The sequence below is a fragment of the Anoplophora glabripennis genome, unplaced genomic scaffold (assembly GCF_000390285.2).
Source record: "Anoplophora glabripennis isolate ALB-LARVAE unplaced genomic scaffold, Agla_2.0 scaffold36, whole genome shotgun sequence".
NCBI lineage: Eukaryota > Metazoa > Arthropoda > Insecta > Coleoptera > Cerambycidae > Anoplophora > Anoplophora glabripennis.
In genome coordinates this window covers 703,423-775,511 of record NW_019416310.1, presented here as the reverse complement: position 1 = coordinate 775,511, position 72,089 = coordinate 703,423, and the positions used below count along the sequence as shown (strand labels likewise).

Here is a 72,089-nt window from a genome sequence, read left to right as displayed (position 1 = left end):
TTTTAATTCCTGATATAACCATTTTTTACCTAAATACAGTTTGTCAAAAATCACAGAATTATTTTAGAAATTCTTTTGATTTTTTGCATTAGTTTAGTATGTACAGTATAACCTCAGTCATCCGAACATGTCTTTATCAAAATATTGAATAAATTCACCAACAAGAAATTGTAGTTATTACCCAAATGAATTTTGATTATTCAAACGGCGCACAGTGGGAAATATTGGGAAATATTAGAATTTTTTCAAAATGGCCGAGTAATTTCTAGCCTCAAACTCGATCCTACGAAGTTTGACATATTCGGTATCTAAAAATGAAAAAAAAAGGAAAATTATGTACTAAAGGCTGCCAAACAAAAAAAATCATAAACATTAAACATATTCCTAAATCATGAATTTAAACCCAAAATATACCCTCAAATTTATAAATCTTAACCTAAAATGAACATAGGTACTCAATTTTTTCTAGACATGTTAGTATAAATCCATAAAAATGGTACTTTTGAGTGTGCAACCAATATTTGAGGTTATGTTTTGGGTCTAGATTCATGATTTAGGAATATGTTTAATGTTTATGATTTTTTTTTGTTTGGCAGCCTTTAGTACATTATTTTCATTTTTAGATACCAAATATGTCAAACTTCGTAGGATCGAGTTTGAGGCTAGAAATTACTCGGCCATTTTGAAACAATTCTAGGCATATATTCCAATTATCTCACTGGAACTTTATAGTACAGGTAATTTCGGAAAGAATTAGTTTCGATGCATGGCTCGAATTTTTTCCAATATTTCCCACTGTGCGGCGGTCCACACTATGGCACATTTCAAAGTATAATTTTAAATATTTATTTATTAAAGAACAATAAAAGAAACAAACTTCTTTAATTCCATGTACATTTTGAGGTAATGTCCACATGGAATTATTTAAGTACGCTCCACTTGCCACATGCATTTATGATGCCAAGTCATGTGTCAAGAAAATGATTTAAAATAAAACATTTTAATTCCATGCTACAAGTTAAATGTAAGTCTACTTTGCTATGAAGAATTCTAATTTAAAAAATAGTGCATAACTACTTTTAAAAGCTAAATAAAAATAAATTTTGTAGCAATCTTAACGCAACTTTTAACTTCATTTTAAAAAAACCCTAAACAATTGAAAAATTAGTTTCAACAAGTTAAATAGAGGCATTAAGTTTAAATTTGCATGACTTATTCAAAAGAAATTATTTTTGAAAAATAAGACTACAAAATACGTTCAAACAACAGTCTGTCAGATGGGGTTGTCGTAACCTTCCCATCCACATGTACGAGAGTGGTCCCAGAAGTACCCGACCCAACAAAGAAAACACAAAAATTTTCGAAAAAATATATTTATTTTTCAACATAATCTTTCAGCTCTATACACTTTTCCCGGGGATGTTCAATAAGTTCGATACCCTTTTTATAATAAGAACTGTCTTGCTCCTCAAAATAGCCATTAACTGCCGACATCACTTCTTTATCGTTGGAAAATCTTTGACCACTGAGCCATTTTTTCAAGTTTGGGAACAGAAATTAATCCGAGGGGGCTAAATCTGGCGAATAGGGTGCATGATGTAGCAATGCAAACTTTAATTCATTAATTTTGGTCATTGCAATAACGGATGTGTGAGCTGGTGCATTGTTCTCCGTTTTCACAAATTCACTGAAAACGTTCACTATTGATGGCTGTCAAACAAATACTAAACAACATGGCATCTTCAAACTTGAAACATATGCTTTATAGATTGTGTACTTTCTAATACAGTGATATTTTTCAAACAATTACTGCCATCTCAACGGTCAGGCCGGGTACTTCTGGGACCACCCTCGTATACAACTCAAATTCAAAAGTATATTACAAGTAATTAATTTAGTACAGGTTACATAATAAAAAATATCTCTATCTACAACACATTAAAATGAATTTAAAAAATAGATTGCAATACCGATTGACTGAGCCATTGTTTGAAATCAATCGATTTCTTGCAATAATTAATTCAAATAACTGATGTTACACTGTATTTATAGTAAGTCCTCAAAAGACTTTTTTGATTATTTTCATTCAGTTTTTAGATTCATTTAACAAATTTATTGTCATAGTTATTTGAAAGAAATATGTTCACATTAATTTCCACTTTTTTATTTTGAAATACAGCACTACTAAAGCATTAATTATTTTAACCTTAATATATCGTGAAAACCCCCTTGCTTTCGTCTTGTATGAAATTTATTATTTTGGATTTGCCATTTTCGTTCATATTGCGACTCTTTAATTTTTGTTTTTTTTTGTGTGTGAAATTATTTTAAAACCCCTCTCAAAGACTAATAATTATATAATAAGAAATTATGTGTAGTTCGTCCTGCATTGTATGATCGTATTTCCATTTATTCTCCGTTTTATTTTTTTTAATTAATTTTTTCAGTTAATGTAACAGATGGACCTAAATCCGATATAAATAAGGCCATACCGGAAGCTATAAAATTACTGCAATCCAAATTGAACATTTTAGAGTATAACGTGGCAGCTCTATCATCGCAGCTAAGTGAGGAGAAAGAAGCCCGTTCTGCCCTACAGACAATCGTTAAAAATTACCTAACAACGAACTGCAAAGACTTTGACAATATTGAATGGCCTACTATGGAAAGCAATATTTAACGTGAATTTGTACATATTTTTCTAGAAATCGTATCGATCCTTGTGTTCATTATTTATATTTATTGTGTAAGCTTCTACTTTAATAAAAATTGTTAAGAGAAATAAAGTTTTGTTTATATTACAGATCTCGCTGTATATTGAGTTTTCAGAAAATCATCTACAATCTTCCAGAAATAAAATTGTTCATCCAGTTATTTAATCGAATGAGAAAAGTTTACAAATAGAGAACAAGGAAAGTAATTTGAACAAGTAAGTTTTAACTTAGTTTTGTTATATCGTTACTTTTAATTGCTCCCATATGGTTAAACGATAAATTTTTATTATTAGAAAAATATTCAAAAGCGAATTATATGGGTACGTTTTTTTTAAATATTCCATTTCTATATATTTAATTAGTTTATTAATTTTTTAACACGAAATTCCATTTTTAAACATGGAAATCTGACTTAAATCAAAATTCTGAATTTGAAATTGGAATTAAACTCGCAATCAGATTTATAATTTCAAAATCAGAATTTTAAAATTAAAGTTGGTAATATACCCACAATGTTCTGCCCAATTTTGGTTATTTAATATTCTGTATCTCTAAAAATAAAAAAGTTTACCATGAGTGAGGTGATGTATTGGGAAATGCATTTTTCTTAAAAATTGTTGAAGATAATTAAATTCCAAAAACAGGGTTATATTTTCAGTGACTGTCGCTCAAATGTAGGATAGAAACATCGTACAATCGTCCCATGCAAGTTTTTGAGACACTGCAAAAATGTTTATAAATTACCACGTAAATTTGATTCATTAGGTATAACTTTAAATATGTTTGTCTTGAAAAAAAAAAGTTTGATAAACACTTCTCTTATCTCCATAACTTTTCATATATGAATACCAAAAATTTCAGATTTTTGAATATACAAAAAACGATAAATAAAAATAATCTCAAGAGCTGAAAGTTTTTTTTCGGCGACATCATATTGGGTGTTTCGGAATATACAGGATGTAACTTTAAGTATAGACCAATTTTTTAGGAGTAGTAGTATTGTTCCTTAGAATACTATAACCTGAAATAAATTATTTTAAAATCAAATACGTAATCGAGTTATAATTCATTTTTTAAATTGCACTTAACTCTTGCCTGTGCTACTACTGGGTAACTCCCAAAGTCAGTTGTATGAGAGCGCTTATCATTATTGTTATTTTTTTTTAAACCAACTGTATGAAACTAACGGAGAGGCAGAAAGCAAGATTACTTTCCTTGCATATTATAAATTTGAAATATTTTTTGAAAGCACTGTGTTTACTTTGCAAATCTCAGTGTCAATGACCTCGGACATAGACTTAGTTTAGGTAAATTACATAAAATCGATCCACCTGATGTGATATGACAACAGAGCGTAATGCAGGCAAATAATAAACAGCCAAATTTAATAGGGAAAAATTAATATGACTGCCCTGTTCGTGGTTAACTTTTTTAATTTTAGAGATACAGAATCAATTAAACAAAGATGGCCGGAATTTTGTGGGCAAAATAAAATTTAACTTAGAAACTATTAACTGTATCGTTAATACTAGTACTAGTATTTTTCTTGTACATAGTGGTCCCTGCCAACAACAAATAAATCAAAGTGGTCCCTGATCAAAAAAAGGTTGGGCTGTACTAGAGAAAGAGTGAAAAATTACGAGTATTTGTTATTAAAATGAAAGTCATGAAAGTAAATCGTCGCTGTCGCCTTAAAAAAGCGTATTTCAAAATTATTCAGTGGAGTTAAAAACTGTTTCTTGGCCTTTTTTATTTAAGAATTGTGACAATTATTTTTAATTTTACCGCAGACTGTCAATTCTGTAGAAATTAAGATGGCTGTTTTTAACCAGTTTATGCGGTTTGTCGTCGTTTATCGAATTCTGCACTATTACGTGTTTTACTGAATATACAAATTTAAAATAGGTTTAAAAAAATTATTTAATCGTGAATTGGACGATTATTCATTCATGAACTGGGTGATTCATTTGAAATTCAGTGCTGCACGTATTTTTAAAGATCTTCTGTATACAGGGTGTTTCCTAAGTACGGTCCGTAACTTCAGGACACAAAAGCTTAGATTCCGATATACAGGGTGTTGAAAATTTTTAAGAATATAGTAATATTTGATTTGATTTTAAACAGTCAATGTTAGGTTCTTAAAATTTGGCAGTTATTGTACATTGATAAAGAGCTGCATTTTTAATATAAATCAAATTTTTATTTGCCGCCAGTAGCATAGTCAGGCTTGAGTCAGTCGACGTTTTCGTCTTAAAATTTAGAACACCTATGGATTTTTAAAATTTTTATAATTTTCGGACTCGCCTAATGAATCATGTGTTTTGTAATAAGGTGGCCATTTTCAACATCTGTTTTGATTTTGTGTCGAAACTGATTATTTCTATGATTATTGTTTGTATTTGCCGGCCATTTTTCCAAGAACGGGTTATATTAGGCAAAAATTTGACACCTTGTTTGTGTGTTTAAGTGTTAGGTGAGTCCAAAAATGATAAAAATTTAAAAAATCCATTGGCGTTCTACATTTTATAATGAGACCATCGACTGACTCACAGGTAACTACGCCACTAGCGGCAGATAAAAATTGACTATACTAAAAATGCAGCTCTTTACCAACATACAATAACGTCAAATTTTAAGGAGCTAACATTGACTGTCCCAAATTTATTTTAATTTTTAACATCTAAGCGTTTCCAGCCACATTTTTATAGGAACTTTTTCTCTTTAAATGCCATAAAAAATTGTGTCCTGAAATTACAGACCGTACTTAAGAAACACTCTGTATATCAATCGTTTTATATTTTTCCAAAGCGCCATACCTAAACTATCACATAGAAATCACAATGTAAAAAATCATAACTTGGAGTTCAAACCAAAAATAGGATTTTCCTCTGGCTTGGTAAATAAGCAACTAAACTTAATACTTCTAATATTTCGTTGCAAGGAAAATTTAATATTTGAAAGGTTAGGGGGACATGTACAAATTACGTAAAAGTATTTGTTTCAATATTTGACCCCCCACACCCCCACGTAAGAGACCATAAGTTTTACAAAAACCCCTCCCCCTTTCTTACGTAAGATTTTTCTAATCGAACTTTATGTAACAGCATGTTACATAAAAGAACTATTCTTCTGTTTTTCTCATATAGTTATTTGCATTTGTTTATTAATTATAATTATTTATTTATCTAAATGGCAGTTTTTTTATAATAATATGTAATAATTTAACTTTATTGAGCCAAGCGCGTGAACTTTTTAAAATGTGCAACTATTTTCTTTAATATCGTCTTATGTAATTATTGTTTTCTTCGTCAGGTTCTCGTACATCCCCTTCCCCCTTCTGCTCTTACGTAATTTGTACACAGCCCCTTAGATCAGAACAAAACTAAATATTTTTTTTAAATAATGTATTTTATAACTAAAAATTGAGTAACAAATACTGACAAAAAAGTTATACTAACTTCCCTAAATTAATACAATTCAAATAAGATACACTGATCAACAAATTAATAAGGTAACGTTGAAAGAAAATATTTTCACAACTGGTCCATTTTTCGATTGTATTTCACTAACCATAAGATTAATTATTGGATTATCCATTTTAAGCTATATATATTTTTTTACTAAGAAGCCCTTATGAGTTGTAGAGCAGTGTATTTATAAAAATCAAGTTATGAACATATTGCTAAAAAAAAATAATAGCAAGATACTATTTGTGCACTCTTACAGGATATATGAATGGTGCAATAGTTTATAAAATTTCAGAACTTACTACATTATGATCACACGTTTCAGTGAACCTGTATAAAAATAAATTGTAGGAGCATTCTCAAAACGTTTTGCAATATTTTTTATTCAAATTCTCTCTTTGGTGGAACAAAGATACAATAAAAAGTGATTTATTGTAATTTTGCGATAGTTATTGGCAAATAATTCCTGGTTTTCCTGAAATTTACCCAGTAGGAAGCCCCAAAGCAAGTTAAGGGTCGTTGTGAGAATGCCTCATTAAGTAAATCAAAATTTGGTATAGCCATAATAATTTTTATTACTTATTTCAGTTGAGGTTGTGACAGTTACCCTACATAATAATAAGGGAGAATTACAAAATAGCTATCAGAGGAAAATTATTTTGACTTCTTCCGAGTTGCAAAACTAATTTGTTCAATAAATATAAAACTACAGGGTGTTTATGAACTTTTAACGATTGTTTAACTAGAAAAATTTTAGTAATACCACACTATTGTTTGACTACCATAGANCCATAGACTTATTTCAAGTCCAGTACTGTCTAGCTAAGATGAATTTAGTGGTGGTTCATAAAAATATAAAAATTAAAGTGGTCACAATTTGATAATGAAGCTGGGACCCATACTATTTTTAGCAGATGATTTCTTTCCCAATGAAAAAATTTCAAGCGGAATTTGTAAAAGAATTTTAAAATAACCAACCTTGAGATCTTAAACATCTCATATGACATCTCTAGCTAAGGAAACAGAAAAAAGCAAATTTAAACTGTCAAAAGAAGCTAAAACGAAGTCAGAATAAGTTAAAAGACAAAAACAGAGATTTTCGAAATGTAAACTGTTTTTTCCAGTGTAAGATTTTTGGTTAAGCAAAACTATTTTCATAAAAATAACCCTTGACTGATCCTTTACTCGCAACGATTTATTTGACTAATTTTTGAAATTTATTCAGGTGACAAATACCCAAAATATAAAGAAATAAATAAAAACTATCCCACAAATAAATACCTTCAGAAATATGCAAACAATAATCAATAGGTACCTACCTAGAACAGTCAGGTTCAATTACATTTTTAATTATGATTTAAATTTAATATTCACTTTTTAAGTTCATAATTACTACCATTCTTTTATTACTTAATACCAGCAAATATCAATAGTCAGAATATTGGCTGTTTCTTGTTTCAACATTTACTACTCGCATTAAAATTAATTATTCCTTCGTGTTTCCTTGTATTGATATTAGTTTGGGTAAAATTTTTGTAATTAAGTGTTATTGTTATTAGTGGTCAGTTTTTCATTACGAGTGGCGATAATTCAGTAATCACTAATTGGTTGATATACTCTTGATATACAATAAATGTAGACAAAATTCTGCAGCTGCACAAAGAAGTTACAACCCAAAGATAATTCTTACGTTGAGGCAGATGGTGCCAAAATATAGCGACAGTAATATGACAGTTGATGACATCGCAAAAACGTTCTGGATGTGGGTTTTTTGAGTATGGTAAACATCACTGTTATGTAAAAATATGGCAAGGTTAGGATTTTGACAGTAAACTATTCATTATTTGTTGAAAACAGTTGAGTTGGAATATCAACGATCGTGAGACAAAATTCTTGATTAAATTTGTATAGTATAAAATGTTATCAATATTTAGCGAAAAAAAAATTCTCACAATACAAACTAGAGTCAATAATAAAGCATGTTTTAACTTGTGTGAAACAACTACTCTATGGGCTAGATGATCATCCTTCGGTAGTTTTGTTTGTAGGCTTCCGTGGCTGTCGTTTGCTTATTGATCTACCAACATTTTTCAATGTGTGTGTAAGATATAACCTACAAAGCATACACATATCATTTCTAAAATATATTTGCTACCTGACATTAGTACCTACAGATAAGTAGGCCACTCTCTTATCAGCAGATACAAAGTAATGCTTTATGCTAGTAGGCATCGAGTAGCAATCATATATACGACATATTTTATGGGTTATATCTCACCCACAATAAATCACCTAAATACACATGACACACTTCTACCTAGCTATACATCCGTGTTCAAGTTCCTTTCGAAAGTTGTGCAGCCGTTTTTGTATTCTGCGCACAATGGGCTTCTTTCAAAATTTAATTTTAAAGAAAAATTGCATCTAAAAATGGCAAAAATCCAAATTTCACTAAAAAAAATAAAATTTAGAGGGCCAAAAAATTTTTTGAAAAATGGCAAAAATCCAAATTTCACTAAAAAAAATTAAATTTAGAGGGCCAAAAAAATTTTTTTACATTTTTGCCCGCACATATTTTTGTATCACGCAATCAGCAGAAAAATTAGAGGGACGACAGTCTTCTGTAATACTACAAGACATCACATTACTGCCGTTATGTTACAACATTGCTATCGTAAGAAACCAAAGTTTGAGTCTTAAGTTTTTATGTTATATAACTTTCATACTTTCATAGGAATTTGTCCTGTCAATTCAAGAACTAGGCCTCACATCGAACACTTGCTATGACGTACAATGTGTCATTCCCTCTCGCCTTCAGCGGTTCTCAATATGTTCACATTTTTTGTTTAGTAATATAGCAATAATTACTCTTAAAAAATAATTTCAGAGTTTATAAACACCCTTTTATGCAATCAAAGTTTTTTTAGGGGAAAACAGAAAATCAAGTGAACATGGATGTAAATTTGAAAGTCTCAAGTTTAATGGAATACTGTAGCTCAGATTACATAAAACTGGAAAACACGACACAAATTCGATTTCTAGATTTAAGACCACATTGATTACATTGAAGTCGGAATTTTTCAATCTTGCTTTTTTTGGGGCGTTTTCTTGTGGATGCCATATTGATTTTCCCTATGGTTAAATTAAGAAAAAAATTACAGATCCAGCCACACATACACGAAATTTCATATTCAACGACATGAATAAATTGAAAAAAAAAACAAATACGACTAGATCTTAAAAAACCAATGCCATATAGAGAAATTTGACTTCACCATTGTAATCTGTAAGATTTCTTATGTCTAAAAGTCAAAGGAGGAGGGGCCCCTAAGGCTGGTTTTATTTTTGACTGAAAAAATGTGAAAAATTTTTTTTAGTACCTACTACCAATACTAAATCGTTTCCACCCTAAACAGACCAACCCCCTCACCCTCCTTTCCCCCTGCACCCCCCACCTCGCTTAAATGCAGGGGAAACCATCGCTTATTAGAGGAATCTTTAAAGAGCTTGGAGGATGCGAAAGACATTCAGTTTCTATGAATCTTACATATGAAGAGTTTTTTGGGTCGCTGATCACGAATCTGGTCTCAGTCACGAAATTCAAAATGGCGGACAAGAAAATTGAAATGTCTTCTACAAAATGCATGAATTTTTTTGTAATGGGGTTTTTTGGATCCCTGATTACGAATATGGACTCTAAATCATGAAATTCAAAATGGCGGATTCAATATGGCGGACAAAAAATTTGAAACGTCTTCAAAATACATGAATTTTTTTGTAATTGGTTTTTTGGATCTATGATTACGAATCCGAAGGCAGAATTACGAAATTCAAAATGACGTATTCCATATGGCGGACAAACAAATTAAAAAGATCGTAATCCTCAAACATTTGTTTATAGAAACTTTCTTGGATCACTGATTACAATTATGAATTCAGGATCACAAAATTCAAAGTGGCTAATCAAATATGCACAAACGTGTATGTATAATTATAGATTTTTTCTTTTTCGTTTTATTCAATGTAAATGTGTGTTATCTCATTTAAGGGGAAAATGAGGGTGAGGGGATTGGTCCGTTTAGGGTGGTATTGCTAGTAGGTACTAAAAAAATTTTTTTTCAAATTTTTTCAGCCAAAAATAAATTAGGCCAAAACCCTACCTTAGGGGCCCTCCACCTTTCATTAAATTATAGTAAAGAAATCAGTTGTGCCATAAATAAAAAAAATGCATTTCCTAGTTATTTCTTCATATTGCTGGAATTTGTTGAAAAACCTCAGTTCTAATTTGGGGAAGTTTTTTAGCAAAATAGTAAACTTTTTTGTTTTTTGTAATTTGAGCCACCGTGTGTCTGGAACAGTTTCTGGTTTCCCTGTAGCCTGTACTCAATATCTGAATTAACATTAAATAGAAGAAGCCAAAATTTGACAATATAGTAAAAATCGGATCTTTTAACTGCAAGATTAATTCCTTTCACATTAGCGACTAAACCATAAACCGAAAAAAAGTAGGCACGTTTCATTTTATCACGGAAACTAAAAGAATAAAGAAAAATATCACAGAATAATCATGAAAAGAATAAATTAATTCCTATTAACAGTCCTCGTTTCTCGAATCGATTTTTTGCTGAGCTATACTGTGCTGTTTTATGTATCTCGCGTACATCTGTCTGGCCTGGTTCAAGACCCTGATGACGTTATGCTTCCTCACCATCTTGTCGAAATGCATCGCCATCTCGTTATAGTCCATCGCCTTGCCTATGATATGGTCTCTGTGCTGCATAAGTAAGGTTATGCACAAGAACATCAGGAAGGGGTTACCACCGCCGAATTCATTGGGAGCTGGCAACAGAGAAGAGGTTTTTATGGATTCAGTCACTTCCTCGCATGAATTTGTCATTCCTGGCGCTGTTCCGTTTACTGTAATGCTGTTAAATTTAGGGAAAGTGGGAACCGGTTCGGGGGGTACATTTTGTTCCAAATCTTCATTTTCTATTTTTTCCAAGGATTTAATGTCCTCTTTACTGGTATGGTTGATGATCGTGATGGGAGTAACGGTTTTTCTCGCTGAGGTCTCGTTAACTATTGTAGGTGTATCGTATTCAATGTCGGCTTGCTCGTCGGGTGTTTCGGTGTAACAAGAAATTTTATTGGCAGTATTTGGGCTCGTCTGGTGTAACGGATTCTCCCACACAAAAATATCATCACTTTTTCTCTTGTCGAAAATTTCTTTTGCGTCGTTTATTTCTATGTCCACCTTCTGGACAATACTCTCTTTTTCCGTCTTAGTATCGCTATTTCCCTCACTAGATGGCGACTCTGAAAGCCTGTCTATATACTTATCGCCAAACACTTTGCGGTCTAAATTTTCAAGCTCAAGTCGCAGTTCTCGAGTTACCGACGTAGTCATGGGGAAATATTCTTGCGAATCATCTGGACTAGTTTCATCGAACGTGTCCTCGCAGCTGTTAGAAGTGGATGAGTAATGCCTTGTCTTTTCTGTGCTATTGGAATTGTGTTCATAACTGGAACTCTCAGAATCGTCGAAACTGGATTTCGTGAGCATTATCTTCGGTTTCTCGCTACCCGTGTCGAAATTCATATCGGAAATTTTATTTTTGTTAACGGTACCGAAGTTGAGGAATTCGTTCAAGTTTTTCACCATCTTCCCCCTCGGTTTTCTCTCTTCCTCTTCTTTTATCGAGTGCGTGGTGTCCAGTCGATCTAAGGAAGAGAATAATTTAGCGGCTGCGATTTTTTCCTTCAGTTCTTTAAAGTGACCCGTCTTTTTGGAGTTTCTAATGAGGTTTGACATGCTGGAAGACAAACTACCGCTTCTATCTTTAAATATTCGATGAGTATTAATTCTATTGTTCAAGACTACGGAATCGGACTTTTGTTCTAGCGGGGAGACAGATCTAGGCCTGAGTTCCATCTTGGGGGATCTAGGGGATTTCGGTGAATTAGGCGTGATGGGCAACAGATCGGAACTTTTTGACGAGGAGTCATCCTTGTTTGAGCTACAGTTATTCGGGGACTTGGGGCTAGCGTCGTTGCTTTTATTTCTACTGCGGGTCAGAGCGGTATCGTCTAGGCTTTGGTGTTTGAATTTAATGTCTACTATATTATTTCTACACTTACTTATCGAATCGTCTAGACTATGGTTCTGTCGCTTAACCTGAATCATCTTCTTACAATTATAATTACTTAGTGATATCGATGAACTCTGTCTTCTTAAGGCGCATACTTTGGTGTAGGGATTTTCTCTTGGTGTTTTGACTAAAGGGCTGATGGGAGGCGTCGAAATAGTGGGTAGTTGGAAGAGTGTATCGTATAACTTTAGTTCCTTCTCGGGTGGATCCGCCGGCAGTGAGCTCCACAGAACCTCTAACATTCGCAGAGAGTCTTCAAACGCAAACTCTCGCTTCATTTCCAAAAGTAACCAGCGGTAACAGAATAGCAAATCGTCAGCCTGAAACATCAATAAAAAAATAAGTAATGTGCTAATTTAATTTTCACAAATGTTATAACCAAAATAAGTATGTCTTTACATTATTTATGAATCACCTCGTATATACAAAAATTTTGGGACATAATTTTTTGAGGTACTAATGTGTAAAAAAATATTCTCAAATTTTGGCACATTGTAGCCTGTATCGGATGGATCAATGAAATCCTGTAAGATTTTTTTTTTGCTTACCTGGTGAAGTTTCAAGTAATTATAAAATTCAGGATCGTAATACATCAGGCCTTCGGCTAGGTGGGTGAATTTCTGTGTCATCGCTATGCCGTCTATCATAAAATTTGTACACAGCCTTTGCATAAGTGCGCAAAAGCAAATATAGGCGTGAGCTTCGTCATTCATTGTAACGAGAAGGGGGGATGCGAGATCGCTCATTCCTTGGCAGTAACTTACTTTCGGGTGATTCAGCGCATATCTAAAATTGACGGAATGTTAAATATAATAATATATTTCGAAATAGAAATGTGCAGATTTAAAAAAATAATTAACAATGGGCTCATGCAGTAATACTTAATTTATAACTTGTTTTTACATTTTCCATAAGTACGTGTAACTCCACAAATATGTAATGAAAAAATCAGGTTGATAGCGTTAATATTAACTGATAAAGAATTTGTAATTCGTAAAATATTTGAAACAGTTCAAGCTGTTCACAAAGCATCTGTGATCACATCACTTTACCTAATTAATGTCTAAAGTTATATATTCGTGATATAGTCGTATATTTTTTCTCTGTTTACTGATATTTTTCCACCTGTGACAAAAATTCAAAAAATTACTGATGAAGACTCTCAGTCAATGCTTATTTTTATTAAACTATTTGTGCTTAACCAAAAATCAGCCATTGAAACTAGTGTTGGCAACTGAAATCGGTTTCTTGGATAGTCAGTTAACTGGTTTTGGATAATTTGGATTTTTACGAAACCCGAAATCTGTTAATTTAAACATCCGAATAAACGGATTCTTTCTTTATAGCCAATAACTACATGGCACTATAATGTAGTCTTAGTGTTATTTAGTTATTGATATTGGCTACATAGTACATACATAGTAGATACCTACTACAAATATTAGGTTGAACTATTAAGGGAAATACAATTTATTTTTATATTTTATCCTGGGATACAGGCATAGACTGATAAAAAAAAACAAACACCCATGCCCACATACACCAAACAACCAAACCCATTTATATAAATAATAAATTGAAGAACCACAGTTTATTAAGTGCTAACTGTTTTAACATTTTAACTTTTAATATTAGATTTAACTTTAAAATTTAAAATATGTGAAAACAACGATATCCCATCAGTTTTTCAAAACACTAATTTTCAGATATCCGGTTTTGGCCATTATTGTAGTGACCGGTTATTCGGTTTTTGAATATCTGGTTTTAACTACTATTCGGCTAACCGGTTTTATCTGAAATCGGTTTTTAGGGAAACCGGTTAGCCGGTTTCACTTTTTTTGTTTTTTTCCAGCACTAATTGAAACTACCAAACAAGTAAAAAAATATTCATCACTATATCACACACTTCAAATTGAAGACCTTGGGATAAGTCCATGTTTTCAAAAAATCACAATTCTGCAAATATATGTTATTATTTTTTCATCTGGTATAAATATGGAATCAGGGGGCTTAATAGAAATTTAACCCGAAGACAAGAGTACATATATCACAGACTATACACTAATGCAGAAATGGGACAAGTTACATTATGCTTATCGCCTCCTTGCACCACCTATGTGTTGGTTTTTTTGCACTATTTGTTCTGGCCATCTGTTTATCTTAAATATTATTTATTTTAGTAATCATTTTGTATATGGGAAAACCTTTTGAATGTTACTTATTCTGGTCTTCTCCTCTACTTTCGTAAATTATTCTTTTTTTCCTGAACAATTTAAATATTGGTACTTATTCCCTTCTTACACCAGTGTCTACAATTATAGCTAATGTTTCAAAGATCAATCTTTCGTCATTATCAAAATTTGTATTGACATTTCTTTTTTAATTAACCAAGTTTATGGGCTAGCCGCTAATGAGTAGTATGACATCTCAATATGGCTTCCACTTGTTTTCCCTTGATCCGTTTTTTTTTTTAATTATTTTGAACGAGAAATTTTTAAACAAAAATTCTAATTTTTTACTAGTGATGTGAGTGAAAATATATAACAAATTGATATATATCAATTTTTGATACATATCAGCTATTATATTTATGTTAATAGCTGATATATATCAATTTTCCCGCCATTTCATGAATAAAGCCAAATTTCAAACATAACCTTACATTTTAAAACTAAAAACTTGTGGTGTGGTAGGCTTGAGTTGGACTGTAGTAGCTCTTGGGTACCTGGAATATCTCCGTCAAAAATGAATATAAAAATCTGAAATTTTAGGGGTGTACTATAGATGGGAAGAACTAAGAGCGCACGTAATTTCAAGTCACCCCTTCCACCCTAGGGGGTGACGGGTGGTTTTTTTAGATGTACCCTACTCATTTTGCGAGTTTCGGATTCTATGCGTAAAACTACCCCCGAAAGCGCGTTCTTGCCGAATTCGCACAAAAACCAAACCACCACCCTCGTATGGATTTTGTCGTTTTTTCGATGAGCATTTTTCTCCTTCAAAAATAAATATAGAAATCTGAAATTTTAGGGGTGTACTATAAGTGGGGAGACCTAAGAGCGAACCTGATTTCAACTGGCCCTTTCCACCTTAGTAGGTGCAGAGGGGGTGAGGGGTGGTCTTTTAGACGTACCCCCAAGAACGCGTTTCTGGGGGTAGTTTTACGCGTACAATCCGAAAATCGCAAAATAAATAGGGTACGTCTAAAAAAAACCTTCACCCCACCCCCTAGGGTGGAAGGGGTGAGTTGAAATTACGTGCGCTCTTAGGTCTCCCCATTTATAGTACACCCCTAAATTTTCAGATTTTTAAGTACTACTTTAAAGCAGTTTCTTTATTATCATAAGTTTTTGATAATTTTTATTTCAATTTTTATCTTTAATTTTTTTTAAGTACGTATTGTGATATACAAAGACTAAATTTTCTTGTTCTAGAAATTTCCCATTTTTTATTTCTGGGTTGATAAAACTAAATTGCTAATAAACAGCGTACTTGCTTATAAACAGTCAGTAGCACGCAACAAAAATTAGAAGTCAGTATGATAAAAAAAATATAAAATTCCAATCTAAATATGAAAAAAAATAAAGATCACTTGATAACTTTTCTTAAAGTTCATATATATGACATGTATTTGGTGTCAAATTAATCAGCAAGGCATTAGCAATATAAAAAAACTAATTTGAATATAGTTTTTTTTTAACAAAATTCATCTGATATATATAATGATATATATTTTGATATATATCACCCAAAACTAAATAGCATGCTATTTTACATCACTATTTTTTACGTATTAACTATGAGATGTACTCTCTGAATATGAAATAAAAAAAAAAATATGCCAAATGAGCCCATTGAGACATTTTTTTTATTAAAAAAAAATCCCTAGAACTCGAGTAAAAATTCACAAATTGGCAGCTTGCGATCGTGTTCTGACATACTTGTGTAGGCAATAGATTTCCAGATTTGCGTAAATTCTATGACGATCTAAATTTGAACGTCATTGAAAACCTCATTATAATATTTTGAATAATGTACATATTCATTATTCTATTATGAATTATAAGAAACTATCGAGTTGTTTTTTTATTATAGATACATGGGAAGCAAGTAATAATAAAAATGTAAATTGTAATACTCCAATAAAAAATCAAACACTTACGTTGTTAGAATATTAAAAAGTGAGGCTATGTTTTGATTATCGTCACTTCCAGCATAAAACGGATGGTGCCTGTCGGTTCTCAGTACATCTTTCCTTACCATTCCAGTGGTGTAGGCCAATTCGCCGACAACTGGACCTTGAGCAATTGCCGTCTTCCATGTCTCCCTTAATCCTACATATTCCGTCGCTTTCTTCTTTATGTAGTCCATTCGCTCTCTCCCAGTCATTCCTTCCGGATACACATTTAATAAATGCTTCCAAACGACTTTCCTTAAAATTTACATGATATTCATTCTTCCACTCTCACAAATTTCAAATTTACACTATACATTTAAGGAATATTATTTTACCTTAAGCTAGGATCTATTCCTCCAAAGTAAATAACGGACCTAAGTTCTTTTGTGTAAATTATCTGACCAACAGGATCTAGAAATCTTCTAAACTCAGAGTCTGATAGTGGTGGTCTAGGAGGTTGCAAGGAAGTGTTGCCGTCTTCGCCAAAATTAAATGCTCTTTGCACCATGTTAAATGTCCTACCCATCTAAAAAATATGTATCTACCTCGGTATCTACATATAAGTTTCTAAATCTTAATGGTATAAAAAAATACTGAACACTGTTATACACACCTATATTAAAATTTAATCAAATAATTTTTTTAATTAACCAATAACAGATAAAATTGATTTAATTATAAGAGCATTAACCACAAAAACTGAAGATAAAGGCATTTATTTTTATTAACCAATAAATTTATTAAGATTGTTGTAAGTAATATTACTGTCATAATAAATGTGGGCGAAGACAGATTTACTTATAGCAAATTGGATAAACATTTCAACTAGGTAAAAAAATATATCTCACCATTACTTAAGACAAACAAAATAGTATAAAAATTTTTAATACAGACGTCATAAATTGCTTTGATTGATTTAATACCTATACTACATTTTAAAATGGATGACAAAATTAATGAAACAGAACGGTCGACTGCTTTGCAGAAAAGTTGTCACCACGGTTCATTCATTTTTACCTTGTATATCGTGATAAAATTCAAAGGGTATTACAGACTATCAAATTTTAATTATGTAAATACCAAGTTAAATACATTTAAAATATGAGAAATTCTTTGCAGCTGTAGTGATTTAAACAAAAATTGTAGTTGTGAAGTAGTATAAACATTACAAAATATTATAAATGCTCAAGGATACTTTTCCTTCTACATACCTGATTAAAAATGCCGTGCAATCTAGGAGATGGTTTTGCTTCTTGACTAGTAGCTGTTCGAATTTGCGTAATAATAGGAACGTTTTGTTTTATTTCCCAATCATCTGAGCATTCCTCGAATGGCTTCAAATCCACCCGTAGACATAAACACGGTTCAGAGTTAGTGGCTAGAGATGTATTATGTGCCCTGAAATGAATAAATAATACAGATTTATTATTTACATTGTATACAAATTTTTTATGTTACTTTAAAAATGCTGCGTCCAAGTCCCAGTCCGATAAAAGCGGCATGTAAGTCTCATGGCCATTAACGTCATACACTCGATAACAAATTGTAAAATCCCCCTTTAAGTCAAAAGCCTTTCCGAGGATACTCTGTAAGACTTCGAAAGATGTTATTTGTGGGTCAACGCTAAACTTTCTCATCTCCGGAGGTTGGCTGCCTTCACACTTCTAAAAATATCACTTGGTGAATGAAAAAATGTTTTCTAATTACTTTTAAGTACTTACCCTAACTTTAACCCTCACAGCTTCGCGGCTATATCCAAAGACACCAGACATGGTGTTAATAAATATTTCACTAATCAAGAAACTAAGAGAAATCGATTTCTAAACGCGGCACAGTCTACATAATTAATAAGTACTCTATCAGGAACGTTTTTTAATTCTTACTTAAAGTAAATCCTACACTTAAAACATTTTATAAAATAAATTCCTGGCGTTTACATTTAACGCCAGTGACAGTTTCTCTTAACATTTATCAAGAAAAATGTCAAATGTCATGAAATTAGGGTGCAGGGTGACAACCTCGGGTAAGTTCAGAAAAACCCTACCGCACTTTAAAAAAATTTGGTTCAAATAAAATTATCATCAACCAACACACATTGATAATTTGATAACAACAAAACTGCACGCTGATAACGAAATATTTACATGTTGGCATATCCTTGAATAATTACCGGTTCTATAATTAGAAATAATTAATGGAAGTAGGTGAACTATGTAAGTAATTCATACTGAGGCTACAAACTTAATTTGGTGGTAGATGGGTATAAAAAGTTTCACAGTTTCACATTTATTCTAGCATGATGTGGGTATTCAATATTTAATTTTTATATTTTATCTTGCTGTTGCGGTTTAGGTGAGTTATTTATAGGCAGCCGAGGTGTTTTATTGTAGCTAGAGTAAAGCTTTTAAGATATAAAATATTTTCATAAAACTACCACTGGCTGGTAGAAATTAAGATAAGGAACTAGGATGTTGTGGTTAGACCTTCATAAAATTTACATTTAATTATACGTCTTACCTTTCTAACAAAATAATAAAGGTATTTACTTAGCCTCGTGTTTAATAAATATATTGTTATTGATATAATAGATAAACTAGAGATAAATATTGATTGTTTTTATAAATAATAAGTTGTAAAGGTAATTTAAATTAATACCTATTATTATTTTGTGAATTATGATTGCTGGATAATAGGCAGGTAACCAGCTTTACACCGTGTGTGTAATGATAATAGTAATAATACTTATCTAAAAAAAATTATTAAAGCTATTTTTTTATATAGAGGTCGATCTCAGGTCAAATTCGAAATTCTGACATCTGTTAGTTTGATGTCTTCAAAAAGTCAAAAAGTATTCATTTGTATTGATATTTTCATATCAAAGCAACGCAATTCTACTTAAAAAAATATTGTTTTAGTATATACTTATACATATTATAGTATATTTAAAAAGAGGTAGAGAAGACATATACATATGTACACTGCGCATCCTGTGAATTACCCACTCCTTTCACCCATCAAAATGATGCTATTTTGTTGATGGGCTCAGTTGTGCAGTCAAATTTTAAAATAAATCTGTTTTAAAATAATAGCTCTCCACTTATGAATAATTGATATAATTTGTTTGATGTACATCTCGTAAGTTCATTTGACTGACTGAAAATTTAAGTGTATCAGCTATTGTAATTGACTAGGAAATTTCAAAATTTCACTCAACTTTTGAATTTGATCTACAAAGTCGTTTGTAGAGCTTCTATGCGTAGAAAACTGTCCGAAAACCGCTCCGAAAACCTCAAATCGCAGCAGAAGATATCAGGGGAGCCTGATGCTGTTGACACGGAACTTAAAATTTCACTCTAGTTTCGAATTTTACCGCGGAAACGTCAGGATTACTTTTCTTACATAAATCTAGAATAACAGATTCCATGACCGGGTGGTCAAAAGTCATACCTGAATTCGGAGAGGCCAGATGTCAGAACCTAAACAGAACAATAGTGTTCAAGAATTGGTGGAACGAGATTGAACGTTAACTCTCGGATTTTACAGTTCTATAACCAAAATAGAAGTCTTTGACCAGAGGTGAATACCTGGACCGAAATTAAGTGTATTAGTTGCCTGTCGAGAAGAGGACGACTCCAACAGCCACACTGGAGGTCCTCCCAGGGCTGTCAACCCTTCCTATGTGGATTGTGAGGGAGATGATGGCAATATACCTAAGGATACACAGGTGGAAGGCAGAAGGATGAGTAGAAACTCACACTGCCATAGCCCATAGTGGAGAGGGATATTCTAATATCTGCCATGAGAGTCATTGAAGCAGAGGACCGGCTTAGGTTAGAATGTCACCACCTTCCTCTCGAGAGAGCAGTAGCGGTAGGAAGATGATATGTTCTCCAGTATACTATACTTATGGATCTCGGGTGGGAGTTGAGTATTCAGTAGCAGGAATATACGTGGAACATAGGAAAATTTTTCAATAGGTAGATAAACCACAGTCTTTTCACTATTTTGATGGTGGAAGTAAAGAGGAGGTAAGGAACTGTGTAGAGATGATTTTTATCTGCAAATCTAGGATGCTGAGCCTTGATCTAAAAGCGCTAAACCAAATAGTGGGGGTCATTGTAAACTTAGTAGGCATTTAAGCTTAATTGAAGAGGTTCCTTTTTGCCTGAAATATGGGGATTTGAGGCACTGCACAGTTTTTGGGAGGTTGAGGTGTAAAGGTTTTGGTACCGAAGAGTTGCAAGGGGATGAGGTGAGGAACCTGCTATGGATCAAAATCTGGGGCGTTCAGAAGGACGTGAGGTAGGTTTGAGGAGAGTTAAAGGCAGCCGGAGGATAGGTGATGTGACGGCGGGGCAAGCAAATTGCCAAGCTAAGGCCACCCCAATCTTCTATTACTGCCGCAGGTATTTCAGCTCAGTGGAAATGGTATGATAACAATTATTTTTTGTCCGTGTTTTCGTTGAAAAAAAAATTATAGATTTCAAAAATGATGAAAGCTAGAAATTAACTAAAATTTTAGACATGAAAATTCATAAAAAAAATTTTTTTTGCATTAATCGAGTCACTAATGCACATGGTTGCGAATATATACGGTTTGAGCAGCCTGATCCAATTTAACTATTCAAGCGAATTAATCCGTCTGGAGCAGTTTGAGCCCTATAAATTTTTAGCGAATATATACGTCTGGAGCAGTGAAAGGGTTAAGAATATGAGGCCAAATGTGTAGTACATGAAATTGTTTTTTTTTTTAATTTCGGGCGTTTCATATGGCTACATGTACTATGAACATACTCGGAAGGTACCGTCAAACGGGTTTAAGTCGACTAGTAGGGGTAAAGTCAACCAACCGCGCGCAGCCAAATATATTTTGGGCTGTGATCAGACTGCTGCGTTATGACATTGTTGTAATGTGTGAAGGGGTTTGCACTTATGTCTGTTGTGTTGAGAAGTGTGAAAGTTCGGCAAAATAAAAAGTAGGAACTCAGAAAATAATTAACAATTATAAAACTTAAATTTAGCATGATATGAAACATACAAAATCGTTTGGTTTCACATGCAAGGTAGTACACAATACTGGTTCTGCATGCTAGTGTTCTTATAGTTTGGTTATTTGTGAACAGATATCAATAAGAAAATAATAATGTTTTCATCATGTTGAAAAAATGTGGCAACTAATATCAAAAATTGTACTTTTGCGGGGTAAAGTCGATCATTTTCATTACAAATTTAAATGTTTGTCGATTCGTTTGGTAAAAACTAAAGGCCTTCTTTGCGTCAAGTACCTTAATAGCAGTGGCGTATCATTATTATTTTCTTAGGGGACAAGGTGACAAATGTCACACTTAATAGAGGTGAATCGTTTATTGCAAATGCCTCGAAACTATAAAAAGAAACTTGGAGCATCTGGAAAAAAAAATTATGACGAAAATAATCTCCGAACAGAAATAGTCAACTGTTTAGCTATTAGTCAACTTTTATCCAAAGTTTTTATGTTATTCTTTTTAGTTAAGTTTAAAAGAAAGTTCTTATTTTGATTTATATTATCCCTGAGAATGTTTTTTATTTTATTTGAGCTATAAACTGAAGGTTGTGTGAGAAGGACTTATAATAAAGGATATTTTTATACTTCTAAAGGTTTTTTCCATAAAAAAATACGCAAATAATTTTTTTTTATATTTTTTTAAATATTTCGTGATCGACTTTACCCATTCTTACGGGAAAAGTTGATTTTCGATGTTTCTAAGTAAGTGATCGCCTTTACCTGACAAATGAGAGGTAAAGTCGATCACATTTCAAATAAAAAATAATGCAGATATTGCACACAAAAAAAACTTAATCTGGCTTATCATACGAAAGATTGTCTACAGAATCTACATTATTTAAAAAAAAAAAAATAATGTAAGTAATTGAGGGTAATTTCAAAACCATTATTTTTTATCGACTTAACCTTGTTTGACGGTACCGTGTACTTTCTTCCCTATTGATTTATAACTTCTCTAATATACTCATAGATGTTGTTAGGGAGTATGCGTGTACAATTCAAGCAAAATTCATGTCTAAAACTCATTTTAAAACTTTAAACGCGTCTTTCTCGAAACACGCTTTTTGAAAAGGGCACGCACCATAACTCCGACAATTTTCAATATTTTCTTTTGAAATTTTAACCATATATTTTAAAACAACATTTTGAAGAGAAATACATACGGATTTTTCGATAAGTTAATTTAAACAATTGTTATAAACAAATAACAGCCCTGTTTTCGTCAAAAGTTTAACGTTTTACTTCAAACACTTGCCAATTTTACAAAAAACAATATTTTTACAATCTCGTACATGTTTCTCTAGCTATACTCATGTAGATTAAGAGCAATTTTTTTTTTCTGTTCCACCTTGAAGTTTGGTACTAGTTCTAGTGCGTGCCGTGGAACGCCTCGACGGCAACATGCTTCAGAAGTGCCGCCATTTTGAAATATATTTTAAAGAAAACAATTTTCTGTACACTTAATACAGTTTTTTTCTATTACCTTTCTTTCTATTAAAAAAAAAATTGTTAAAAACACGCTATTTTTAGGCCGTCACAGTTAAGCCTCCATTTGGGTCGCTAGGGAAAATAAGAACGTATGTAGTTTTTTAACGAATTTATTAAGGAATAAAATATAACAATGTCCCTAAAGCAAAGCCCTGCATTTGATTTAAAAAGCATAACAATTTGTAACATTCCAAAAACAGTTACAACATATGTATAGGTAGGATTAAAATGTACATAAAATATTAAGTTCTAAACAAGTATTAATAACAATTTCGTTAATATAATTGTATTGTAAGCTTTACATGATAATAAAAATTACGTCTGCAACAATATCTCGTAAATCTAAATTAAAATGTAATAACTAAATTTCTAAACTACTGAAATAGCACCAAAATTGCTCTTTTTCATAAATGCTATGAAAGCTGTATACATATTATCTACAACAAGAGTAATGCGTTATACATAAAAAATTGTCATAAATCAAATACGATAATTATTATAACAATATTTTCCATAAATATGTTTAAATCTAGCTCTTAATACATACGTATATTTATATAACACTTAGTATATGATATTGTAATAATAAGGCAACTTTTTCCCGATAAATGTTTAATTTAGAACATTAAGATTTAATTTTAGAATGCAACCACTGATAATACGTTCCTTTTTTACTTTAAATTTAACGTCGGAAAGCATAAAGCAAAATAGTAATTCTCTATTTTAAAAAATAAATAAGCTTCTATAAGAAATTATGGCTTGATATAAATAGAAAAATAACTTTAACAAAAGATATAAATGATTACATGTTACTTATCATACATAAAACATCAAAATTTAAATAAATATACACATATCGAAATTTTGATGTTACATCTTTTTTTTTAAGGGTTTTTTTGTTTGTTTTTTTTTAAGGTGTAACGTGTGTTTGTGTGCGTGTGTGTTTGTGTGTATGTAGTAGTGTGGTACATTTTAAAAAAATAATTTATATAGTTTGCTTGTTTGATTCCATATCAAAACATTATTTATAAAACAACCGTCTGGCATTGTATAAATTATTCGACTTTTTAAATGTTGGTAATAAATACTTACTAAGAACATTTGAAAATTCTAATTTACATTAACTTCTGCTTGGCGCACTCGGGACAGATGATGTCCTCGTTGTCGGTGATGAAGCCGCGGCCCACCAGGCTGGTGCGGCAGGAGGCGCAGAAGAAGCAATCGTTGTGCCAGTGGCGGTCCTCGAAGGAGATGAACTTGGTGCCTCCGATGCCGGTGATGGGCTTGTTGCAGGCCGTGCAGCGCTTGGCGAAGAGTTCGCCGAAGCATTCGGCGCAGAAGGGCTTCTCGTCGCGGCTGGTGAAACGCTCTCCCGCTAGACTCTTCTGGCAGTGTGTACAGGTGAAGCACTCCCTGTGCCAGGGCTCGTTCTTGTATGTCACGCCTCCGCTGGTGATAACCTGAAGAGGAAAAAAAAAACGTTTATGCATGCGATGTAACTTCAAATCAGTCTTGCTAGTTTGATAACATTGAAATAATTCAATAGGACTCTTCAAAATCCTTTATATTCCTTCAAACTTTTGATCAAGTACAATGAAATTCGCCTTCGCGGACCTCTCTTACGCGGACACCTCCCTTGGACGGACAGTTCCTCATGGTCCCAATCGACTCTCATATAATTTGCATTGTTAACTCTCTCTTGGACGGACATTCTCTTGAACGAACGCGGACGCAAGAAAATATTCTAAACAGACAAAAAACAAAATAAAAAGGAAAAAGTTAAAAATTGCTTCCGTAAAGTAGGATTTAACTATGAAAATATGCAAAATGAAGATCAGTTAACTGAGGATATTACATCTGATCCAAAAATAAGCATTTGTTGGAACTGACTGATAATGAAAACCTTAATTATTTTTTAAACCTAGATGAAAAATTGTAGGTATGTTGAAAATCCAGATTCAGGACTAGAAATTGAAAATCCAGTTGAAATACAAGAATTTTCCGAAGATTCTGATGTCGATGAGGTTCCAGTATCAACAGAGGCTATTTCAAATTATGGTGAAGCTATTATACTAACCGATCAGCTTAAACATTTTGCCGAAGATCACGGAGATACAGAGTCTTTGGAGCTTCTTTCCAAATTAGAAATACGATTTCTGAACGCCATTTAAAGAAAAAGAGACAAACAACAATACATGAATTTTTGCGTCATTAAAGTGACATTTCATTTCATTTTATATATTACTATATTCTATTATATTTTGTATGTATTTTGTAAGGTAACAAATCCTTATTTTTTCCATAAGTTTTAAGTTTTTTTTTTTTCATTTTAAAAACATTTGCATACATATACGTTTTAAATGTCCCAATTTATTTAATTACGGTTTTCATAAAAAAAAACGATTTTTTTCTTTCGTATTTCTTTTACGCGGACACCTCTTTTGAAGCAACACTTTCAGTCGGTCCCGTTGGTGTCCGCCCAGAGATTTCACTGTACTGCAATCTACTACCATTTTGGGGCAAAATCCCTGCTAAATATAAGTTTGAATTTTCAATACAATATTAGGCTATTAATTTTCACATATTTTCATTCATTAAGCAATATTTTTATCTGTAAAACTGCAACAATTAAATTTTAAGTTTTTTTATGTAAATGGAAAAACCGCCATTTTGGGCAAACAAGAACATTGATTGCGGTACTTGATCAATCTAAGGACTTCAGTCCTATTTAAACTTCCTAAATATTTCTCTACTGTACCTGTATGAAGTATAATATTGTTTGTTTATATTTTGCTGGACAGAATAATAATCCTTAACTTAAAACCATATTAAATATATACAGGGTGATTCACTTTTTATGATCAGGACTTTAACCATCGATAGATCTCGTCAAAGTAATGTTATTTTGAAGTATACACTTTTTCTTCCAAAGAGATATAAGATCTTGAAAAAAAATATATTTTTTGGTTTTTATTTATTTATTTTTTTTAAACTATGAAAGCTATTTGTTTTATATTTAGTATGCAGTGTATGAATGAAAAGCTCTATCGATCATAGGGGCTTTGATTACCCCTATTTTTAATATAATTTCTACGCCACTGGAAATTTTTCAAAATGAATATATTTTTTTTACGTTACAGTTTATTCTACAGCAAAAGGTCGCTTACTATTTTTAAATGAAATGCTTGTTTGTTGAGAAAAATGGCTTCTTATGGATTCATTACATATGAAATGGTTAAGTTTTTCAAACAAAATAATACAGAATAAAATATTTCATATTGAGAAACAAACTTAACTTCATCCCAAATGTACGCATATTTTCCTTTAATTTTCAATTTAAAAATTAATTTTCCTCAAAAGTAAGTACGAATCTTTCAAACCTACAAATGTACCAATTACTGATCAAAATCCTTTATATTGAAGCAAATCAACACTGCTTGACATTTATTTAGAATAGGATTGTGTCAGACAGACACTGATGATCAGCGCGCTGACGTTTTTTTTCTTTACATGAGCCGCTAATAAAACAGTTGCAAAATAAATTATAGTATATTTACGACTTATAAGACAACAGAGGCTTAAACTTAAAAACTGACAGATACTCCTGCGCAATTGTGATTTTTCGTGTGGTGAATTTACGTAAAAATATACCTTAAACATAACGATATGATTAAACTACACAAGGTATGAACTCACGTTGACCAAAATCAGCGTATTGTCTGTCAGTACAATAAAAAAGTTTTCCTAGTACTGTTGCCAGTTACCTAGACAAACTCGATATTGTAATACCAGCAGTCATCAGCGTTTATATGAAATGATAGCCGCTGACGGTCAACACGTTGATTTTCATCGGTATGGGCTAGCTCTAGATATCATCTGCATGCCAATGCGCGATAAATTGTCGATCAAAACTTGTTGCCGTTTGCAAACCTAGACATGCTGGACCTTGTTTTATTAGTTCGCTGATCGTCAGCATCCGTTTGAAACGCTGATGATCAAGATCCCTAGCCATCAGCGCCTGTGTGAAACGGGTTTTAGCCTTTCATTTATATTTAATTAAAAGAATTAAAGAAAAAATAAAATAAAGTCAACACATGGTATATTTACAAATTCTCGCAATTTACATTTTCATTAATAAATTTTAGTATTGAATATATTTTACCACTTTTTGAACAGAACGATCGAAAATGAAACAATGATGAAATACATATTACAAGGTACTTTAGTAAAAAAATTTAAAATGTCTTGAAAATGTCCTTTTTTGTCTGAAATCAAATTTGACAGACAATCTACTCAGTTTTACAATTCTTGAGTTGCAGCGCGCCAAATATGATTTTTTAAAATCAAATTTTTACATATTTTCCAAAAAACATATTGCAATGAATTTTGTTACAGGTAAGTTTTTGAAAGACCTAAATATGTCATTATTGTTAGTTTTTGATCATCCATTAGAGACTACTATAGTAGGATCGTATTCGATGCAAAGTAGAGCAAAAAGTTGTCGGTCTTTTATCAAAGGAAAATCGTGTCATCATTTTTAGGAGGCGTAAGATAAATAATTTCTAATTTAAAATGAAATTCAATGTAAAATATGAAATACTGCTGCATACGCATTGTGTTCTGGTAGTAGCTGTAGTCGCCCAGGTGCATCGAGTGTACGAACTGGTCGGTTATACGTCAAATACTAACCTGGCGAGCTTTGCCGTCAATTAGAGAGCGCTTCCAAAAAACAAGTAAACAACAGTGGCGCGTACAGAGGTAAAATGTAGTACATATGTGGAATTTAGGAAACAAATTGGATTTATAATAAATTACATTTAAAATAAATAGTTTATGAGAATAAAGGAATTTTTGTAGGAACAAGGGTGCCAGACCTGAACTGATCCCCTCGTCCCTTCATAATGTATAAAGAAATTATTCAATTTGTAAAACCCTTAAAAGCGTACTTCATTGGTTGCCTTGACAGGCAATGATTTATTACTTTGCATCGAATATGATCCTACTATAGCTACTATTTTTCCCAGTAACATTTTAAGAAATAACTGATTTAGAGTTAGTTTTTTACAATGTATGTCGTAAGGTAACATTTCATTTTACATAAAAAAGTACCTTTGTATCACAAAGTATCACAATATCGGACTGTTTTTGCGAAAAACGAATTAACTGTCAAAGGCAACCAGCTATCTATCCATTCCTTATGTAAAGGGTGGTCATACGAAAATTTCCTCTTCTTTTTCTTCGTTATTATTCGAGATACGAAGAAAAATATATATGATTCAAAAAATACATATATCAGAAAGACAATTGAATGTAACTTTTTCGAGTTATAGGCCTAACTTACATTTTTTAAACGGAACCTGTGTATATACATATATTGAGTTTGGGGCTGTTAATTGCGTTTTTCTCAAAAACTGTGCGTTTTCAGCAATTTTAACAGAAGTATATTTTTTTGGGTAAAGTGAATTTTATATTGTAAGATGACATATACTGTACCACATCTATAACCTTGAAAAAGTTATTTCATAAAATGTCACTGATAGAGGTAGTGACTAGCGACCTGTAGCAGATAGTCAAAAACTAATAACGCTGGCGTAATTGGCACTTTCAACAACTCCTATATGAAATTCTAATGCCTCAAAAACAAAATACTACATATAAGCACATAGTCCATAAAAAAAATCGTCTTATTATTTGGTGTTCCACCCCCCACTAATATTTTATGCATTAATTTTAGCAACATCCGAATATAAAAGTTATAGGAGGATGCGTCATTAAAAAAATAGCGTGTATATTCAATATTTTTATCGTGTTTGTTCAATATGAGTATGAATTTCTTGGTAATTACTGTCATGTCATAATAATATTTGGCATTGTAGTAAAATTATTGTTGTTAAAATAGAAACATTATTTAAAAAACAGCTTCATGTCAAGGCTAACTTTATTATACTACTTAAATGTAATCTGGGCTTACTTGTTATTGTACTGGTAATCTTGCTGTCTTTTTTAAACTATATTTTTATGTTAAATTTCAGTTTTTACATACAATTGGTAAAAATTGAAATAATTGACTAAGGAACAAACAGTATCTAAATGAAACTAAAGTTTTTTTAATATTTACCTTGTTGCACTTAATGCAGCGCGTAGCGAATTTCTCTTCGTAACATTTGGCGCAGTAGATTTCCTGTTCCCGTGGAATAAAGCTCTGGGTGCCAATTGGAACTTTGCAAACACAACAGCAGAAACACTTCTCGTGCCACTGCCTTGTCTTGTATTCCATTTTCTTGGTACCTGAGGACAAAATGTTTAATTATTAAAAGAACATAGTACCAGAAATGAAAATAATTCAAGATTGTTGAATAGTTAACTAAATTCATTAACGAGTGATTTTGTGATTTATACGTATCTAGAGTTATAACTACTATTTAATAGCGGAAGTAACGAAGTGGCTTTAAAGGCAATTTTAGGAGTAGTTTGTATGATTTAGAGTGAGTCTACAATACTAATACCAATACTCCATATGAGAAAAAAGTAAATTGAACGTTTTGGTAACTGCATAAAAACCGACAAAGTATTTTCTCGTCCAATGAGGCATTTGTAGTTTATTATCTACACGTATCCTAAGTTACAATGTCTTTGATTTGTCACGGCCTGTTAGTTGGGATATTTTTAATAGACTTTTAGAAGGATTTATAGTTCAATTCTACTTTTACCATTGCTACTTTTTTTATAACGATCCATGAAAATGTCATATGTGCTTTATCAAACGAGTTACAGGGACAAAAATGCGAAGAAAAACGTATTTTTATTTGTGACAGCCCAGTACGACACTTAACATTTTTTGTTCGTTAGGAGTTAAATTATCTGCTGACACGAATTCCAGTTCATATTTCAATTACTTTTACTACTTCAAGGGAAAAGTTTTGGCTGTTGTGGACCTAAGAAGCGCCGTACCTGCTGTTACCTGTGACAAGCCACCCATCAAATGGCGTGACTGAAGAAGTTATGGCTCAGTTGAATATATATTTAGTCATCTGCACCGTTTATCTTTTTATTTTATCGATGTATGTACATTTTTCTACAATAGATCTTAGCTTGTGAAAAATCAGTTGGTAAAACTTCAGGGAATTTGCTTAAATCACAAAAAATTAGGGAAAGTCTTTTATACACAAAACGAAACAAATTTATTTTGGGAAAAATCCTCGGAACAGGTCGATTTTTAATTTAAAAAAATACATATTTTAGCATAAAGGCGATTTTCAACCGTCATTTGTTTTCGAGTAATGCCGTAATCGGCATTTTTTTAAATAGCAACCCCTATTTTATTTTTCTTGATTCTGAAAGATCGTTTCATTATCGATCCGACAGTATTAAAATGTTGCCATCTTACATAGGAAAGTTTTCGAGTAAATGACGATTGAATGTTAGAAAACGTGAATTTTATTCATTAAAAAAATTACAATTCCCATGTCAAGCATATACAATTCATTAAGTTTTCTACCTAAATTAAGTGTTCGAATTGCCACCCACCGACTTCTTGACAATACGCAAGTCTGTGTAGAAATTCTTCTTGCTCATTTTGAATTATTTCTGGGGTAACTCTGTGTATTTCATCTATAATATAATTTTGGAGTTCTTCTAAATTATGTGGTCTATTAACGTACATTTTGGACTTCAAGTAGCACCATAAGAAATAGTTCAGGCGTGTAAGCTCTGGGAATCTCGCGGGCCATTCTATCAGTCCTCGTCTGCCGATACACCTCCTAGGAAAACAATTGTCCAGAAAATCTCGAACAGGGCGCGCATAGTGTGGAGGTGCACCGTCTTGCTGAAACCATGTGGTGTCATCAGGAATATCAGGGTCACTATCGTTAGGAAAAATTACTGCAAGCGCTGGAACAAGGTCAAAAACTCTAAATATGTTTGTCCTGTAAGGGTTCAAGAAAGGCCTTACTATTCTGTTGTCAACTATTCCAGCCCACACATTTAATTTCTGTGGGTGTTGGGTATGTGTCTCTGCCATCCAATGAGAATTTTCCCTACTCCAATACCTGCAAGTTTGACGGTTCACTGTACCATTGAGACAAAACGTGGCCTCGTCCGAAAAAAGTATTTGCCGGTGTAAATCTCTATTTATTTGACATAAATCCATTATAATTTCACAAAAGTGTAAGCGGCGGTCGGGTTCGTCTTCACTGAGTTCTTGCACAAGTTGAATTTTGTAGGGATGATATTTTTCCTTCCTCAGGATACATAGCACTGTGGTCTGATTAACTTCATTGTTTAATGCAACTAATCTTGAAGTATTATGAGGATTATCTACCACACTTATCAAAATGTTCTGTTTGTGATCTTCACTAACGCTTGGGCGTCCAGGTTTTGGAATATCTACAACATTGCCAGTTTCTCTAAATTTAGATCCTATTTTACTGACTGTTGATTGGCTGATACGGCGATCTGGATGTTTCTCATTAAATAAATCTCAAACTTCCTGCTGCGTTCTAGTCTTATCCCCGCATCCAATAAGAATTAAAATTTCAATTCTTTGTGTGATAGTTAAATGTGCCATAATACTTTAAATGCAACAACAATTTTTATATCGCTTACAATACTTAGAGTCTGTCGGTATGACAGTGATACTTTGTAAGGATTTACACCTTACGTGATCCATAAAAAACTTCAGGCATTTCGAAAAACTAAATTTGATAACGTTTTTGCTTTATTTTAATTGATTTGGGTTTTCTAACATTCAATTGTCATTTAATCGAAAACTTTCCTATGTAAGATGGCAACATTTTAATACTGTCGGATCGACAATGAAACGATCTTTCAGAATCAAGAAAAAAAATAGGGAGTTGCTATTTAAAAAAATGTCGATGACGTCATTACTCGAAAACAAATGACGGTTGAAAATCGCCTTTTATGCTAAAATATGTATTTTTTAAATTAAAAATCGACCTGTTCGAGGATTTTTCCCAAAAAAAGTTTGTTTCGTTTTTACTGAATTTATTCCATACTTGAAGCGCGTACGGTACCTAATTCAATTAGATCTGAATTTTTTTAAAATTTTTCTCACGGAAATTAGTTCCATCTGCTCTCAGTTTATTAAAACTACTCTCTTTCATATAGTAATTTTTTATTCTTACAACACGAGTTCTACTTTTTTCATTGTTCTTTGCGATTTCTTGTCAAACTTAGAGGAAAACTGAGATTACCATTTTCAGCAACTCCAAATACGTAGATACTTTTGGATGTCTCTACCTAGATTTTAGGATTTTGATATTTCCAAAACTTTTTCTTTTTTTTGAGATTTTTAAAGCTCATGAACATTTTTACTAAAAAAATTTTTGACCATGTCCATGTCCATAAATTCATTCCTAAAATCGGTTTTTAGCTACAGTTTGAGATCGTAACGAAACATTAGTTAATATTTTATCACGCCAAGAAAATAACATTTGCCGTAAAGAAAAATTATATTTTGGAAAAAATAACAATTTTCTATTTAAATTCGTCTCAATTTTCTTCGCATATCTACTCGTGTTATAATTATTTATTCACATAGAGTAACATGTCTTTGAACTTGATTTTTAACAAATAATTGCTGTAAATTTCCTTATTCCTTATTCAGCATATTAAAATTACATAATGATGGCAAGCAAACGCAAAAAAACTGTTTACCAACACATAATTTTCCCCGGTAACAGCAACTGAGTCATATTTATTTATAATTTTTGCTCGATTAGCTCAACCTGACTTATCTCAATGTCACAGACTAATTAAATAATTTCTCTAAAGGCACCACGTTTTATATTACTATTAGTATATTCGAAGTGCCGCTCTTCCGTACAGGTAAAAAAACATCACCTGAAATTTCCTAAATATAGACAGATATAATCGTTACTTAGCCGACTGCAAATAGTTGAATGCAACATGCAAGAACAACTGACATCTGCCACAATTTGGGTCAAGTCCAATTTTAAAATATTGATGTCGGTATTGTGGCGTAGGCGCCTCAACTTTTCGCTTGGCACTGGCAGCTCATATTGCAAAAATAGAAAATTATCTACATTCTTTATTACCCTCTATAATTGCCCACAGAAGGGCAATGTAGTTAAATTCAACCTCATTTTTCATTTAACCGATTATCTCTGAGTTTTGTTATTCTTTTAACACTCGTTCCCCATTCTGCTGACAAAATTAGGTGTTATGCAATATGATTATTGTACTTTTATGTCTTTATGTCAATAGTAAGTCGTTAATGCTTATTTACTTTCCAATTAATAGCTACTTTGACAATGAAGTCTGTTTATTTCCATAATAACTCTGCTCTCACACATGTTTATGGCTTCAATGACACGTAAGAAATTAGAAACCATGTTCCAATTGTCATTTTAAGACTATCAGGAAAGCTAATTCAAATTAATTTCAGAAATATTAATAAATTCTAATCAAATGAAGGTATAGTACGTTTTGAAATGGTGTGGACAAATATTCAGGGAAATTATGCCACTTGTTTGTATAATTTGTTGTATTTTTCTAGAATAAATATAAGTGTCATATTTCAATACAATATTGAGGCTTTCTGTACCTCACAATACCTGCCTCCAACATTTGTACTATATTTATTGTGCAGCAAACTTCTGCCATGTATTTGGCATGATAGTTAATCGATTGTCGACATTTTTGTCAATTAAATTTCTTCGATACGCGCCTGTAATATTCGTACATAACTTAATGAAAGAAGTGAAAAGGACCTTCAAATTCTTGGAATATTAAGAAGGTAACATGTAACTTAGAACAGTGCTGATACAAAATGTTTAAACTTAGCTTTTATTGAACTTTATGTCTAGGTAATGTTATGAAATATGAAAGAATACATACAATTGGTTATAATCACCTTCACTACGTTTTCAAGTGATCTGTATAATTTGCTTTGAGATGTCTAATTATCTAAAAATAAAAGACTGTTCAAATTGTGCTATCGAAAAAACACACGCCCTGGTATACTGAACTCATTAAACTACCTTGACACCTTGAAAGAAATGAACTTCTATTCATTTTCTTAACAGCAATATATTTAAAGTCGAGGTTTTTAATAGATTTCTATTTCTTACTAATGGCGGCGAAACATCAACTACTTCAAATTTTAGTAATCCCACAATTCGCGTCATTGTACATGTGTGCCTCTGATCCGAAGCTTCGCATCGATCAATTTATTCCATACGTATAGAACGCGTTTTTATGGCAGTCAGAAGCATTGTGTATCGTGAGCATAGAGCGGCACACGCCTTCACCAAGCAGATTTAGCCTATTTCTGCTACTACAACGCATACTGCCGCTTACTAACATAATATTGAATCTATACTATCATAGACTGTTTATGTATTTGATTGTCGGAACAAAGTTTCCCGTGTCTATTATTATTATTAATACAAAAACCTGGCATACTGAAATTATTAAATATGTAATGCAATATTTCAAGAAATATCTTGTATTCAACACGTAAAAATAGCCACGATAGAAAGATCTTACTATTTCTGCATGTGACTTAGGATTGCATGAAGTGGCAATGAAATGAATTATAAAGCTAACAATAAAACATGCAACATTTTTTTAAACGTTCCAATTTATTTAACAAATTTTAAGTTGGTATTTCACGTAAAGAGAGGCATTTATATTAATAATTAGGTACACATTGTTATAATGAACATAATTCGTGAGAAAGACGTTAACCTTATTAAGAGGTGAAACGATTTCCGAATGAATAAATTGCAATTTACAATAAAAGAACATTAAATTGTTTGTAATATAAAAAAACACAAGGAGTTTTTTATACGATATTACCTCATTATTATGTTATGTCGGATGACTAGGCTACTCCTTAGGTCAGCGCATTTCCTAGTCAGAAGAAATTTGAAAGAAATTGCAGCAGGAATATTAAAGAGAATATGAAAGTATCATGTATTCAAGACACATCTGTGCTGTTCGGTTCAAGGAAACTATTTACATACAAACTTAATTTGTTGTTCAAGTTTATAGCTGTCATTGTTCGATTTTCAAAAAGGTAATTAGGTACCAAGTACAAATATTCATCTACAAATTCTGCAAGTAGGCCGCTTTTACGTCATATTTAACAATTACTAATGAGCGCAAAGCTATAGGTCGACTCAGTATATTGAGGCTTGACACGTACAAACAATAGAATCGTTTTAATAAGTGAAGTATAATGTGTAAGAAGCTCAAATTTCACCAAAGCCCAAAATTTTCACCAATGGTTTCAAATCCAACCGCTGGAATTGTTCAAACAGCTAAAAACCGATCCAGACATACCTAGTCAAAGCAGATGACTTTCAGAGAACATGATGCTGCTCCAAATTTTCTAGTAAAATAGCACGAAATCCACAAATATCGGGCCACTACCAACGTACGATATGATGAACATAAATACAAAAACCTAACCACATTCAACAGCAGGCCAACATAGCATCAGGAATCACTCAAATTCAAAAAGACCGAAAGCATGAAATAACCTCGAATGTCCACCTCGAGAATTGGCGTATCCATCAAGAGATGTGATCGAACGTCCACTGTCTACAGTTAATTAATAAAGGCAACATTCCTGACCAGTACAAAGCGCGTATTTCTGTATTCACTTATTTCATTATATCTATTCTACTACATGTAACCAACCCGTAGGATCAATTAATTATACAAAATAAATATTTTACTATATATTACAAAATTGTTATAAATCTCTCAGATTTCATTACAGTTATGTGCGACAGCAAAGACAGTGAAATGACACCAAAGTGTAAATCAAAAATGTAGAAAGCAGTAAAAAACAAAACCAGCGCAAAAAAGGTTCAGTCGGAACTTCAGTGAAAAATGTCATTGAGAAGAGGTCAAGTAAGTTATAAATAAGGACAACAGAGCTTGTTGTATTGATTAAATGACAATTTTAGAAACTTTCATTGCATAGATTTCCGGGCTGGTTGCCACCTTGTAGGTTTCTAACATTTTAAGAGATATTTTCAGAGATTCTTGTGAAGAATGGAAACAGCAAAAAAATTAAACCTCAGGAATTGATAAGTGCCTCAAAATTTAAAAACTGATTAAATTATCTCGTTTATTATCAATGCCGTTATCACTTACTATGTTACCGACTTGTTTGACATGATCAATGCCCTTGGGTTATTATAACTTCCTTTATTTTGACAATAAATCTGTCTCGATGCCTAGAAACGACCTATATATCTTGTACATACCCACCGGCCAATTCTTTAATGACCGCTACGTTATAAACAATCAATTAATTAGCGTTTAACGACGCGTTTTGTACACTTTCCGCCAATTATAATCTAGAACGTCTACCTATAAGTCGCAAAAATTATCGACATGGGACTGTGACGCTTTTGCCGGTAAGGTGTATGTTAATACATGTCCAATTAGCTATTATCCAAATTTGTAGCAAATGTGGGTTTTCGAATTGAAAAAAAGAGGTCAATGTTGCAGACACGCCATTATATTAATACAGATAGAGGCTGTTCAATTCTTTGTTGCGATACCGATGCATAAAATTAATCTGATTTCTTGCTCGAAGGCAGGTGGAAAATTGCCACTCCCACATGATTTAATTCGTTCAATTGGTACCCACAGTTATTCGCGATATCTAAATTATGACACTATTGTAAATTTTAACAACAGATTTAAGGTAGGACTGAAACATTTTCAACCTACGGTAATTTTTGAATATACTTAATTATTCTAAAAAGAAAGAAAAACAGCAGGCTGCTCACAAATCTATTCTTTATACAGGATGCAATGAAGGAACACAAACGGTTATCTTGATAATAATGAGCCCAAAATATGATAAGTGGATCTAATACAACCTTAGTTCAGTTGTATTTCAAAGAAATAATATTTCCAAATTGCTGGTAAAACGAGTAATTTTCGAGTTATTATTATTTTTAGTCTAAAATACAGTTGAATAAAAAGGAAACAAAACTGTTTGTTTAACAAAAATATTTATTGAAACTGTAATCCTTGAAAATAAAAAAAAAACACTGGCGTAGAAATGTAAAATTTTCTAAGGGGTAGTAAGGGGCAAATGTCTACGCTATTGAACTTTCCGAATTGTTGATGATTTCATTGCTTTAGAATTATTGACAATTTATTCAGCTGTGGATAATTCTATTTTAGACTAAAAAAATAATATATCCAAAATGATTTATCCCCACCCCAAGTATCAAACGTATCTACAAACAATATTTGTACATTTGTTTTCCAAAAATTTTAATAACCCGCAACTTGCAAATAAAGCAACTGTGGACTAATATTAACAAGGTAGCATTTGAACTTCTCAATTTTAAATACAGAATGTTTTTTAAAAGTTCTACAGTATTTGCGACTAAACAAACACATGCAATTTTAGGTGTCATTTTAATCAATAACAGAAACATGCGTTTTAAAAATACGTAGGTATTATAAATAGTTATACAGTAATCGTTACAACGCGCACTCTAAATCAATAACAAATGGACTTTTAATGAGAATATATCACGCTCCTGGAAATATATATGAAGTGGTGACCTATTGCTTTTGTTCTCGAATTTTGACCTCCCCAGCTTATCACAATATGAAAACAAATTGCTTTTAAAAAATGTTATGTAGATACTTTCATGAACAATAATAAATAAACTCTTTGTCCTTGGTCTTATAGGGTCAACTAGAAAATTTTAAAACATCTGTTTCCTTGACTAATGGCGAACATATTTGCACAAACGTAATTCTTCGAAGTATGAAAAATAATTTTATTTTGTTTCTACAAAATATAACTATTAACTATAAACTATTATGATTATATTTGCATATGCTAGTTAAATGCTACTGCATAAAATATTGTTTTGTTTATTTAATAAGTTTATGAGTTTTTTCCAGTTTTTCCATATATCGGTCTGCGGTTAAAACAGTGTATCTACAGAATTACGAGTTACTTAAATAAATTAAAAACGAAACATATTAATACTTATTGCGATTATTTATATTAGAAACAGTAGAAATAATGTTAAAAATTATAAATAAATATGTGACGATGTATCGATTTAAAGGTGTAAAGGCCGTTAATACGTCCCTAAACCTAGTGACGAAATTTTAGGAGAATGTTAAGTCAGAATAAATAAAATGAAAACTAATCACTTCTGTTCCCGAGATATACACGGAAACCTTTCGTTTATATTTTCTATAACACCGTAAACGAGTCACGGAAAAATAGTAAAGTATTTTATGAAAACCTAACCTCAAATGTTTTTATGTGACAATAACCTTAGGAACCCCTATTTCTACGGAACTGTGTTTACTCAGATTTATTATAGTTATGTATGGACATGCGTATTTTAGGTCTCCAAGTCTACTGTAATGTTATAGTAAGAAAACTGATATAGTAAGTGTCAATTTAACATCTAGTATCTCGAAAATAGAACTGATCAGGAAAAAAAAATATTTATCTTTTGTATTAATTTGATAAGTTAAGTTAAAATTATGCTACTAAATTTAGAGACACCTTATTGTATGTTAAATAAAAATTAACGGTCAAATATTTACTATTAAATAGACCTTATAAACACGCATTTTATTTGGAACCTACTACTTGCTTTAGGAAACAAGTCTTTATAAACTATAGTAATTTTTTTTATATGCCCTCAAAATGCTATCGTATGAATATCTATTAATTTTTACATAGAATATTTAAGAATATTACAGTTCCTGTTATATTTTTCTTAATTTTAATTTTATTATTGTATTGTTTGTTTGTTTATTCCTTTCCTGAATTTTGCATTCAAAACGCTGTAGGCCAAATCAAGGTCTAGAGGCGGCTTATACAATTTTTTAAACGATATCCTTTAAAAAAAATCATAGTGTGCTTACGACTTGCAATTTTGGGGGATTTGTATTTTTCAAATGTGTTACTTAGGTATTTTTCTCATTATACATATTTATTACCACCTGTTCTACATACAGGGTGTCATATCATAGATTCGGTCAAAGTTTATTTTTATGAAACTAATTTTGCCTAATAGTCCAATCCGTATCTGTTTTAAAAATAGGTTGTATGGATGTTTCATATAGTAACGCTAATTTTTGTTGGAAATAGTTCTAAATATTATGTAAAATGATAATTGCGATATGCGCCCGCTGAAAAAGTTGTGTATAATTGTTAGCGCAAGAAAAATTTTTTTTTAAAAAGGTGCATTTTTCTCATTTCTTTCAAAGGAAAAAAAGTTGTTTTTTTCATGAATTTATTTCGAACTTTGACTTTAGAGCAGCCATGCATATAAAAAGTATGGTTCATGATATGCAGAAATTTTTTCATAGAAATCGGCCGGGTAGATTTCGCACAATTCAATTGTCAATTAAGAAAATACAGAATTATATTTATTTTTCAATTCTTTCTCACGGTACAACCAATGATTATTTTGAGCTCCCAATTTTTATACATATCCTTTGGAGTCTCAACTATCAATCCCCATTTAAAAATGTTCGATTTTATCCATTTTAGCAACAATTACAATTTTTCCAAAATTTCTTCGAAAAAATACTTATAAACATTAGAGCTGGAACAACCGTATTTGCATATTCTTCAAATGTAATTTATAGGATCAAATAGAGGAAGGATTGATGAATTGACTGATTGATGAATGAACACTTTTGATGTGGACACGATGAATCGTCATCGAGATATGAAAGATCAAAATTGAAGTGAGTTTACGGAAAACAACGTACCTACTGTACAACAACAATCAAAAATGATTTTGATTGTTTGACGTAAAGACTTTATAACTATGAAAATTTGTTTAAATCGGAAATGTATTTCAACTGTTCCGATGCAAAAAAGATTGATACATTTCATACCGACTGGACTATAACTAAAACTCTCGCAAAATGGAAAAAAGTAGACAAATAAAGAATATGTACATCACTATATCACGCTTGTTAGTTTTTCGAAAATCAATATGTTTTTGTTTTCAGAAGCGAGAATGACGTTTTTAATTTGTTTTGAGAGTTTAAATTTGTTTGTTTATCTTCTTCTATAGCAACGATGCTGATGTTGCTTACTCGTATTATTACTTACTTCTTTTAATATTTGTAGCCAAATTCACAGAGTAAATGTCAACGTCATTACCGCCTACTAGATAAATTACAGTTCGACAAAATTTCTACCCAATGCCAATCATACCATGTAATTAATTTTAAATAAATTTTTTGCTCAGATATCGTTAATTTTAGGAAAAAATTACAAAAGACCTTTTTTGTTTAAAATTAATCAGGCTATCTGAAATAAATTTTTAAATGGCAAGATATTAATAAGAAAGTTACGTATGATACAAGTGGTTTTTTCTACCTCTTACAACAGTAGGGGAAAAATCAACAAATTGTTGACTGAGAGCCTTCTCGATAGCAGAAAACGCCTACTTAATTTCATTTCTGTCACTTTTTTGGAACTTATTTCGGATAAATACTTTTTTGACACCCTCTTTAAGCGGTTGTATCTTCACAGATGTTCAAATGAGATTTTTTATATGAAAGACCCACCTTATTTTTGTAACAGGGAATCGCCCCCTGAATTTTTTCGCACTTATTTATTGACACCCTGTATTATTAATTTTTTCGACGAAAAGTTATATTTTAATACTTTAATTCTGGTCAATAAACTATGTTGAATAAACAATTCTATTTTTTGTTTACATAGCAAGATAGCAAGGTTCCCTATAATTTATGTAATTATTAATTGCAATGAAACTAGAAAATACAACACGCACAAAAATCTGTATTAAATATAGCGATTTTTTTTAAATAGTGTTACTTATTGAATTCGTCCTTGTTATAGAAGCCAATCGGCTTAAAAATTTATCATTCACATATCTCAGTCGCGACTACTCAACACATGTTTACAAAATCAAGGATCGCAACCACCACCTGTCAACTAATCGACATTATAACAGAAAAAACGCCCTCCAACCAACCTAAAGGCAAACTGGTAGGATCTCCCTGTAGGCAAAGCTCCCCTAAGCTGCACTTGAAGCCCTTCTTCTCCCCTGGCAGCTCCATGGACAGGATGGCCACATCCTCGTTCCGCTCCTTCGCGCGCTTTATCCTGTCCTCCCCCACAGTCTTCGTCTGCAGGTTCATCCTCTTGAACTGATCACTCATAACTCCCGCCATAGTTTCCGCAAAATAAAACACCGTTTCCCGATTGTCAGGACGTCCGCTTCACATTTGTTTGTTTACACGCACAGGCCACTGGATGGTAATTGCCACCGACGAGGTACGACTTCGGCTGTCAATGATTGAGAGCGGTTTGAGTCATCGCGCGCTCGTCCAAAGAACGAAATGTGAACTAAGAGATCCGTACCAGCTTCACCAAATCGCGGGATAGCGTACACAAGGCTGTGCGGCGAGCCGAGAGCTACCTACACGGGGCTTCGCAGGAGAAATTGGATAAAAATTAATCAACCTGCGACATGTGACGACGGGGATATTTGCTCTGTTGGCGGCTCGCGTTACATCAAGGAAGTCAGAGGCGGAACGCGTTTAATCTAACAGAAAATGGCTTTACTAAATTTGGGCACATTCTGGTGTGTAACAGCATACATACATATTATCCGTTTATAATGGTTTTGTACGTTGTTGGCCTTGGGAAACGTAGAAACTTTCTATAATGCTACACTAGAGTGAAGCGACCACGTGTTATAAAAATCCAGGCACAAAGGAGACAAATCGGGAACATGTTTCTGATGTACTCGCTCTTGCACTAGCCTATAATAGGTTTTTTCGATCATTGTAGTACATTTCCTGTCTGCGGTCACAATTTTGGTTCAATCTCTGAATTATATGACCGTTTTCCCAAGCGTGTTAGGGAAGTTTTTAATTCTTAAATCCTCTAATGTAATATTTATGGGTCAGAGGTTTCTCTAACATATTTTTTATTGAATTCACAAGTTATGCTATAAATGCAATCTTTTTATTTTGAACATTTGCGCGGGTTTTCAACAAAAACATTCGTAAAGTACGAGTTGGCAAGAAATTGTTCTATTATGTTTGTTACCTATTATCTTTATTTTTTGCGTATTTTGCCACCTCCATACCAAAAAATATCACACTGAAAAAAAAACAGACAAATACAAAATAAAAAACACATCATTTAATATCGCGCACTTTAAGAAGGTCAACGTTTCGAAAACCCACTGTTTTCGTCTTCTGAACTTTTTTTGACTTTTCGTTTTAATATCATTGACAGTTTAAATTAAAGCTATTGCACGGAAAGTCAAAAAGAGTTCAAAAGACGAAAACAGTGGATTTTCGAAAAGTTAACGACCTTTTGATGTGCGCGATATTAAGTGATATATTTTTGTATTTGTTTGCTTTTTTCAGTGTTTCTATTTGGCGCGTTTATTTTACTATTTTTTTTTTAATTTATTCACGGGTGGTAAAATAACCAAAAAGAAAGAAAAAATCTAAAGCTATGCCAGAAATAAATAAATTTGCGGGTACACATGTTCGCAAGTGACCCATTTTTAAGTACAACGTCAATAGCGCCATCCTGGCGCCCGGACGCACCAGGGTTCCCGGAAGACGACCCCGGCAGATTGGCGCGAAGGATCAGGTACTTCTGCGAGCGACTCCACAGTCCACACCACAAGGAGATACTCTCCTGCAAACACTCGAACCGACAACACGTCTTTTTTCACAAGCTTAGTTTTCAGTAAAAATACTTTATTTGTACCGTTGAGAGAGCGTTTTATTTTTGCTGTACAGTGAAAGCAACCCTCAAGTCTGATTTCTCTATATTGTCTTACATCTTTACAATCAATATTCTTAAAAACTATGCCAATAAGATTCCCAAAGTGTTCATTATTTATTAGTGCATTTTTATGAATCCAATTCATTGTTAAAGATTTTATCTTCCGAGGAAATCAATTTGGCTCTATTCAAAGATATTTACTTTTCTTTATAACAATATGAAAGTTAGAATTAAAATGTGCATATCTATTAGTGTAATAATAAAAAATCCAGAAAATCAGTGGTGTAGCAACTGGCCCTCGTCGGAAAATTAAAAAGTAATATTTATTTTTTAATTTTAATGATTATATTCAGTGGCGGCTGGTGCGAGGGGCTTTGGGGCGCCGCTCTCCCTTGAGACTTTCATAGTAAAAAAAATTAATTTCAAATTTACAATATTATCTACATAATTAAATAGATTAGTTTTATGAAACACATTAAAAAGGAAATGTTAAATTTGTAATGTGCAGTCAATTTAGCTCGACTTGCAAATTTTTTTTGCAAAACTCTGAATCGTGGGCTCCTCGTAGGTCGCCATCTGCATCTGTAAAGTAAAGTATTTACAGTGGTGGTCATGGTTACCGTCACAAAGCAGGAAAAGACGGAGTGAGAGTAGCGCATATTTACTATTCCCTTTGTTTAGTCCGACGTAACCAAATAATAGCTATTCACCTCTCTTTTTTTTTAATAAACGCAATGTTATGGAAATCAAGAGCTGCCACTGATTATGTTACATTTACATTCGTGAAACAGGTAGCTTTAATGTAATTGTAGATATCTTGAACTATATAATAAATGTATTTTCGATTAAAAACAATTTCAAAAATGATAAAATTAGAAATCAAATAAATTTCGAATTTCCAAAATAGAGGCATTGAAATTTTGGGGTACTTAATGTACCACCACTGGTAGATGTAATTGTATACAAATTCAATGAATTCTTATCTTTGCTTACAATTAGTTAAGTTATCAGTCTAAGTAATAAATTTACATTAAACAGATTTCGAGATATTTGCATAAATGTGACATGTTTCCATGTTTCAAAGACATTAATACTCCACGGAGTTGTTAGACAAGTGAACGTTTTTCTTTAAAATACTCTAATGGATTAACCTCCTTTATTTTCGAAACGTAATTTAGGATCACCCTGTGTAAGCTAAACCAATAGTAACATTTTAACAATTTAACATTTACTTTAGAAATTATAAACGCCACAATTGAAATGTCGACATAAAATTTGCAAAATATTCAATCGATTTAAAAAAATAATCTAATTGTTAATGTTAAATATTTTTGACCATCTTTCCAAAAATTTGTCACATTTTCAATGATTAAGAAATATTGCCACATTTATATTATATGCGAAACAAATGATAAATTGCATTTACCATTTAAATTAATGTCATAGTGTCATTATATGTATATATAATTGCTTCATTAAAATGAACTTGGCTGAAACGCTCTGAACTTGACATTACAATTAGTAGTAGAATATTTCAAAATACATATGTTGCTAACACAGACATATGTATTTTTTAATAAGCCTTCCGTTTTTGATTTCCATAATGATGCTATTATAAAGAATGTTTTTACTGAATTCATTCATTTTGAATTTATTGTTTTTAGTAAAACCCTTTTTACATTTGTTTTTTTGGTACATATACTAGTTTAAATGGATTGCCCGAGAAACTAAGGACGATAGAACTGATTTAAATTTATATATCAGCCCGTTTTAACAACATTTTACATGTTTGACACTTTAGTCCAAACCGAGTTGAAGTTTGAGGAGAGACTTTGCTTAAAAAATAACGAAGTTTTAAACATTTATTAGATCAAAAATTGTTAAATGTAAAACGTATTTAGCTAATAAACTCATACCATCCAATTGCCTTTCGTTAAAGTTAAAACTATGTCGGTGTGAAAACAAACGACATACCGAAATATACTAATACTCTCTTAGCTTTTTGACTTTTCCGGATTCATTCCAAAACGGTATTGAGCTCATCTCTTGCATAATTTAACATTTTTATGCGCGTTTCAGTGGGATTCACCGCCTCTGTCTTCAAATATTATTAAAATCCTGCCGTATATATTACAAACATTCTATAAACAAGAAAAACCTTCACATTTTAATACATTAACAAACATTTACAAAGGCTATCCGGCTCAAATCACGAATAATCGAGGCAAACCTTATATTTATCCCTTGTTTACGACCACCACTGTTTTTAATCCTATTAAAAGGATGAAAAAAAAAACATCTCTCGAGAGCAAAGGCGCATATCCGGAAAAATTAATTAACTGAATTGACGTCGGGCGGTGGTATCCTTTATTTTATTTTTATCGTTTCGTTCATACCTTGAACTTCATCACCTCATACCGTTTTTTCCATAAAACAGGGTTACAAAGTTCGTCGGGGTATTGTCCTGTTTATCGCTATGACCACATTCATGATTACACATTTTTATTTACTATTTATCCTTGACAATATTTTTTTTTTACGACAGAAACGCTAAATTTCCTCTCGATAATGCCACACTGATTACCGAAACATGTGGAAAGTCCCTTGGTTTTGTGTACTTTCTTAATCTTTTCATTTAACGTTTAAATATTTTTAAAAAGTATTATAAACTCCTTTTACTTGGTTTGTCTTTAACGGGACTTTCTTTTAAGTTAACTGACTAGTTTCTAAAGTATAATGTTCATGTTTCAAAAGACATTTGTATACATAGATAAATGCCAACTTTAAATATATAAATGAATTGTAAATCAAGGCTCATTGCGGTTTGGTACGGCACAGTGCTACCACTCTAGTTTATAGCTGTATACCCAAAACATTCCTTTTATATTCCTAAAAAGGATTATTAGCAATTTACATTCAGCAATGCACGCCGATTTAAAGTTTCTAAGGAATGACGTCACAAACGGCGGACGAAATTATTTTGATATCGAACTAATAAATATACAAGTTTATTACTCAAAAGCAATTTTACATGAAACAGATACGATATGTGACGCGGTTGTGACTCAGATTTGTTTAGCAAAATCGAGACACAACCTTGATTGTCAAAGATTAAGTGGTGTTAATACGTATTAATGCACAATCTGCTCGGTGGCCCGCAAACTTACCAAATTTGGGATATGTGTAGCTGGAAAAAAAAATTGCAAAGGGACCATACATGGCATAAAATTTCGCGAGTTTTTTTAGTATTTTGAACGTGTAAGACAAAATCTCAGTGAGATATCATATCCAAATTTAATTGGTTTTTTATCTAACATCGTTTCCATAACTGAATTCTATATCAAATGTTATACAGGGCACTTAAAAATATTGCCATTGCTTATTTCTTGAATCGTTTTGAGAGGAAAAATTCGAAACGGTTTAGTTTTCCAGATACAGAGTGTTTTTGAAAAATACGTGTACCTTTATTCGAAAATTGTGGGTTTAGGATAATTAACAAAAAAATTTTATCGACGTTTCGACTTTATATTTAGCCTTTTTCAAAGCAATTCCGTTATGAAAAGAATCTTATGTCAATATAGTGGAATAGCCTTGAGAAAGACTAATATAGCTGAAACGTAAACAAATATTATAAAAAAAAAGTTACTATCACAAATACAATACATATAAAATTTACGCAAATATCTCTGAAGATGTTTGACTTACAATTAGACTAATGAAACTAATAGGTATCTTAAGTAAAGGCAAAAATTCAAGGGATTTTTTTACAATCAAGAGTCAGTGGCGGATACAGTCAGATACAGGGACACGCTATCTCGTAATTTCGACGCCACTGACTATTTTGGCAATTGGATGAGTTTGGGGAAAAAAGATTTGTTCCATTTTATTCGAAGAATGTCACATCGTTGTCAAAAATTATAAAAATGTATTGGAGATATTTTTATTTTTTTTTTATTAGTGAAAATACCTCTCAAACAAATTCAACATTTCTACGCCAATAATTTTGTTCATATGTAAAAACGGAATTGTATCTAAAATCGTGTTTATTAGAAAAAAAAAATCCTATACCTCAATTTTTTCTGTGAAATGAATAATTTTAGTATCAGGGGGGTGTTTGTATAAAACAAATGTAGTCTTATCGCTGAATATTATTCTACAATGAAAGTTAATGCAAATCGTATAAGCAATTCCGCTAAAAACTCCTTATAGCAATTTTTATTTTATTTCAAAAATTTTATTTCAACTTGTGACGTACTAAACAGGGCGTTATTATTACAGAAAACTTATTTAAGTAACTCCTCTTTGTCTTTCTTTATCAAATAAAAGGAGGACAGTAGTATGATATTTTAGTTGATCCAAGAAATTACCTCCTGAAACTTCCTTAAATTATATCCTACACAGGATAAATCTTACATGTATACGCATATTCTAAGCAACCATAATTAATAGTTTTTTTTTGTGACAAAGAAATAAAAAAATTAAATTTAAAATATATGTGTATGTTTTTTAATAGAAAACTTCTTGGGAACCGCAAGTTATGTTTTCAATTATCAGTTTTCTGTTCTAAATTAACTACTTATAGTGTACTTATGACTTGTGGATGGGAAGATTATGATAACTTATCATATTTTTCAGTAAGTAAGCATCTATTTGTTAATTTCGATTTCTTTGGGGTAATTTAACTTATTCTCTTGTTAAACAGTGCATACGAATATAAACTTTGTAATAACTTTTAATTTGGGGAAATGCGGAAATAAATTTATTTTTTAATTACTCAGGGTTTTGTTTGTTATGAACTTAAAATTTGAGTATAACTGCATAATTTAATTTTAATTTGCCTGTTTTTGACGCATGACTCACCGTCGATGTGGACAGCCGTTTTCAAAATGTATATAAATTAAAAAAATGGTTCACAGGATTCATTTATATTGCGAATTACACCATCAGATAAAATATACAGGATATTCAATTAATAATGGCAACTAGATAATCCTTAGGCTAAAATATGAAGATTTAACATAAAACACTAACAGTTACTGCAATACAGGGTATTTTATTTCAAACTTTTTAAATTATTTTTGCCCATTACTTCGATATTTAATGTCTTTATCATGTGTGGCAGAACGCTTAGGTACTTTAGAAAACATTATACTGTGGTAGAATATAGTTTCTTGCTATTACCTGGGGCAGAGGAACTGTAGGAACTGTAGGAGCACTGGTGGGAGAGCCATTATTTAATGTTTAAGCATTTTTTATGAAAATAATGTACTCTTCCCTCATAACGACAAAGCGATTCATTTTGGGGATTATTGACGTTAAATAGGGCTGCATAATATTATGATACCAATTTTTAATTTACTATTCATATTCGTATCGACCATTTTGGCAACTTCGCTTATAAAATTGTATTAGCTGCGTGAAATAAGATTTGCAGAGCAATACCGGGAATCCCAGCAAAATATAAATCATTATGACAAGTAATATTTGAAATATGCGGCTTCATCAATAACTTTTAAAATTTAAAAAACTTATTTCGCATTTTTGTTGGAATACCCCATATTGCCCTGTTATCGTGTTGATTCTCGTATTCTAAATTATTATATTATAATATCGAAAATCTAGTCGAAATATAACAGTAAAACTAATTTCACGCAACCAATATTTATTAAGTAAAGATTCCGAAATGGCCAATACGGATATGAACAATGGATTAAAAATCAGAATACCTACTGCCCCTATATTTAACTTCAATTATCCCGAAAAATATTTTCTCTATCGTTATGAAGTAAATGCATATTACTTTCGCAAAAAATGTTTAAAAGTACTAAAATTCCAGTGGCGTAGAATTTATGGGGGGAAAACTACCCCTATGTCTCTCCTGTACGCCTCTGGTAATGGTTCCTAAAGTACCTACACGTTCTGTCAAATGTTACGTAGTATCGAAATATTTAACAAAAATAATTTAAATATGTAATTTGAAATAAAATATCTTGTATCTCAGTAAGGAGTTACATTTTATTTGAGCGTTTTAGGCTAAATCTTCCTATTTTGGGCTAAAGATTTAAAATTCGCCCTGTACAGACATAAAATAGGTTTATGAAGTTAATACAACATAGTATGACTACTTTTTTTATCGTATCGTATCTATCGACGAATCGTAAGCTGAAATTGTTAATGTTTATTGAAATCATAAAATCAATTATTAATAATTTAGGTATCTCTACAGTTGCTGAACGCACAAAATGTTCGAAAATTAAATGCAGATATTTTGAATCAATAGAAAACAACCTGATTATTCGGGAGCGGACGAAATTCTTCATTTCCAGGACCAGCTTGAGGGATACACGATTAACTAAAAAATCTTTAACATTTTTAAAACAGCCAAGTTACTTTGTGAATAAATAATATGTGGACTTGTACAGGGTGATTCACTATATTTTGATGCCCCTTTAACTTTTTTGTTTTAAGAGTTATAAAAAAATGTGAAATACAAATGTTGCACGATTTTTTATGAAGTTTTCGAAAATAATTGTAGAAAAACAAATGAAGTGCAAACAAAATGGCCGCAAATGTTAACGTATTTGGATAGAACGTTCCCTGACGAGCATAATCATATAGGGTTTGTTGGGTCCATCTCCAATAATAAGCGAAATAATATTAAAAAACGAAAAGAAGGTTTTTTTTATTAAGAAAATAAGATATCTTGTAATTATTTTTAGACCTCTTTGAGGCATTTCTGCCTTTTTTACAATTACGTAAGGATTTGCAGATTTAGTTTTAATATATTTTGACATATCGGGCATTGACACGGTCCAAAATGCGTGCAGGTATTTTAAGATATGCCCGAAAGCGGTCTAACAAAATGTCTTATTTTCTTAATAAATCACAATGATGTCATTTTTTAATATCATCTCAATTATTGTTAGAGATGGAACCAACAAACTGTATATGACTATGCTCGACAGGAAACATTCTATCCGAATATGTAAAAATATACAGGGTGTTCCATTTAAATTAACAAAGTTAACATCTGCGGCCGTTTTCTTTGGACTTCATTTGTTTTTCTACTATCAATAACTTAAAATAAATAGTGCAACTTTCGTATTTCATATTTTTATTATAACTCTTAATACAAAAACGTTAATGGGGGGGGGTCAAAATATAGTGAATCACCCTGTACGTGTCCTAATGCGGCCTAATTATGAAATAGTAGGTTGTTCCATTATTATGCAGGGTGTAACTTTAAGTGGAGGTCAGTTTTTTAGGGGTAATAGTAAGTGTTCCCCTGAATACGGATCTGATATTCGTTTTTTAATCAGATAAATAATCGAATTATAATTAGTTTCTTAAAATGCACTTCAATTCTTGTATACGTCGCCACTGTAATATTCATGTATTTGTAACAAGATTGTTGGCAACATACAGTGCATGTGGAGGGAGATAGTGCGGGTCAACAGTGACGAAGCGAAGGGTGTCAGTTGTCGCTCCGCATTTCGAACTGTGAATTTGAATGTTTTTCTAATTAGCGACCATTATGCAGAGGAAAACGACGACGAGGGTGATATATTATGGGTCTGTAAGAACTGCGAAATTTGCTTTTTAATAAATAACCTTTCCAGTGCGCAGTTCCTAACTGCGCACGCGTTACGACTAAAGCGCGGCGTTATTTGAGGTTACACTAGCTTGTCCAGCAGCGGGGTACGAAAATTACTAAGAAGAAGATTAAATAAAATAAGTTTAGCGACGGAATTTGAAAAAATAAACTATTGATACGTGTTTATAAAAGTCGAAGGAAGACTGTATAAATATGACCCCCACTAGAAGTTACAAACTGTACAATATGAGATCAACAAACAATACCTGGCTCTGACCATCGCACAGTGGTCGGAATTCCGAAAAAGCTGGACATTTCAAAAGTCGTTAGTTTGCGCTAATACTTCAGAATATTCTAGAGAAGGAGTCACTGCGTATTTCTTTAAAATGATAGAGAGCTGGCCCATGTGTATAGACCACAGCAACTATCGGAAGTATGCTGTGACACATTAGCACATTTCACTTGCCACTGACCCCTCGAAAAGCGGCGAATTGAAAATACGTGCAAATTTTTTCTAGAGTATGAATCGTTGTGTGCAATAGAGAGGGTGTTCCTGGAGTTAAGTAGAATACATTTGCTCATTTAGAACCTCATTTTTCGAAAGTTGCATGTTTTTATTGTTTTAACAAAAACGTTTTGCAATTTCCATCGATTTCAAATCACATCGATCGTAAATTATCGAAATAGTTGTGATCGCAAGAGATCCTGCACTATTAAAAGTTGGAAAATGCGGACAGGAGTGTCAATTTCATATATCAAAAGAGAAAACCACCGGATTTTTCGGGATTCGGGTTTTGAGTCATTTTTTGTGCCTCCGTGTACGGCCGATTTACTATTGTAAGAGGCCAATAGCTAGTGTTTTAGTGTCACTTCGCGTTCCAAACGAGCTTTTCTAATTCAAATTGTTTTTTTTATGAACATGCACCTTATTCGTGTGGCATTTATCATATTTTTACAAGCTTTTATTTAACTTGCCTTGTTAGTATGGGTCAAATTTTGCAACTGAATTTTAAAACAGTTTCCCCAACATATTGAGCTGAAATTTTGCATACACGTTTAGTTTGGATGACAATGCATGATTAGCTAAGTGACGTCATTCTAAATCCAATATGGCGGACTCCCAAAGATGGCGGTCGTTCTTTTTTATGCACCCCCATGATATGGGTATCAAATGAAAGGGTTTGCTGAGAATTCGAAAATAAAATGAAGTCACTAAAAGCTTGCTTTAAAAAAAAAATTATACATGAACTTATTATCAATGATCTTTCAATTCATAATTTATCATTTTCGAGAGGATCAGGCACAAGTAAAATTACGTGAACGAAAAAATAAATTTTTCGATTTTTGAATGGAAAATTCCAAGAGAATTTAGATACGCAAATCATCATTTTAGATCAACCTTTTTTAAAAAGGTGCAAGATAGATGAAAATGAGAAAAGCTTTTCAACCGAAGCTATGGTATGATAATATTTTCATGCTCTGACGGTTATGTGACATGTGATGACGATTCGAATGACTCATGTGTATTAGAATTAGCTAAATAATTAGAATGAGCTTTATAACAAGAATAAGCTTCAATAGTATTTAGAAATTATTTCGTTCGAAATGACGAATTCATTTCAAATACATGCCTTATATCGCAGATATTTACCTTTCGTACTTTATTAATAATAATTAATTACCTCGAAGACCTCAAACTCCGACCTTACATACGTTTTACGCGACCTCAATACCAGAGGCACTCGAAATTTCAATTAGATTCAATAAATTAACGTGATATATCGGCCATTTTGTATCAGCCATCTTGAATTTGATATTTTTCACTGCAAATTCGGCTTTAACGAACTGAAAAACATAAAGTCCCAACTTTTTGGACTTTTGTCCAGCTTTTTCGGATTTCCGACCTCTGTGCAACGGTGAAAACGAGAACTATTTTAAACATCGAGATTCAGGGGCTGGGGATTCCCAGAATAGAAAAACGAAACCGCGACATCCCAGAGGCCGCCAGGCCGAAGTTTACCAAAATATTTACCACTACTTTCCATCTGTTTACAAACCGACGTTGGATGTTACGCGTCGCATTATATTTATAAGTCCCGACCATATGTTTCCTTCTGAGCGCGGAGGGACATTACTTACCAGGCAACAATTTAATTGATAAAAGAGGAAGGTAAGGCCGACGCATTACCTTACTAAAATGGAGGTAACCGATGGACGCGTTACGTACAGACCTGAAGACAATTCGCCTTGTAGGGCAACTAGTCGTGGCACACATTTGATTCATCGGTGAAGTGTAGCTGCTACGTTCTAATGCCCAGTGACAAATGTTAAATATGTAGGTATGCTGTAAACCGGGGTCGTTTTAGGACATTGTTAACATTCCACCGAGGCATTATTGCCAACCACGCGTCCAATAAGGGGGTTAATTATATAATTTTATAACATTATTTCCAGCGAGACGTCACAGACGTCTCAGTTCGGAGCTACCATCTGCGGATTCGTTTGTTGAAGACAAAGAAAGAAGAAAGTAGAAAGAACAACCTTTGAGATTTCTGCACAAAATTATACAGGCTGATTTAAAAATCAGTACAAAAAATTTAGGGGCGTATTTTTTAGGTCAAAATAAGACTTTTTTGCCTATAAACGTGGGACCACAAATGCTTAGTTTTCGATATAAAGGGTGTTAATTTTTTTTATTTTTTTCGATTTTTTAAGAATAATTTCCAAACATATTTGAATTTTTGCAAACTTGTGGTACGGGTTTTTTTTAGGACGGTAAATTTAAATATGTCATTGCTTTTGACGCCACTTGTAGAGGGCGCCACCTGAAAGGGTTCGCTTGAATGAAATTGGCCCTAACTTTTTTGCTACCCTGTTCATTAACGTTTCGTATTAGTGCGTTTATTCCTCTATCAATTTTAAACAAAAAAGGTATACTTGGTCGAAATCTCTCAGACCAACTGTTTCCGAGATATTGGCAGATGAAAAGTTAAATGCACATCATATTTTCAAATTTTATAACTATTTACGGTGAAAAATTTATTTTCACCATCAGTAATGCAATGATCTTGAATTTTAGCTCTTTACATTTTCCGATACAACGAACCGTTTTCGAGAAAATCACTGCTGACTAAACGATAGTATTGTCATTAACAAAATACATAGAGAAAAAGTGTGCCCTTATAGGCGCGTCAAAAGTAATGACATTTAAATTTAGCATCCTAAAAAACACCCATACACTAAGTTTTATGCCAACATACAAATCTGTTTGGAAATTATTCCTAAAAAATCGACAAAAATAAAAAACTTTAACTCCCTGTATGTCGAAAAACTAAGCATTTGTTGACCCACGTTTATAAGAAAAAAAGTCTTATTTTGACCTCGAAAATACGCCCCTAAATTCTTTGTACTGAATTTTGAATCAGCATTGTACCTTTAATAAATATTTCTCCATTTTTATCGCTGTGTTGGACTTGAAAATATTATACAGGGTGATTTAAATAAAGGGACACAAATGCTACCAAATAATCATGAGGTCAAAATATGTTAATTTTATCAATATACCTAATATTTCAAAATGTTTGACGCATATTAATGAAACATGGCTATATTTCTAAATAAATTTAAAAAAATTTAATGTTTTTGCACAGTTATATTAGCCAGTAGCGGAGGTACTGAGACGCCAACACTAAAAGACCAAAAGTTTCGACACCACTGTATTTTGAAAATTCTTCCATTTTGTTGTCAAATTTAGTAGTAATTTTCCAGTTATTATTTTCTTAAATTAAAATATGCTTTGTACGGAGCCTTCATAAATGATTACAAGCCACGTGACCAGGAATTTTATTTGGAACAGTAATATTATTTCCTTCATGTTGGCCATTAAATATCGGTAAAATTATAAGTTATTAAAACGATAAGATTAACAGTACATTTAAACACAACAGTCTGTTTTAACGGCTGTGATTGATGTAATTTTTCACGATCACATTATCTCGAGGGTAGACGTAAGGGTTTGTCATTAATCACTGTAAATCAGTCGTTAATTTGGATGACGCTAAGATTTAGGGATTTTTAGTTACCAATACCAATCGTGCAATGTTGGTTGCCTAAGCTTGGTGGTCACATGGCTCTGTACATAACTAAATAAACAGAAAATGCCTCTAAAATTGTTCAATTCACAAAAAAAATAAGAGATTTTTTTATACATGCAATTTTAAACGCAATATATTAAAATACATTGGCGTACAAATTGTAAAATTTCTAAGGAATAGCACCCTACTGAATTTTCGGGGTTTTAATTTAATATCTTCTTTAAACTAGCATTTGTAATAAAAAATTCCTTTAATTATTTTCTGTGAAACGAACAGGCTCAGTTTTTTTTCGATTTATATTATATTTACGGTAAGTTTATTATGGCCTGAAAAAATAACTTCAAAATGATTCGTTTCTCGAATAAAATGGAAGAAATATATTTTTTGAAATACAACTGACAGTCAAATGAACTTATCCAATTTCCAAAATAATCAGTGGCGTCGAAATCCTCACATTCTTAATGACGGTGTCTCCCACAATCGCCGCTACTGGCTCTTGTAACTGTTATAAAATTTGTCATCCAATAAATTCAGCATCCCAAATTTCATTAATCTACGTCAAACATCTTTAAAAGCTTCAACACCCTGTAACTTGTACATCAAAAAACTTTGGACTAAGAAATATTCGGTCTGATCATCATATTTAGGTTTCACGATATTGGTAATATTTGTGCACCTTCATCTAAATACACCCTGTACATATATTTTTTTTGCAAATCAAAAACCCTTTATTTTCTATTTCTTCCCATTTATTTTATAACGCGAAAGATATTTTCGTGACTTTTCCGCCAAAATTTGTTTTATCCCAAAATAGACACAAAATAACATTGTCAATAAAAAATTAAGAGAAAAGTTAGCATCTTCTGCTAATCGATATTTTAGGAAGGAGTTTATCAATCCAAAATACTTGTTTTTGACGTGCTTTGATTTTCGGGCGAAGTTAAATGTTGGAAGACATTTCGCTTCAAATGATTTTCATTTAACAAAAAATCCATAAAGTTAAGGTTTTAGAAGATTTTACTGTGCAGTTAATTTTCAATTAACCGATACGGATAATTTTTAATTACTACAATTAACTGAGACGGCTATAAAGCTCTAATAACACAATTCTTATTTAACGACTATTCTAAGAAACAAACGCGAGGGTAATTACCTATATGTACACTGAAAGGTTGTTTTACTCATTTTATACTATACATTTAAAATAATATAACCTGCTTTATTTTTATTTATTTATTTATTTTTCATCATAGGTGACAGTAACTTCAAAATTGAAGCACATACTTTGAAGTGCCAACAAAACGACGCCAATTTATATTTAACCTGAAAATATTTATTTACTACTTTATTTTTAACTGCTCTTGGATTATTTCTCACTAAAATATTTACGACTCGTGGAATTTCACCAATTTATATACCCTAATACATACGCCCTTAAATTTACAATTGCAGAAAACGTCCAAAAATTATAGTACGAGAAGTACGTCAGGGTCTAAATGATTAGTCCGCCAAAAAAACATTTTGAGTAATGAGCATATAATTAGCAAAAATTGGCATGAGGTTTATTTAACTTATTAACTTTTGTCCACGTGTACGATTTACTCGTTTTCGGCGGTAATGATAAGTTACAATTTCATTAATTAAATTACTGAAAAAAAATATTCCTTCAGATTACATATTTGTAATAAATTTATTGCAATTCAATGGAATAAAATGCCTTAGACTACATATACAGGGTGATTCACAAATGGTGACCAAAAATGAAACCTCGTATTCTTTGGTGGATTTTAAGGGGAGTCTTTCCTATGAAGTTTTTATCCAGGAAACTTCGTTAAAAAGATACAGGGTGTTAAATTTAAAAAAATATTGTTTGACATTCTGAGCAGTTAGAAGAAAGAATAAATAATGCTTTTGCTCAGATTCAAGTAACAATTACATTTTCGTTATTAAAAAGATGTCCGGCTTGTGTTCGTGGAAATGGAGGTATTTTTGAGCATTTACTCAAATAAAATCATTAAAATGATGACTAATATTGTTAATTTCTTTATGCGAATAAATAACCGAATGATTAGTGCTTGTCATGTCGTTGTAAAAGTGTTTTCAGTTGGTTTTTTAAGTTTTACTCGAAATCAGGCGTTTTTCGAAAAACATAAGAGAGTAGTAATTTGTAGAAAATTGAAAGACGAATCCGAAAATATCATGGTTGTTACCGTAAAGCAGTGGCGTACTATCTTATTTAGAAAAATATGACACCGATACCCTGTATCTCCGCCACTATTCTGTTTTAGAAATTGTAATCAAATATTTTTTAACCAGAAGGGATTGTTTTTCTTAAATAAAGAAAAAATATAGAAGTCACTAAGAACACCTAAGAGTATTTTGTTTTTTACCAAAAGTGGCCGACTGGTGTGCTAATAAAACTGAACTTCATCCTTTTTATTTTTTATGTTTTTGACCGTTTATATATTCGAAAGTCGATGTATACTGAAATATAATCCTTTATATCTCTTTAGTCCTGTCTGTTTCACAGAACTGTATTCAAAGAGTTTCTTTAGCCCGCTGATATTTGAATTTTACTCGAACATTTGTCAATTTTTTAACAGGGAAACTTGTATTAAGGTAATTTAATTAAAAGCAAATTTATTTCCACTTGCAGAAGCTACTCTTGAAGCATGGCCCATTCGGTTCCGGACACCATGTATATATTTTTTGACTTATAACCTTGTGTAGGGCATAAAATTGAAATGACACGACACGAACATCAGATTCAATAAAATACGGGAGGTAAATAATATTTCTTCAAACATTATTAAAAGATGAAAATAGAACCACTTTAAAATGACGAATAACGTCTTCTAAAGTAAGTATATAAAATAAAACCTAATCACGATCGAAACCGGGCTCCCACAAAAGGAAAGAAAACAACTCTGAAACATTCGCTAGCGTTCCAATAGGATATGGCGGTGACGCAACCCGACGCCAAAAAAGTTGTATATATAAGAATCCTATAATTTACGTAATCACCAAAGCGCATAGAGGTCTATCTCTGAAGTGCCGTGTTATTTATAAGGATGACTAAGGCCGTTTATTTTGGTTTGGAGTCGGTGTGTTGGGTTCTGCACTTCATTTTTCGGCGGGCGACTGTTTATGAACACGTAGTAGTTTTTTTTTGGTGGTAGTACGATGGAACCTCAGCGTGATGTTAATTGTTAATAGTTGTTCTTGTCGATGGAATATAATCAGACGTTCTGTTGAATTGACGATTATTACAATACGAAAATAGAAAAAAAATTAGAAAACAATTTTCTTTATTTCTGAGTATTTTAGTAGCTTGGGAAATAAATTCATGCTTAAAAACGGTCCTTTCAAGTTTGCAGAAGATAACATTGCAAATATATTAATAATAAATAGGAATATTTAATAAATTTTAAGTACACAATGGAGACAAACCCATGATGAGATCAATAATGAGGCAATAGATATTTAATAAATGTTTCTCCCCTTATTAAAAATATTTTTTTCGAAATTCCATATTTCCTTGACATTTCGAACATCCTAATTTTAGATTTAGTACAAGTATGTGTCCATCTAAATATAACTACAACTACACTGTTGTATGCTGTACATTTCTAAGGATTGTAACTCAAGAGAGACGGAGAATATATATTTTTAAAGGTGTGTTCTATTTTAAATACTAGGGTTGTACCAGATGTACCTAGCTTTTCGATATTATAAATAAAAGTATTTTATGTTGACATTGACGAATTCGAACATGATTATTAACAAACAACTAAAGATTAAGTACATACTACAAATAAATCAAGAAATAATTTGAAGAAGAAAAGTTGTATGAATCTATGTCGTAGACTTAATTTTCGGAATACGGCGTTTTAAAGTTTAGAAAAAAGTATAACTTTAGCTAATATTTCTTAGGTGGAAATACTGGAGGACATAGTCTCTAGAAACCTCAGTATATGGACACTATAGAGTATTATGGTATGTACTTCAATTAGTGCATTTGTTTCCTAGTTGTATTTCAAAGAAAGAAAATGGTATTTTCAATTTTATTTCGAAAACACCATTTTTTTTAGATCTCAAAATAAGCTCATCACTTTTGAATATATCTATAAAAATGTTTTATTATAAATACGATTTTAAATGCTATCAAAAGTAAAAAAAATATTCGTGTATAAACTTTAATTATTTTAAAGAGCAACAATCCTTTTAAAGAATCCCGCAGAAACCTTATGGAAACTGGTTTTCGGCTATTTTTTTTTTGTAATTTTGCTATGTCATAGTTCTGAACGAGTGGATCAAAAATTTCAATGGGCACAAAATCTACGGACCTACGGCCCCTGAAAGTTGAATTTTTACCCCTTGCGCTGCATAGTAAGAATACAGCCAAGGATTCTTTTTTCAAAAATACACATACATGTATAATAAAATTCAACTTTCAGGGGCCGTAAATCCAACTTTCAGGGGCTGTAAATCCAACTTTCAGGGGCGGTAAAATTTAACTCTCAGGGGCCGTATATATATAATAAAATTTAACTTTCAGGGGTCATAGGTCGAAAACAAAGGACTTTCAGACTTTGTACTCATTGAGACTTGATCCACGCGTTCAGAGTGGATACAAAATTTCAATGGGCACAAAGTTTACGGACCTACGGCCCCTGAAAGTTGAATTATTACCCCTTGCGCTACACGGTAAGAATACAGCCAATGATTCTTTTTTCAAAAATACACATTTACATATATAATAAAATTCAACTTTCAGGGGCCGCAAATTCAACTTTCAGGGGCAGTAAATTCAACTTTCAGGGACCGTAATCTTTCAGGGGCGATAAAATTTAACTTTCAGGGGCTATAGCTCGAGAACAAAGGATGTTCAGACTTTGTGCTCATTGAGACTGAGACCTCGCGTTCAGAACATAGTACTCTCAAAAAAATTTGCCGAAAGTCAGTTTCCATAAAGTTGCGGGAGATCCTTTTAAATTTTCAACTGTAAAATTTTAAATTTTTAGTAATGTATTTAAATTCGTAATTTTAACAGATATAGGTATTTTCTTTGAAACCAACACTTTTACAGTTATTATCGAGATGTTCTCCACTTTATGGTTAAGCTATTTTAGATTTTTAAAAATAATTAAAAAGTGACTCCTTTTCGAAATAAAATGCAAGAGACGAACTTCGAATTTTCTAGCATCAAAATGTTTTCTGGGTTTCTCAGTGACAGGCAGCATCTTCTAGTAGTTGCACTACATCAGGCTAGATTAAACTTCGAGATATCTTCGTAAATATTATATATTTTTAAAAATTTAACATCGTGTATCTCGCAAACTAAGCTATTTATAAAATAGGTAATGTAATTTGGGACAAATTTTGCAAAATATGTTAATTCCCCCTTAAAATATTTATATTCAATTGGTTCTGACAGTGTTTTGATGTATGCATGCAGTTAACTGCAACACAAATATGAGATGATCTAATGGCATTGCAATTCAATTTGTTTTCGATATATTTATCAACGATTGTTTCGTCTAAGTATTCAAATACGGTCAAGACGACCTCTATAACTACACGCTGCACTAACGTTTATAAACAAATAAGCCATTAAAAATGTTATTCATAGATATTTAATTGTCTATTTTATATGCAAATAATTAAATATTGATTATTTACTATTTCATTAATCTTGACGAAATATGTGAGTAAACACCATTATATTCTAGGACGGTCTCTCGCAACTGCTTTTTAATACTTGATACCATTGACACAAATAAAAAATAATAAAAATGTACGACCGAACCATCACATGCATGGCTTATCTGTTATCAGTTTAACAGCCGCAGGCTGCTAATTTTTAAGTTAGCACATGCAATTAACGAGTATTGCACATCAAAGGTCGGTATTTTTTCACGTACGGCAGTCATCTGTTAGCAAAACAAGCCAGTCAAAATGCGGGACACTGCTATGTACAGGGTTTCGAATAGAAACTGTTTTGAGAAAAATTTTAAATCGAAAGATCAGAAAAATTTGATGGAATTTTTTAATTGGACAATCGAAAGATGAGTAAAATTTCTTCGAGCTTCTGAACATGTCACATACGAAAAATATATTAAATTTTACTAATTTTATTACGGCTAATTTCGATACATCACTTGTATAAAAAGCGAAATCATCCACATTTGTTTATTCAATTTATAGCGTCATATAACTTAAAATAAGCACAAGGTCTCTAACGGGGTATCATTGATTTCTTTTCCATATATTTATTTTGGTGTAGAAAAAGAGAACCTGAAAGGTATTATCAATCGAAAGATAAGTAACATTTTAAATTAATTAAAATTCAGATTAATGTATCGAGGGATTATATGTCATTGGCATAAATAAAAATGTATAGCTAAACCACTACATGCATCGGCTTATTAATTTATCCGACAACAAGCTGTCATATATTAGAGAAAGTTATCGAAAGATCAGCAAAATTTTATGAATTTCTGAAAAAGCCAATCGAAAGATTAGTAAAATTTTGTCCAATTTCTGAAATAACCAAACGAAGATAATTAAAATCTTATCGAGCTTTTGAACCTATCAAAATTGATGCACCATGTATGGTAACACCAATATCTATTCAATGACTACATAAAACCACGAGCTTAAACTATCCACTTTTTTTAATTCGACTAAAAATGAAGGAAGCACATGATCTCTAATAGAATTAGAAAATGTTTGAATCGAAAGAGTAGTAAAATTTTGTAGGACGTTTGAGTCTATCAAAAATGGAAAATCAATTAAATTCGGGTCAAAGCAGTGTATTTCATTCCCGCTTATTGGGACACCCTGTACTGTACGGTCAATATCTACTCAACGGCTATATAAAAAGCGACCATCCACACCTTTTTATATTCAACTTAAAACGCAGTAATGGTCATAAAAGTTAAAAAGAACACTTTTTCGACCTCGGTAAGTCGGATAGAATCTTAAATTACGTCGGCTTTATAATAATATCGCCACCAGTCACTTGCTAATAGGAAAAAATATGTATGAGAAAAATTATGTTAATGACTAATGAAAGTATAATTTATTAATATATTGTAAGCATTAGATTTACATCATCTTTATTTTGGATAACGCTTTGAACAGCACAGGAAAACACGTTTTAACCTTTAACAGATGGCTGTGGGTGTCTCCAGTGATTGTATTGGCGTTTTTTTTTACTGTAAGGTTGCAAGCTGTAATAAGTTAACAAAAAAAACCTCGTATGAATCGAAGGAAAACTAAAAGATATTTTTGAATATGAATGATGCTTATTCATTTTCTGCCCATCTCACTATCAACCACTTTCTGAATGAAAACACTAGTAAATATTAAAATTACAGAAATGTGATCAGAAAAAAAACGTTTTTAAATACAGGGTGGTCCTTAGGTAATGGGCCAAAATTCATGGGTAGATTCCCCAAGTAAAATTTTGGCGATTTAGCTGAACTTACCTTAGTCCAAAAGTTTATAGTTAAAGAGATACAGGGTGTTAAATGTAAAATATTGTTTAATTTTTTTTTAATTTATTCCTTAACAAATGCAAATATCCTCACAAAATTTTGGGGATTGGAGTTCTTTGAGTAGAGGAATTGTAATCTGTTCACATTTTGGTTAAAGTTCATAGAGAGCGCTAGCTGCAGTAGATTGAATGTGTTAAAAAAGACATAACTTTTTTGTACTGTAAGGGTATCTCATCTTTGGTAACAAATTCTTATTTTTCAACTTTTTTTACACAAAAATGGTATATTTTATTAAAGTAGCTATCTCGCACCGTTTTCGAGATATTTGGCTTTGAAACTTCCAATGCTGTTGCATTAAATTACAATTAAGTACCTACAGGTATTATTAATTTACCGGTAAAGTTTCTTAAGTAGGATTTGGACGAAAATCAAATAATTGACGTCTTCCACTTGTCTTATTGTTGTCATTTGTATGCTAATTTCTATTAAGTATTATTCGTATCTAATTAAAAAACATCTTACCTTACAAATTATTGTATACTCGTATACATAAATGTGAGATAGAATGCCGAGATTTTCGTTTTTGGAGTTACATGAAATCAATTGTTTATTGAGAAACTAGAAATACTTGAGAAGAACTTTAGTGTAGCAGGTTTTATATACTGCAAAGTCATTTCGCATTAAGGATATATAGTTTAAAATAAGACAATCTTTTAATAAACGTGTTGATAAATGTATTGAAGTTAGAGGTGGACATTTTGAGCAATTATTGTCAAAAAGGCATATTTTTTACTTATGTTTACTATTTTACTGTTCATTACAATTTTAAATTCTAAATAAACCCTTGTTTTTGACATTTCTAAATTATTTTAATTATTTCAACTATTAGCATTGGAAGTTTCAAAGCCAAATGTCTCGGAAACGGTGCGACACAGCTACTTTCATAAAGTACCTTTTTTGTGTAAAAAAAGTTGGAAAATAAGAATTTGATACCAAAGATGAAATACCTTCTTAAAGTACAAAAAAGTTATGTCGTTTCCAACACCTTCAATCTACGGCAGCTGGCGCCCTCTATGAACTATAACCAAAATGTGAACAAATTTCAATTCCTCTATCCAAAGAACCCCAAACCCCAAAATTTTGTGTAGATATTATTTGCATTTATTAAGAAATAAATGGAAATATACTAAAATAATATTTTACATTTAACACCCTGCATCTATTTAACTATCAACTTTTGGACTAAGGTAAGTTCGGCTAAATCGCAATATTTTTGTTTCGGGAATCTACCCATGAATTTTGGACCATTACCTCGGGACCACCCTGTATAGTGCAGTATAAAAAGAGAAAACAATAACTAGGATTAGTTTTATTTTATCAATGCCAGTTTTTGTCTCATTCACAAACTTCTCTTGTGCAAAAACATAAAATTGAAATCACCTGCACAATAAACAATAATTATATTTACTGTCTCGTCTCATTTTTATATGCCAAACCACATTGTAGTCTACACGTGAATACCATTTAAGAAAGCTCAATCGAAATATTTAATTAATAGCGCTGTTCACAATGCTTCCGAATGTTATGACAGCACTAATAGTATGATTATTCGCACAGAATAACATTATGTCACATGATAATTACAGAACATATTACCGAAATTTCCAGCGTAAAGTTCAAGGACAATGTTAATTAGTGAATCTTGCACGAGTGAACAATTACTGCTAGTTCGTCTTAAGTAGATTTTATAGTTAAATATACTCGTGGGTCATTAACAGTTTTTTCTGTTTGTTCTATTTTGTTCTTTAGTTTTGTACAAATATTTATATACATTTTAGATTTTACAATTTTTGATTATTGCTTTCTGTTATTACATTTATTTTTATAATTATGTAGTTTTACGTTTTTTAAAGACATTAATTGAATATTTAAAAAAATACATTAAACGTATTTCTGCAATTTAAAGATTGAATTGATGCTTTTAAAAAAATCTCATCTAGTTAACAGTGTATGTTTATATTTTCTTTACTATTATTTATTAATTTAACGCCATGAAAACGTCATCACTCACCAGCTCTGAAGATTTCATGGCACCCATCGCACCTGGAGGCGAACTGTTGGTCATAACAGCTCCCGCAGTAGATCCTATCACCCTTGGACCCGAACTGTTTGTCTACAAGGGATTCCCCGCAAGTGGTGCAGAGGAAGCAGGCCTCGTGCCAATGCTTGTCCTTGTACGACAAGTCCTGGAACAGACGGTTAAAGTGTACCACGAGGAAGTATTTTAGGGCCGCTACAGTTGTGCGTTTGTACTAATTACAACGTTTCACCGAGATAGATGTTATTAATTCACAGGTCAACAAGGGTCAAAAAGCAGACACACTAATATGCATTCCTGAAGGATTTTAGTGCGCTGAATCCGAATCTGGCAGCAGGATTATTCTATCACGTCAGGTTTTTGAGATATCCTAACCTAAAAGTGCAAAAAACACTGTTTTTCGTCATGAGATTATGTAGTAATGCCATCTATTCTTTTTCAAAAAAAAAATACATATAATTTAAAAGTACAAGGCTCCCTCTTTCGAATGCCGTTGAGTTTGCTCAAATATATATTTTTTTTCGTTGAGGTATCACATGTTAAAATTTCTTTATTTCAGTTCAGAAACTTCATACTCAGAAACCTTCAATACATACGATCTCAAACTCATAAACTCCAAATCCACAGACGCACAAATTCCAAATCCACAATCTCTAAACCCACAAACCCCAATCCCACAAAACCCGAACCTACAAACTCCAAGCTTACAAACCCCAAGCCCACCAACTCCAAACCCACAAACCGTATGGGTATGAAGTTTCTGAATTTCTACATGTAATATCTCAATGAAAAAAAAAAAGATATTTGAGCAAACTCAACGGCATTCGAAGGAGGGAGCCTTGTACTTTTAGATTCAATGTATTAGTTTTTTTGAAAAAGAATAGATGGCATTACTACATAACCTCAAATATGACGAAAAACAGTGTTTTTTGCACTTTTAGGGTAGGATATCTCAAAAACCTGACGTGATAGAGCAATTCTGCTGCCAGATTCGGATTCAGCGCACCTAAATCCTTCGGAAATATATATTCGTTTCTGCTTCCAAAAAAAGTTAAATTTTGTTGGTCTGTGATTATTAATGTAATATTAACTCGTACAAAAAATTGCAGTTTTTCAAGGACAGCGAGTAAAATAAGTTGTATTTATAGCATCCAGAGGTGAGTCGGTGCGCTAGTATAAAAAATAAAAAAAATAAATAGTACGGTGTGTAAATTATTTGACATTTATGATACCTATGTTGACAATTTGATTACAATAATAAAAAACATTTTTTCATGAATTACAAGCTAAACAAAATGCGCGTGTCGTCCATTCACAAAAGATTTTTTACTATCTCGTTTTTTGAATGAGTGTGGAATGTGCCTTGAGCTGCTATTTTTGGAAAAAAAAGATTACATAAAAATAGTGTTCTAATTTTCATGAAGCTCCAGTAAAAATAAATCAACTGTCGCCTTTTAATTTAACATAGTTGAACACTGTCTTCGATTACAATAAGGCTTGATGTGTCTTTCTCTTGTAGTAAGAGAGATATGGCCAAAATGTCATACTGGCACAAAGCATTGCTTTGAACCTACTGACAGAGAGCACCATACTAATACTACTAATGTGTAGATATTATGAAAGCACGACGACCTAGTGTCGCTCGCGAAATAAACTTTTACCTAATGATATTGTGTGAATCAACTACTCTGCGGACTGCAGATCCCGCCCAGAATTGAATTACAACCGCAATGTCTAGTAAACAGATATGATCATCTATCAGTAATATTCCCAGACATAGACCGTAGATCATAGGTGAGACGACGACGAACGATTTAGCCTTTTAGAAGTCTATCTACCGACATGGTTTGAGTTTGGATGAGACATAATCTACATTAAAGATACGATATATCCTTTATAGGTTGTATCTCGCCCACACTCAAAGCAGTTCGGTAGATACACATCCCAATAGCAACATCACTCGTCGGTGGTCATATCCGGTTTGAAATCTGTCTGGTGGCTCTACTGACAATTGATCTTGGCTATTTATTAGTTACTGCGGATGTAAGACGATACTGGATGGGGCCTGTATCCTGCAGAGTAGTGATTTGCTACTATAATGAGTAAGAAAGAAATGGACAGCGCAAATGCGTACCTCGGCTAGCCAGCCCTGTATAAATTAAAAATCGTAAGCATTACATTATACGAGGTATGTGATGCTGATTACTTGGAAAAAGGTTTATTAAAACAAATGTAACAGCTGTCTACGTACCTTGGAGTCGATGCCGATGGTCCTGCTGCACTTCTCGCAGGCATTGGCGAAGACTGATTCGTAACAGGAGACGCAGTAGGGATGGTCGTCGCGGAGGACGTAACGTTGTCCTGTGAGGCTTTCGTCGCATTGCCAACAGCAGAAGTGTTGACCGTGCCAGTCCTTGTTCATGGCTTTGGTGTACTCCCCACTGAAAATCAACTAGAAAAAAAAAACGATATATGCAATTATTAATCGGCATGGCCTTGGAAATGAGGAATATTTAAGGTAACGTAGGTACGTCTTCCGGCAAGTTTTAAAGANGATGCCGATGGTCCTGCTGCACTTCTCGCAGGCATTGGCGAAGACTGATTCGTAACAGGAGACGCAGTAGGGATGGTCGTCGCGGAGGACGTAACGTTGTCCTGTGAGGCTTTCGTCGCATTGCCAACAGCAGAAGTGTTGACCGTGCCAGTCCTTGTTCATGGCTTTGGTGTACTCCCCACTGAAAATCAACTAGAAAAAAAAAACGATATATGCAATTATTAATCGGCATGGCCTTGGAAATGAGGAATATTTAAGATAACGTAGGTACGTCTTCCGGAAAGTTTTAAAGAGGTTTTTCATTTCTTTTGTAATATACGTCTTCTGGCAATTTTTATTTAGACGTTTTTCATTGCTTTTCTTAACTTTTTTCCGACAAGAATTTGCTCATAATGGTACCTAGAGAAGTTATTTCAGCTAACATGGTTATAGTTTTTCAATTGAAGAACCAACAGATTGATAGTATGTATCAGGTTCGGTCGCTGACGCAGCAACTCCGCATTGAAATATTTGAAAAACTTGTTCCCATATTTATTTAGCCGTTTACCAGACGTTTTTTTGCATTTTCAACTGATTTCGGAAAGACTATACAATACTTAAACAACACTAAAATTGCACTATTACAAACGAAACAATGTGGCTTTAAAAATATTTTCTATAGAAAAAGGTCTTATTTTTCATCAATTCTGCGTCTGAAATTAAATTTGTGGTTATGATTGTGGTGGGTCTATACACTTGTAGATGGTTCTTCATATGTTTAAGGTTTGTAGAAACAATATTTATGCACCAGAGTAGTATTAAAGTAATAAAACTTTAGAAGAATATAGGAAATATTCTTCTATACACCCAAATATGTTCGAAATAATTAAAATCCGTTTGGGGTGGAAAAAAATGCACTTGCTCGAATGCAATTTTTTTATACGAAATTTATTTAGTGTTACAAACAACAAAATTGTACAAAATTGCAAAAATTACCAAGGAATTGAGTACATTTTTATGTTAAAAATTGAATTCAAGAAATCTTTTAGAAATTCTACGTAGTATAATATGATTCAATCCTAAAATTCCTCTTAAAATTGGAGAAGCTAAATAATAATTAATAAAAATCTTATGTGATATAAAATTCTGTTGTTGGAATCGTGTCTTAACTAAAATTTATAAAAGCTGTTTTCTTCAAATGATATTAAAAATTCATAAAACTGTTGTTAATTTTTGGACACTCATTTATGAAAAAGAAAGATTGTAACCAATAAGGGTTAAAATTGTCCAATCTCAAAACAGTTTCAACAAAAGATGATAGCGACGTAACTTTTGGCAAATTTCCATGAGCATGAGACGCAACAATTCTGTTTACATTTGAGCTATGCCCAAGATCTCATAATGAAACAAGCGTGAAAAGGATTTTAAGAATTTAAGATGTCCATTTGCCACATTCTGGCACGTTGTTTTGTATTTTGTATTTTATTTGACCAACTTAACAGTTGTATTGTTACAAATAAATCTTTCTATTAACAATTAATGGCAACTAACCATCTGATTGGAAATACCAATAATTTTTTACTTTAATATTGCTCAAATACGATATAAAAATAAGCATGCACCTATTTTGAAAATAAAGTCAAGAGACACAAGTATAATTGTTTTATTAAAAAATGTTTGTGCCAGTTCGCAGAAATAATTTATACGAGTATAAGTACGAAAAGGAGAAATAACATATTTTGTCCCATCTGCACAATATTTGCGCGAGCATCACACGTAAATAAATAGTACTTGTAACATCGCATATACAATAATGGCATTTTCAAATCGAAATATTTGCGTTACTAATATATCTCATTATTATTATAAATATATCCGCTGCAATATAATCCATTATTTATACTGGCTTTTATGTTCAATACGCCGCCAGAAAATCTAGATTGTTTGGTTTGAAACAAGATAAAAAATACCTTGGCATCATTTACAAATAAACTTGTTGGTAATATATTACCGTAAGTAATAAAGCTATAACATTTGCTGGTAGTTTTTATATAGCTCTACACACAGAACAAGTCAGAATACAATAACTGTTACAAACAAAATGTCATCAACACGATCGAAATAAAAGCAAAAATACAGCATACAATATTAAATGTGTAAGTATATCTATTGTAATGTACCTTTTGTAATAACAGGGGTATGTGATGGCATGTTTCCTGGGGCAGATGGCACAGTGTCAAAGTGGAAGGGTCAATAACTATGGTTGTGTATCGGTGATGTAATATTATTTACAGGACCTAATATTCACGATGTGGTACTCATCCCAATCAGCTTTTGAGTCAGTGTTAAAAAATAATTCAATAAATATAAATTACAACTCAAGTTTCAGTTCCAAATATTCGAAAATTGGGAAACTTATTCATCAATCACTTTAAATTTACAAGTTGTAGTTTTGTTTTGTAAATCGTACCACCTGTTACGAAATTTTCTAAATTTAAACTCTGCCATGGTCGACCTAAATATCACGTGAATATCCACACAATTTGTAAATAATGGTCTGCCAAGGAGCAGCTGCCTCAACATATTCTCAATTGTAATAAAAAAAAAGTCGAAGCAAAACACTGAGGGTTATGGAAATTATTGAAATTTAAAATTCAAAAACATGATAAATGACTGGTAAAAGTTAACAAAATGATGAGCCATATTTTTTTCAAGACCAGACTAGATTCAAGCAGTTTTTCATGCAGCAATTTTTCAAGAATATTGAATAAAGAACTTCTATTGAAATCTCTTTCAATAGAATTTAAAAACAAGCAGATGTAAATTGGTTGTTCAATTTAGAATCTTCTTAGAGATAGTTTGTTCAGTAGTCAATACTACTGTTTAGTTTCACATCGTGATCAAGTTTTATAAACGAATAAAAAATCTATGATGAAATTCAAAGAAGAAGAAGAAGAAAAGGGGAGTCCGATCTTTGGAAACGTCAGGGGAGGGGTTCTAGTGGTTTTTTAAACAATTTGGCAGTAATAAAGCGTTGAAGCCTCCTTTGTAGCGACTTAATAGCTCCTCTAATGGTTGTTTGATCCCTTATTTGAAAAACAAAATTTTTGTGAACTCTCACCGGTTTTAATTGCTTTAATCGAAGTAAGGTGCAATTTGCGAGATATCCCCGAGCTTTTCATTTGGATGAGGAAAAAGAATGAATAATCGTTATCGATTTTGTTCTGAAAATATCGACGACTAAAAATATTTCTGATGGAAGAAAGTGTAACTGTACACCGCTTGGTTAGCTCGGTAATCCCCCCTACTTCAAAAAATAGCTCAGCTCGAATGACTGCAGCAGCCTTGCGCATTTTAGATTTTTTGCAACGTCCAACCTACACTTTTGTCCCATTTTTGTCATGTAGTATTTAGAATCGTTTAAGTGTCTCACTGATCCCACTAAAAGCGGTAGTATTTCGAATATTTGGATGGAATTAGAAAACACAAAACACACAATCTGTTAAAGGTGTAAGGGATGTATGGGGGAAGGGACGTGTGCGTTGAAATTTGATTTTCAAACACTTCCACTTTGCCACTTTTTCGATTTCAGTATCGTTTCTAGGTGTGGTATACGCAGCATAGCCTCCAGCGGTCCTCAAAATGCCAACACATACCCCTGAGTTCCATTCTTCAGGTCCACCGTGACCTCCGCATGGTCCTCCTCTCTCCTCTTGGCGGTCTTCTTCACCTTCTTGGTCTTCTTCTCCGTTATGGTGAAGTTGGAATGGACCTCGACGTCTCCCATTTTGGATTTTCTCGAAAAACACACACACCGCTCGACAAGAGGGCCGCGACTGAATTCTGTAAAGTTGTGTAAAACGGCAGCGAGCTTTCCTCTGGTATTTTTAGAAAATGATATGGGACGTGGTGTCGGGTGCAATCCTGTCTTCTCGATTTAAGGTGGGTCGATGCGTGTTCGATCTTGACGAAAATATATTAAAACACTTCTTGACGCAACTTATTTTTGCTTGACGGATCCGAGTTCGACATTTTATCATAATCGAGAGCCACCAGGCAGATTTGAATCATCGGGCGTCATGCCGCTAGTCAAAATCGTAAGTACAATCATAGATCAAGTCTTAGGAAAAATTAGTTGATAATTAAAGGCAATGCTTTTTATAAGTAACAGTCGAAAATTCATAACACCCAGTTTCTTTATAATTTTTAATTACATTTAATCATATTCAATAATTAATAATAACAACTGACATTAAAGGAATAATTTTTACTAAAATTTGTATTTCTGTAAATATTTACTATGTCTTAAGCAGTGACATGTTTTTCATATTTTTGAAGGATAAAAACAGCCACAAATACACTGCGTTCATGATGAAAGGAACAAATTCGTTTAAAATTCAGGTAATTATTTTGTGCAAAAACGCTCGGACATGTCGATTAGTATTTTTAGTTACGGAAATTTTGATATAGGAAAATTGTACACAATATGTGTCAAGAACATAGGCAGTCATCATTGATTTTTCTTAATGGAACATCCTGTGTATTGAATTGTACGATAAATTTTGAAAACTTTTTGTATAACATACCATATCTCCTAATAATAACGTTTGAAATGTGATAAATGGAAAAAAAATGTTTAATCATAAAACAATTATTGCTTTATAATAAATGTTCTATGTTACTTCAATACATTTTTGTAGTCGAAGGATTATTTCCCGTTCAACGTTTTCAATTACTTCTGCTAGAATAAGTCTTATTTTCTGGCGTATTCTCTGTTTCAAACCATCAAGATTATTTGGTCTATACACATCAACTTTAAATTTCAAATAACCTCATAAGAAGAAATCTAAATGGGTTAGATCCGGTGTCCTTGGTGGCCAGTCAATAGAACCTCTGCGTCGAATCCACTTATTAGGGAAAGTTAAGTCAACAAATTGTCGAACTGCAATTGCAAAATGAGGAGGTGCCCCCATCGTGTTGGAACCATATATGTCATTATGAGGAATATCTGGATTTTGTGGATTAGGAAACACAACAGCTAAAACGGAGAGGAGTTCAAACTAAAAGTACTCCATTTAATTTTTCTTTAAAAAAAATAAGGTCCAAGAATTCGGTTTTCGACAATACCTGCCCAAACATTTACTTTTTGATGAAGGTGTTTGTGACAGACTTGTGTCCAACGAGAATTTCAGTTATCCAGTACCTGCAGTTTTGTCTCTTTACGTGTCCATTTAAAACAAAAGTAGCCTCATCAAAAATAAAATCTTTCGGGTGAAATCTAAGACTGCATATGTTCTTCTTGAGACACCCTGTGTACAATTTTCCTATATCAAAAAATCCGCAACTAAAAATACTAATCGATGTGTCCGAGCGTTTTTCCACAAAATAATTACCTGAACTTTCAACGAATTTGTTCCTTTTATCATCAACGCAC

General features: G+C 32.3%; 2 protein-coding genes across 3 annotated transcripts; both read right to left on the bottom strand.

The window, feature by feature from the left end:
- Positions 1–10,505: 10,505 nt before the first annotated feature.
- On the bottom strand, positions 10,506–18,514 carry LOC108915836. The gene is made up of 7 exons (XM_018721980.2): positions 18,229–18,514; positions 17,966–18,171; positions 17,719–17,905; positions 16,843–17,033; positions 16,493–16,762; positions 12,879–13,116; positions 10,506–12,650 (listed from the first exon to the last, which is right to left on the bottom strand). The coding sequence occupies exons 1-7, from the start codon at positions 18,277–18,279 to the stop codon at positions 10,773–10,775; spliced, it is 3,021 nt and encodes a 1,006-aa protein (XP_018577496.1). The 5' UTR covers positions 18,280–18,514; the 3' UTR covers positions 10,506–10,772.
- A 4,619-nt stretch (positions 18,515–23,133) lies between these two features.
- On the bottom strand, positions 23,134–66,579 carry LOC108915911 (four and a half LIM domains protein 2). 2 transcript variants are annotated; one of them, XM_023454033.1, is made up of 4 exons: positions 66,374–66,579; positions 64,096–64,270; positions 29,158–29,327; positions 23,134–24,499 (listed from the first exon to the last, which is right to left on the bottom strand). In XM_023454033.1, the coding sequence occupies exons 1-4, from the start codon at positions 66,542–66,544 to the stop codon at positions 24,155–24,157; spliced, it is 861 nt and encodes a 286-aa protein (XP_023309801.1). In that variant the 5' UTR covers positions 66,545–66,579; the 3' UTR covers positions 23,134–24,154. The 2 variants fall into 2 exon arrangements, with proteins under 2 accessions (XP_023309801.1, XP_018577609.1); XM_018722093.2 differs by lacking the exons at positions 64,096–64,270; positions 66,374–66,579 and adding an exon at positions 41,057–41,485.
- Positions 66,580–72,089: the final 5,510 nt, after the last annotated feature.

Bases quoted from the DNA above. Each gene is read 5' to 3' on its own strand.
- LOC108915836 (XM_018721980.2), bottom strand. From the start codon at position 18,279: ATGTCTGGTGTCTTTGGATATAGCCGCGAAGCTGTGAGGGTTAAAGTT. The intron at 17,034-17,718 runs GTATGTAGAAGG...CATATTTTTTAG, and splicing joins TGCACGGCATTTTTAATCAG to ATGGGTAGGACATTTAACAT. The intron at 13,117-16,492 runs GTAAGTGTTTGA...CGTCAATTTTAG, and splicing joins CTTTTTAATATTCTAACAAC to ATATGCGCTGAATCACCCGA.
- LOC108915911 (XM_023454033.1), bottom strand. From the start codon at position 66,544: ATGAACAAGGACTGGCACGGTCAACACTTCTGCTGTTGGCAATGCGAC. The intron at 29,328-64,095 runs GTGAGTGATGAC...TTTTGTCCTCAG, and splicing joins CCATGAAATCTTCAGAGCTG to GTACCAAGAAAATGGAATAC. The intron at 24,500-29,157 runs GTAAATATTAAA...TTTCCTCTTCAG, and splicing joins GCTGCATTAAGTGCAACAAG to GTTATCACCAGCGGAGGCGT.